Source organism: Perognathus longimembris, chromosome 11 (assembly GCF_023159225.1).
Source record: "Perognathus longimembris pacificus isolate PPM17 chromosome 11, ASM2315922v1, whole genome shotgun sequence".
Lineage (NCBI taxonomy): Eukaryota > Metazoa > Chordata > Mammalia > Rodentia > Heteromyidae > Perognathus > Perognathus longimembris.
Window position 1 is genome coordinate 41,877,871 of NC_063171.1, and position 72,089 is coordinate 41,949,959.

Genomic DNA, 72,089 nt, shown 5'->3' on the forward strand with positions numbered 1-72,089 from the left:
TCCTCCCAATCTCAGCATCCTGAGTAGCTAGAATTAACAAATCAAGCCGCTGGCATCTGGCTCATGACCACTTTAAGTACGAGTCAAAGTTTTGTACATGTATTCTCATAGCTGAGTGCTGACTACTTACGTATCTGAAATTAAAAGGATATTATGTGTTGTGGTTCACGTCTGTAATCCTAGCTATTCAGGAGACTGAGATCTGAGTATCATGGTTTGAAGCCAGCTCAAGCAGGAAAGTCTGTGAGACTCTTATTTCCACTAAACTACAAAACAAAGCAAGAACAACAACAACATTGACAAAAACCTGGAAGCTTAGGGACAGCACTGAGGCCCCAAGTTCAAGTCCCAGGATCAGTGCACATGTACGCACCTGGTAGTCTGCGATTTGTAAAGAATAAAGTGGACACAGGGTAGGGGGTTGGGAACTCTTTATACTACATGTGATAGATAGCTTTCAGCCTTGGTCCAGGAAGTGTGCCAGTGTCCAGACTCCCACTGGGCTGCCATTTCTCTTTCTAGCCCTCTGGCCTGCAGTATGAAGGGGTGGTTGTTCTTAGGTATATTAGCAGGAAGAACAGCTAGGAAGTCTGGGAAGTTCTGCAGTGAAATTCCCACTCGGAATGTTTCCCTGAATCATTCCACCCACCAATTCCATCTCTTCTACTTTCTCTTTCTGAGGACTCAAGGGACAATTGAACCACAGTTATGACTTACAGCTTGTTCATGACACAGCCAATGGCCATATCAGGTTCTAGCTGTGCTTAGTGGCAGACTCCTCATTTGTTCTTTACTCTTCATACTGAGGTTCTCATGTCTTGGGGCTTTATTAGGCTCAGGCTGGCCTTCTTTCAGGTGTTCTTGGGAGCTTATCATTCTGCTCAAAGTGAAGACACATCACATCTGAGCTGTTCAGATTGTCCCAAAGAGCTCTTATGTTATGTTATTTATTTATCTAGTGCTTTTACTGGAGCTTGAACTCAGGGTCTTGTGCTCTCACTTGGCTTTGTTTTTAATTAAAAATTGTTATTACAAAGATGATAGACAGAGGGGTTACAGTAACATAGGTCAGGTAAAGAGTACATTTCTTTTTGGACAATGTCACTCCTCCCCTCTTTCTCCCAGTTTTCCCTCCTGTTCCTACCCAAGTTGTATCGTTCATTTTCAGTGTAGTGTCTTATGAGTACCACTGCTGCAGTTGTTTACTCTCTGTCCCTTCCAAAGACAGATAGATGAACAAATAAGATAAAAAAAGAAAGCAAAAATAGCAATGAAGGAAAAAGTCTCAGGCTTCTGTTTTCTTGAGTTCATTTAAATGAATGTTATTTTATATGATCACATTTTCACTTTGCTTATTTTGCTCATGGCTGGTGCTCTGCCATTTGAGCCAAATCACTTCTAGCTTTTTGATGGTTAAATGGAGAAAAGAGTCTCACAGATGTTCCCGCCTTGCTTGGCTTCAAACCATGATCCTTAAATCAGCCTCTGGAGTGGCTAGGATTATAGCTGGTACTAGGCCCAAAGAACTCTTACAGGGATGGCTCTTGCTGGGCCTGGACATTTTCCATCTGGATAGACACTCACATGTGCATTGATTGTTGTCATTACGTTTGATCTTTCTAGCAGTCTTGTCTGAGCTCAGGGATAGGTTATCATCCTCTTTTCTAGATCAGGATGTGGCTATTGGAGGCTGATGAATTCGTTCATATTCCCATAGCCATAAGTGGTAACACTGGATTCAGACTTTAGTTCTTTTAATTTGAAATTTCTCGTTCTTTCCAAGCAGGGTGTACTTTTCCTCTTTAGAAACATAGGACTAGAACAAGGGGTGTCTCCCAAGCTGTTTCTGTAAGGTAAGGAGCAGATCCTGCTCTCAAAAATGCTCCTGGTTCCCGATGAACAGTTTTGCCCATCCATACACTGCAGGTACTGGAAGGGCATGTAGAGATCCTTCAGTCAACCCTCTCCTTGGTAGCGGCAGATGAAGTACCTAAGGCAGAGAGAGGCTGAGCTATTTTTCCAAACCACACAGCCAGGCCATGACTAGACACTTGGTCTCTGGATACTTAGTTCAGGACTCCTCCATTGTAGATCAGGTGTGTGCTTTTCTGCTTTCTCCTGACTAGAGTTCCTCTTTATGCTTGCAGTATGAGGAGAACATAGTTAAAATGGCCGTAAAGGCTTCATAGCTGAGTCCAACAGGTTTTTACAAGCAAGCTGGCTGCCTTGTAGCCCGAGGGTTCGGGGCCTACATCATGAGCTCATATAAACTTTATGAACAGGAGGGGTGTGATTTGTGGCCCAACACTGTTCTGAGGTTAGCAATGTTACCTGAGGCCTCTTAGATACCAGATGATTGTTGGTGGTCTAAGGAAAAAAAAATCGCTGCTTAACAAGCCTGCCTACTAAATTTGTGGGTGGATTGTCCAGGTTCAAATAGAATCTGAAAATAAAACGTGATAGAAAAAAAAAGCATAAAATATTTCCACAGCCTTTTAGACAATTTGGCCCCAAAGCTTTAACCCATGTGTGCTAGCTGCATGCCACCTGAGTCAATGCAATTCACTTCCTTACAGGGGATTACTCAAAAAGAAGGCAAATAAGGGCTCTTTGCATTTTGTTTTCAAATCCAGTTTTGAGCTGGGCACTGGTGGCTCAGGCCTGTAGTCTTAGCTACTCAGGAGACTGAGATCTGAGAATCTTGGTTTGAAGCAAGGTTGGGGAGACAAATTGGAGAGACTATCTGCAGTTAATCAGCAAACATCTAGAAGTGAGGTGTAGCTCAAATGGTAGAGCATCAGCCTTATGAGGGGGAAAAACTAAGCAAGGGTTTGAGGCCTTGAATTCAAGCCCCAGTTCTGGTCCCCACCCCCCCAACTCAAGTAACAAATCCAATTTGGATTCTTAAGTGAAATTGCCTGTGGCTGCTGTGGGCTTTTGGTGTGCTTTCTCTCTTGCCTAGGCTTGTTAGCATTCACAGCCAAAGGCTAGAATCTGTTTGACATTTCTATCTTGACCAGTAGTAAACTTTGTTCCTCAGACTTGCTGATTATCTTTAACTTTTATTCATTCATTCTTTCGATGACGGTTCTATTTCACAAGCTGAATATATTGCAGCCCCGTGGGTGATTCAGAGATCAAGTGTCCCAGTGCTTAAAAAAAGTGGGAATGATCATAGTTTTCTTGGTGTGTCTCTAGTGTCTCTTTTCCTTGTGCTCAGAGAACCCCAAGGTGAGGGACGGTGGAGCCACAGTGCCCATCTGGTTCCTGACGCCGTCCTCTCTAGGCTAGGAGACTCATCCATATGAGGATGAATCCCTCTGACTCTCCACAGCCCCATCTAACCCATGCTGGGCTTTAGAATAAACATTTGATAAACATCTGTTAGTTAGCCAAGGAGATTATGAGAATTGTCTCATAGGCCATGGATAATGGAATCTGATTTAGTTCTCCACAGAAGCCAGCTGGAATAAAGTGATCGATCCCAGCAAACTGATCTGCTGTGATCCCAAGGGCCTGTTTCCCCCCGTGTCTTGTTTCTTGTTTTTGAGAATTTCTTTTGCATCAATGCCTCCTCAGTCAGCTTTTTAGATTAGATTTAGAGTAGAGCTGTTGGCTATGGTCCTGGGGTCCTGTGGGGACTGTTTTAAATTTAGCCTGACCATTGATCGTCTGTGAACTGGGGCAAGGTACTGTTTTCCAGGCCTCAGTTTCTCCATTTGTAAAATCCCTTCTGCCCAGTAATTTTGGCTCCTCCTTCACCTGTCTACTCTTGGGACAGAGAGGGTGATGGAGAGAGAGGCAGAGGGTCAGAGGAAGAGAAGGAACTAGCTGGTGAGAAGAGTCACAGGCTCCTGTGATGACGTGGCAACTTCATACCTCCCTTCATACCAGCCTCAGAGTCAGAGGAATTTTGGGAATTTTTCTCTCTGACAGCATTTCACCACTTGAATTGAATGTGGAGGAGGAGGGAGGGGATAGCAGGAGGGTTGGCCTGTATTATGAATAACCTCTGCAGAGTGTCATTACCAAGGGTGGGTATAATTGTATGGGATTAAGAAAGGCATGTGTGTTGGCTGCCTTGATTTAGAACCTGAAATTGATTGGCAGGTGTCACTTTGGACCCCAGAGGAAGGATTACCTTGTGTAATGTGTATACATATATGTATGTATATGTATCGGGGCAGTGAATCTTCCAGTGGTAGAGGCTCCCTTAGCCTCTAATAAACTCTGCTAAATAAAAAAAAAAAAACCAACAACCCACGCGTGATCATCACTTTCATCAACAATAGAAACATCGGCTCAGTCACAAATTTGGAAAGAAAAGCCACTGATAATTTCATGACTCAAATGTAATGAATAATAAGGCTTTGGTATTTTATCTTATTGTTTCTTTCCTCTTAATTTATACTTCCCCCTTATACAGCTTTGAATTTGGGGTGCTGGCCTTCCCTATGACAGCACTGCCATGTGGATGTCCCCATGTCACTCTGTGATCTCTGTAACCATCCGTTTTAGTGGCCACACTCCATTACCAATTCTCCTTACCACACAGTACTTTTAGCTGTCTGGTAGCCCCTGACCCTGAGAACTCTTGGTTGAATTTCTCTGGGTCTTGGCTGCCTCCTTGTCTTACTGATGGAAGGGGCTGTGTCTTCCTTTGTATATCTAGTTTGTCTAGATAGTAGACAAGAAGAAAGGTTGTTGTGTGTGGACCACCTTCTTTCTCTCAACACTTTCCATCCTGTATCTCATGACTTCCTTATGTAGAACTGTGTGCCTCAGTCCCCAGACTCTTAGCTCCAAAGAATCCTTGACCTGCTCATCAAATGCTATCTTCATCTTGTCTTCTTCAATCCCACTTTTCTTCATGGGCTTCTGGGCCAGGGTTCCCTTGAGAATGTGTGGTTGGATGCAGCTTGGTGTGGGAGGGAGGGGGCAGGAGGAGGAGGAGAAAGAAAGGGAGCCCACGGTGTAGAGAGCATTTGTAAAAGAGGTCAGTTAGAATACTTGATAGCCAAGTGCCCGAGGGATGGAAGATACATGGAAAGAAGTCATCAGAAAACCATTGTGGAAGAGGTGAGTTTTGTGTTAGGTTTGGAAACAGAAAAATATAGATAGGATTCTTTAGACCTGGGCTTTGCCTCTCACATTGCTATCACAAGTATGTATGTAAATGTGTGCATATAGGTATTGTGTACACATCTCTCTGTGTATGTGTGATGTGTACATATACCTATATGTCTCTGTGTGTGATTTGTGCTGTGTGACACATGTACACATGTGAATGTGATGCATAACTATCTCCTCACAATCCCAGCCCTCCTTAGCATCAGTATTTCCCCTCATACATTACTCTTTCTCAAGAACCAGTTACTTTCCTTGGAAATACAGACAGGAATGGTGGCCTCCTCCTTGGTCCACAGCTGTTCTCTGATTGTCCCTCAGTAGCCCTGTGCCCACATGGTAACAACCATGTTACTACATAACAATGCTGTTGTAGAACTGACCCATGTCATTCTTCACTCCTTGTGTCTCTAGCAGTGCAGAAGATTTGCCTTGATGACATCATTCTTCTGCCAAAATGATTATGTCATTCTTCAGCTTTCTGTATCATGATCAGGTCCAGATTTCTGCCCCAAACTCAGTGTCCATAGTGAACAACTGCTACCAAGTCAGATAAAAAAATGACTTCATATCTTTTTATGTGCATTTGCCCCATCAATTAATGCTCACTTCTTTAATTTGTCTACTTCCACTTATCTGTGAAACTCTTATCACCTCAGGAATGTTTCCTGGCACTCTAGTCTGAGTGAGTAATCCTGTTTTCCTATAAGGCTGAGGTCTCCTGGAGACAAGATATCTTGCATCTGAAGGACCCAGCATAATGCCTGGCACAACCCACAGTGTGTGCTGGTAGAAAGAATGGGTGAAGGAATAAATATCTACCCACTCCTGGATTGTTAGTGTTCTAGATATGAGGTGTTTGGGTGGGGAAGGTATATCTTTATCCTATTTTATCTCCCAATGAATTGCTTACTTATGGAAGACAGAGATGGCCTTGAAGCTCATTCACAAGTCTGGAGCCTATAGAAGCATCATGTTATAAGTAAGTGTATGTGAAAAGAAAAGATAAGGAAGAATAAAGGAGAAAATGGAAGGGGGAAAGGAGGAGAAAAGGAAGAACAGAAGAATTATATCTAGAGAATTACATCTAGATAATAGTTAGAGTCTACTAGGAATGTGACTCTTAACCAGTATTGTGTTTTCCAATCTAACTTCAGCAGCTCCAGGAAGTTATAAGGTGTTTGACCACTGATGAAGGAGATAAGTGAGGTTATTGCATCTTAGAAATGTTCATGTAGGTATCAGCATAGGTTTCAGAATTATTGGTATTTCATTTTCAATATGAGCATGATATTAGCATATGATTAAACTATTCATGGCACTTAATTGCACTTCATAATTAATTATGGTGTGTTTCTCCATGCAATCCTTGTTGAATCCACAGGGACTGCAGAAGAGTTAGTTGCATGAAGTGAAGTGAGTTCGTCGCCACTGAATCATGATCCCTTCTTCCAAAAGCTAGGCCTTGCTTTTCATGGGTGTTAGCACTTCCGCTTGATGATTTTATGGATATTATTTCTCAAGGAAAAAGGAGGCAACATGGCAATAACATGCCTCTTAGAATAATTTTGGCTATGCAAGTGAAGTAGGTTGCTGTGTGTCAATGGTTCATGACTGTAATCCTAGCTACTCAGAAGGTGGAGATCTGAGGATCACATTTCAAAGCTAGCCTGGGCAAGAAAATCTGTGAGGCTCTTATCTCCAATTAACCACCAAAAAGCTGGAAATAGAGCTGTGTTCTACTTGAGCAAAAACCCTCAGGGACAACACCCAGGCCCCAAGTTCAAAGACACACACACACACACACACACACACACACACGAAGTAAAAAAGAAATAAGTTGATCTACAGAAAAGTATTAAATAATTCCAGTTGTGCATGGATATGGAAAAATTCTGGAGGGGTATGTGAACTATCTATGTTTAGGAAGCATTATGAAATAGAAGTTTGGCCGTATGGAGGGTTTTTTGTGGAGCAGAGTTTCCTGAACAGGCTCCAAAGCTCTCCTAGGAAAAGCAGAATGTGGCTCCGAAGTCCTGTCTGTCTTGTTCAGTTTAAGTTCATCTAAGCCTCTCAGGGAGAGGCTTGGAGGTGTGTGAGCAGATCCATCTCAATTCAGGGCATCATGACCGTGGTGCCTTTTAAGTATGGGCTAACAAAAACCAGGAGCCAACCTAACCAAAGTGACTGTATATATTAGAGAGCAGGTGATCCGATTTTTGAGAGGAGGAGGAGAAGGAAGAGGAGGGGGAGGAGGAAGGAGGAGGAGGAGGAGGAGGAGGAGGAGGAGGAGGAGGAGGAGGAGGAGGAGGAGGAGGAGGAGGAGGAGGAGGAGGAGGAGGAGGAGGAGAAAAAGACAAAGAAAAAAAGAGGAGGAGGAGAAGGAGGAAAAGAAGAGGGGAAGAAGAGGAGGAGGAAAGACAATTCTGGGAGTTGCTTGGCTTTGTGGCCCAAGGCTGATATTATGTCATTGGAGGTCACCTTGCCATGACAAGCAGGTCAGTCAGTCTTGTTTGGGAGCTCTAGGTGACACAGCCCCTGGTGGCCACTATCATTATCATTGCCATTTGCAAGTTGGTTATGGACAAGGCATACTGATGACATACTTAATCCCCGGTCTTGCTTCTTGCTCAGCATAATATCAGATCTGGAAACCCAAGAAAATCCAGAGGAAGGCACCAGGGACATTTGAGATCAGGGTGGCATTAATTATTGTTCCCATTGTGCCTAATCCCAGTGGATCAAATAAAATATGAGACAATGGAGGTGATTCAGCCAAACTCTTGGCTGATGGAGATGGAATTAACCTGGCTTTAGTCCAAATTACTTATCATCTTTGCTGGAATGAGTTTAGAATGCCACTGGGCTCCCAAGATGTCGGGGTTATTGGTATTCCTCTGTGCTTGCACAGGCAGTCGTAGACACAGTGGCACCCCGCCCCCGCCCCCCACCCAATAAGTTGCTTTCTGTTTGCTGAGCCTAATTGCTCACATTGCTGTTGGTGGTAGAATAAGCCAAGTGTTCTTAGGAGGGTTCAATGTCTGTGGGAGTGTCCGAGCAGGCGTGGCTAGCACAGTCTATTACCCCTGGAATGCTGCCTTACCTCCTACTCTATGACCTTCCCACACAGGAAGTGGTAATTAGAATGGCCAAGCATCTGAGCGATTTGAGCAAGGCATATCCGTGGTGGGCAAAGACCTGAATTTTGTGTAGTTATCTTCATTTCTTCCCATTCTTTCTTTCTTTTTTAAAAATATGGTGGTACTGGTGTTTGAACTCAAGGCTTGGCAATTGCTAGGCAGGTGCTCTGCCATTTGGGTCATGCCACCTGTCCTTTTTGCTCTGATTATTTTATTTTATTTTTGAATTCTATAACTTGAACTCAAGGCCTTGCACCTGCTAGATAGGTACTCTAATGCTGAGTCACACTGCCAGCCCTTGTTTATACAGGTTATTTTTGAGACAGGGGCTTGCTTCTTGCCTGATCACATGCCTTGCATTACATTCTTCCAGTTTTTATTTCCTACCACTCTTGGCATATGCTCTCACATATAATTTCATCTGTTGCGATGGAGTTCCATGGAATTTTCTGCAAGGACTGGCCTGGATTGTGATTCTTCCTACCTCAGCCTCCCATAACTAGGGTGTCAGGGGCCATGGGAACTTTTCTGTCTGAGGTGGCCTTTAGACATGATCTTCTTGATTCCTGTCTCTCAAGTAGCCAGGATTACAGGAAGGAGCCTGCGGCACCCTGCTCTATGGTATTTTTGACACAGAGACTTGCTCTCTTTTATCTGGATGGTGATCTTCCTACTCACGTTTCTTGCTAGAGCTGGGATGACAGAAACATGCCACCAAGCCAAGCTTTCTTTCTGTTGATATAGGTCTCGAAAACATACTTTGGTTTCAGTGGTCAGACCCAGAGCTGCCTTTTCCTTTGCCCTGAATTTGTACTCAACATCTTGATTTCCATCCTACCAACACCATTGCCACCATGTCCAGATTGGTGCTACTGACAACACTTCAACCAAATGCCAAGTGCTTTATTGTTAGTACAACAGCCTCGTCATTACTATCGTCCCCACTACTGCAACCTCTGTTCATGGTCACCGTCAGCACCACCACCTCCACCATCTCCACTGCCACCAAGATTATATCCAACACCTTTAAGGCTGCCCATCGCCACTGCCATCACGATCACCCCAACCACTGTCACCACAACCACAGCCATCACCACCATTGCCACCACTACTGTCACACTACTTCCACCTGTTCTCATCACCAACGCTGCCACCAACTGTCATTATCTCACACTGTTACCCCCAACACCACTGTGACCTTCATCTCTGTCATCACCTCTGCAGCCACCGCCACCGCCACCCTCATGCCAGTCATTCTCATTCTCACCAGAGACACAACTAGAATGGAGAAGAGAACACTTAGGGAGGTAGAGCCGTCTTTATGTGATTAAAGGGTTCGAGAAGAAGAGTTAGGAATTATTTTTCTATCAGTAAGTTAGAGTCTGGAAAAAATGGGCATAAAGTATAAGGGGTGGCCATTACATTTGAGTGAATGGAAGAAATGTTTTCTGGAGCTAGGGGTCAAGGATGGATTTAATTTGGAGCTTGTGGAATTAATTAGCTCAAGGTGACAGTCAGCTGGGGCGGGATTGCAGCAACCACTGATACCTCAGTCCCTTCTATATAATGGAGTTGAGAGTAGAACTTGAAGACACTTCTTTTTGCACTAGGGAGTCTATTTAATTTGGTTCATTGTGACTTTTTAAAATTTTTATGTTTAATAAGTCTACAGTCATGGAATGCATTCTCTTTTAGACATGTAAGACAATTTAGGTCAGGTGAAATTCTTCTAGGTCACCATTGGCAATTATTCCTTTAGTCTCTTCATAAAGTAATTGATGTGATAATTTGGTGTGATTTTTATTTTGTAGATTTTTTGTCTTTATGTCCATATTTGCAAACAATATGGTAATGTATCATGTGTAGGTATTCTCTGAATAGTATACATTGTCTTTTTGACCCTTGCTATTTTTCACTCAACAATAAGTGAGCACCATAGTTAAGAGGATGAATTCTGGAGCCAGAACGCCTGGGTGTAGATCACATATTTGTCATTTGCTGGTCATGTGATTTGAATTATTAAATCTCTTTCAGCTTCAGTTTCTTCTTTAGTAAATTGAGGTAATATGAATTATATCCATGGAGTTTTTAGTATTTTCTTTTTCTTTTTTGCCAGTCCTGGGCTTGGACTCAGGGCCTGAGTACTGTCCCTGGCTTCGTTTTGCTCAAGGGTAGCATTCTGCCACTTGAGCCACAGCACCACTTCTGGACGTTTTCTATATATGTGGTGCTGGGGAATCGAACCCAGGGCTTCATGTATACGAGGCAAAGCACTCTTGCCACTAGGCCATATTCCCAGCCCATCCATGGAGTTTTTGTGAGGATTAAATGAATTAATTTTTAAATGCTTAGAACCATGCCTAGCATACATTGTTCATGTATAAAGTCACATTAATACTCATCGTTACTCCTTAGTAATTTACAGGTTGGATCTACTCATGCACTGGCCATTCCTAAGTTGAGAGGCATTGAAGCTTCTCTGGCTTCCATGATTGCAAACATAGCTAAAGTCTTATTTGTTTAAGCAGATACCTCCTTATACATGTGCATGATACCTTCTTAAATTTGATGAGAAGTAAGTAACATTTCTGTGTCTTGTTATTGTGAAGACTTCCTTAGGAAAATACAATGATAGTGAGTAGATATAATTGCCTCCTCTTCCTTCTACCTGTTGGTTTTAGTTCTGTTGTCCTTGGCAGCCCAAGTTTTACAGTAAACGCTGGGACAGATTACCCTAGTGACTAGGATTAGCAACCCCAGGTTTAGATTAATTTTGGTGTGGTGGTAGTGGTCGCATTTTTGGGGTTATTTTTACATGCTGGGCCTTCTAAGCACTTACATAATAATGATAGAGTCACTATGATGTAGATACTATGACTCTACCTATTTTATTTATGAGAAAATGAAGGTAAAAACAACACACAGCTGAAAGTCATAGAACTTGTGCAGCTGCAAATGTCGATCCATGCAACTTGTTCAGTATTCTGCTTGGCACATAGTAAGCATTAGACAAATGTATTAGGTTAAGGATGATGCAATTCTTGGGGCTACAGAATTAACAGTATTCCCTTTGCCTTTGCTACCCTCATACTGTGAGTTTATCCAGACTTTGGAGTATTCTGGGGATAAAACCTGATTATGAAACCAATTTCAATCTCTGGTTGACTGATCTTCTCTATTTGTTTTACAGGAACAGAATATATTCTTGAACTTTAGAAGATCTGTGGACAAATTGCCATCATTAGTTCTCTTGGTATGTTTACATAAGAGAAACAAGAACAGGATTGCGTGCCAATGGAGATACAGAATACTCTCTTGTGATGGGAAGGAACTGATAGTTAATGGGTTGATTGAGGTTGGATACCTGGGAGAGAGATTAATCAGTGAAAACTTTGGATTTGAGAGTGGAGGAAAGCTCAGCTAATATGTTGGTATGTTAGAAGCAATCTAGAAAGGACAATCTGATTCAGAATATTTGTGCTGGAATAAGAAAGAAGTGGCTAGCAGTCATTTCTTGTGACAGTAGCTAAAGACACCAAGACAGCAAAGTCACAGCCCTGCCCTCAAGGAGCTCACCTGGTGATCCAGAGGGCAGAAGTGCAAGCAGAGGCTTGTAAGATGGAGAGGCATACCTGGACCCTCTGGGAGGGTGCTTACTAAGTGTTCAGGGGGTATCAAGAGGTTTTCCTTCTTGGCAAAAGAATGCTTGAGCCAGGAAATTTTAGAGAAAATAAAAGAGGGATAAAACAAGTTGGGAAGGACTAGAGTCAAAGGAGAGAGTCTGTGCTGCAGCAAGGGGTGGGAGAGAAGCCTGTGAAAGCCACTGGAGCAGCGGGGAAGGGGGAAGGGAGAGAAGATGGGCTGCGTCATGGAGGGAGCTGCAGTGTCAAGAAGTTTTGGCTATCACAAAGAATGTGGGGGAGCCACTAGTATGGCTTAAACTCAGGACCTGAGTACTGTCCCTTAGCTCTTTCACTCAAGGCTGGTGTTCTACTGCTTGAGCCATTGTTTCAGTTCTGGCTTTTCAGTGGTTAATCAGAGATAAGAGTCTCAATGGACTTTTCTGTCTGAGTTGGCTTATAAACTGCAGTCCTCAGATCTCAGTCTCCTGAGTAGCTAGGATTACAGGCATGAGACACTGGTAGCTGGCTCACTAAGTGGTTTTAATACAGGAAAGAAGCATGATTATATCTTGACCTCTACAAGATAAATTATCTCTTTAAATATTAGCAGCTCTAGGAAGAGCTGGGTTACAGAGGAAGAGGGAGGTGGAAGGATCTGTATTGATCAGAAGCAGAGCCAACTGTTATTGGCAATGGCTTTGGGAAATGTTAGAAGTTGGGTCATAGTAAGGATGACTGAGTTTGGCTGGTTACATTGACCTGTCATGTGGAGCAAACAAACAAATCATTGAATACCTTAGTTCTGACTAGCTATCACTGAGTTATTTCACGCAATTCCCAACATCACTTGTGAATTTGACATTGTGGACATTCCCATTTCACAGGTGAGCAAATGAGAGCTCGGAGGAACTCAGATGCATAGCATGCACGTAGAATACTCAAACACATGGCATGTAAGTGCTAGAATGTCCCTTTGGGCTCCCGTATGTATGTCTAGGGCTCTGTTGCTACATGGCAGTGTCTTCAGAGAGCAAAGAGAATCGAGATCTAGAGTTCGTCATGCTGTGGTGGGCCATCTCGCTTTGTGCTGCTGTGAAGAGCAGACCCCAGTGGGCATGCATGAGAGACAACTCATTCTGTGGTGGCCCCCACTTGGCGCCTGAGGGATAAGCAAATGTTCTGAGGGGAGGAGGATCCCAGAGGGCTAGAGAGCTAGCCTGTTCTCTAGGAGGCACCTGTCCCACAGGACACCATCCTTTCTGGAAAAGCTGCTCACTCCCAGGACCGGTTTGTTTCTGCCAGTGAAGCTCAGCAGGGCGGTTTGGCAACCTGGCCCTTCAGGGGCTGCTTTTCTTGTTCTTTCTCACAAGGGAAAGGGATTTCTTAACTGCTCAGCTGTAAGAACAAATGGGTGGTGAAGGTGATGGTGAAATGGGGTACAACCCCACCCTACTCTGCAAAAGTTCCTGCAACCTAGGGCCATTGGGGTCTTGGGAACTCTGAAGGAGCCATGATTCATATGCCCAGGAAGGTAGAATGACCTGGGGTTCGTGTGTGTGTGTGTGTGTGTGTGTGTGTGTGTGTGTGTGTGTGTGTGTTAATATACTTTAAGTCGCCATTCAGTAGTTTATGAATGCAGTGCATCTTGATTGGTGTCATCCCTTTCAACATTTTCTCCATCCCTCCAAACAACCCCTTCTCTCATTTTTCTTAATTTTATAAGATTTGCATTGAATTTTTGACTGCCTCTTCCTCCTTCTTTGCTACATCCATTTACCTCCCCTCTTCTAAACCTCACTTCACCTCTTTCAAGTACCTATTTTTCTGCTGTTTATTTTGTTGAACTATAATTTAGCCTTTCTAAGGAATTATACTGTTTAAGTTCTTCCTTGAATTTAGTATATTTCACTCAACACATTTGTATACATTTGCATACCACCCAAAGAATTTATTTATATATTTATAAACTAATTCTAGCTTCCATATAGGAGAGAAAACATACAACCTTTGTCTCTCCTGGTCTGACTTCATTTACCATGACCTTTCTCAGGTTCTTCCATTTCTTTGCACATGATGCAATGTTGTTCCTTCTAATGGATGAGTAAAATTCCATTTTGTTCATTGAGGGGCATCGGGGCTGATTGCCTATGGTGAATAGTGCTGCAGTAAACATAGTTGTACTGGTAGCTTTATTGTATCCTGCTATGTAATCTTTTGGATAAATATCCAAGAGTAGAATTGCTGGATCATAGAGTAGTTCTATGTTTAGTTTTTTTTAAAATTTAATGTGATATACAGAGGGGTTACAGTTACATAAGTAAGGTAATGAGTACATTTCTTGTTGAACATTGTTACCTCCCCCCCCCCCGCCGTTTCCTCCTACTTTCCCTCCCCCTTGACTCCCCACTCCCTCCCAAGTTTTAAAGTTCATTTCCAACACAGTGTCCTGTGAGTACCACTGTTGCATTGGTTCACTCTTTGTCTTTTTTTTTTTTTTTTTTTTGCCAGTCCTGGCCCTTGGACTCAGGGCCTGAGCACTGTCCCTGGCTTCCTTTTGCTCAAGGCTAGCACTCTGCCACTTGAGCCACAGAGCCACTTCTGGCCGTTTTCTACATATGTGGTGCTGGGGAATCGAACCCAGGGCTTCATGTATACGAGGCAAGCTGTCTTGCCACTAGGCCATATTCCCAGCCCTTCCCTCTTTGTCTTTTGTCTCACCATTTTGTTATTCCTTTCCCTTCCCCAAATCAGATAATCATATATACAAGACATTGGGTACCAAATAAAAAACAGTGACAACAGGGGATAAACAAAAGGAAATAACTTCACACAGTATATTAAATACAAAAACAAAGAAACACAGAAAAAAACCTCTTGGACTTCATTTCAATTAGCATTATTTTATATGGTCATATGTACATAGCTATTGAGCTGTTGTGATCCTCTGCTAGGACTATCCTAGACATACACTGATTATTACAAATGAGGTAAACCATGGAGCCTATGTTTCTTTGCATCTGGCTTACTTCACTTATTATGACTTTTTCCAAGTCTTTCCATTTCCTTACAAATGAAGCGATATTATTCTTTCTGATAGAGGCATAGAATTCCACTGTGTGTATAACCATATTTTCTTGATCCATTCATCTACTGAGGGGCATCTGGGTTGGTTCCACATCTCTGCCATGGTAAATAATGTTGCACTAACATGCTTGTGCTGGTAGTTTTAGTGTGGCCTTGTTTGTGATCATTTGGGTAAATGCCCAGGAACAGGATTGCTGGATCAAAGGGGAGCTTTATGTTTTGTCTTTTTTGTTTTGTTTTGTTTTGCCAGTCCTGGGGCTTGAACTCAGGGCCTGAGCACTGTCCCTGGCTTCTTTTTGCTCAAGGCTAGCACTCTACCACTTGAGCCACAGTACCACTTCTTGTTTAGTCTTTTGAGGAGTCTCCATTCTTCTTTCTGGAGAGATTGAACAAGTTTATATTCCTACCAACAGTGTACTAGGGTTCCGTTTCACTCACATGTTGCCAGCATCTGTTATTGTTTATGCTCTTGATGATGGCCATTCTAACTGGGGTGAGGTGGAATCTCAGTGCTGTTTTGATTTGCATTTCCCTTGTGGCCAGAGATGTTGAGCATTTCTTCATGCATCTGTTGGCTATTTTTACTTTGTCTTCTGAGAAGTTTCTATGTAGCTTATTTCTATTTATTAATTGGATTGTTCATTCTTTGAGGGTTTAGTTCAAATACTTTTATTTAACTCTATTCATGTGTCAGCAATGTGCTAAGGTTTTATATCCAGGATTTGAGGTTATCTTCAACATAGCCCAAAGAAGTAGGTATCTACTATTTCTATTTTACAGATTAAAAAAATTGATGTTGTTCACTACCATTTGTGTCCCCTTGATACCTGTCCATTGCTGCTCCATACACAGACAGGCACTGTTCCGGATGATGGGGAGATGGCCGAGGACCTGGTCAGAAAGGCCCAGGACAGCAGCCTGCTGTAGGCTCCTCACAGGTCAGATAGGATGATAGATGTGAGTGTATTAGATGGATGGTAAAGTACTGCAGGTTGCTAGAAATGAACACCATGTAGGACTAAAGGCTCAGCACACCAACAAACTTGAGGAACATACCCCACCTCAATTACCAAGCTAAGATGGGTCACGTATGACTGCTTTACCACAGTACTTGGATGAAGTGACAGGTGATCTTAGCCTTCAGGTTCAAAAGGACAGAGTACAATATGAATGCGAAATTATCACATGCTGTGAGGAGATTCCCTCCTCTTTCTACCCTTATCACTGAAATATTCTAGTTCCTTCTACAGTGCCTGACCTGGGGCTGAGGAGGCCCTGTAGAACAAGGTTCTAGGGTGGAGCAGGAGAGTGCGCTCATTCTCAGTCCTGAGTCCCCATTGGCATGGATTTGTGCTCTGAAGTCTGAGAAACTTGAGTGTGTGAAGAGAAAGGTGGAGGAACTTTATGAGTTAACTCTTGGCTAATAATTGTATTTGTGATGACTGTCATCATCTTCTGTTCCCTCAAATTTCCAAGTCAAGAATCTTATATTGTTTTGTGTTTTATTTATTAATGTGCTGTTCTTAAGCCCATAGAAATGAGTGTATCTGTTACAAAGTCTATTGAATAAAAACAGACAACAGAACCAAGAAAAGGAGACAGATTAGATATGGGAATCAAGGGGTCAAAATCTCTTGTGTGTGCATGTGTATTTTGTGTGTGTTGTATGTGTGTGCCAGTACTGGAGCTTGAACTCAGGGCCCTGAGGTCTTTCTTGGCTTTTTCACTCAAGGCTGGCACTCTACTATTTGAGCCACACTTTCACTTCTGGATTTTTGCTGGTTAAAAAATTGGAGATAAAAATCTCAAGAACTTTTCTTCCCAAGCTGGCTTTGAACCTTGATCGTCAGATCTCAGTTTTCTTAGTAGATGGGATTACAGGCATGAGACAGCAGTTCTCAGCTTGTCCATTTATCTTGATGTAGCCATTCCATGATGTATACACATATGCATGTATGGTTTTTGTTTGTCAATTAAAAGTAAGATAAAATAATGTAGAGCTCTCCCCCAAATATCAAAAGGTAAGTTTTTAAAAAAGCGTTTTTCTTTTTTCCAATGATACACAAAATATATAACTTCTGATTATAAAAGTAGAACATGGTATGGGGCTGGGAATATGGCTTAACGGTAGAGTGCTTGCCTTACATGCATGGAGCCCTGGGTTCGATTCCTCAGCATCACATAAACAGAAAAAGCCGGAAGTGGTGCTATGGCTCACGTGGTAGAGTGCTAGCCTTGAGCAAAAAAGAAGCTAGGGACAGTGCTCAGGCCCTGAGTTCAAGCCCCAGGACTGGCAAAAAAAAGAGCATGCTTACTTAGAACATTTATGACATAGAAACAGTATCACTAAAGAAAAATTACCTAAAAGCTTAGATTACATTAGTACTCTTTTATTTATTTTATTTTTTTTCAAATTTTTATTATCAAACTGATGTACAGAGAGGTTACAGTTTCATACATTAGGCATTGGATACATTTCTTGTACTGTTTGTTACCTTGTCCCTCATTAGTACTCTTTTAAAACATATACTTATGCATTTATTATTTTAGAACTGTTTTCACTTAAGGAGACTGTGTAATTGTTCTCTTATACTTTGTTTTAATGACCAAATTATATTCCATTGTATGGCTATATCACTTGTTTAATCATTTCTCTACTAATGATATATTATTGTCTTTAAAAATTCTTTAGTGGGCTGAGAATATGGCCTAGTGGCAAGAGTGCTTGCCTCCTACACATGAAGCTCTCGGTTCGATTCCCCAGCGCCACATATATGGAAAACGGCCAGAAGGGGCACTGTGGCTCAGGTGGCAGAGTGCTAGCCTTGAGCGGGAAGAAGCCAGGAACAGTGCTCAGGCCCTGAGTCCAAGGCCCAGGACTGGCCAAAAAAAAAAAAAAAAAAAAAAAAAAATTCTTTAGTAAGCTCTTGTAGTTAAAATCATTGTAGTGTCTCTGTAAACACATCAATTGCTTTCTTATGGTAAATTCCTAGAAGAAGGATCGTGGGCTTGTGGCACACCTGTCTTGTTTAATGTACGTGTAAGAACACAGAGTATGGAGTCCAGCCACTTTGGGCTGGATTCCAGCCCAGCCTGACTGGCTTTGGAGGATTACCTAGCACGGTAGTTTCCTGCCTGGTGTTATGGGGATAACAGCTCCTCCTTTATTGAGTTGCTATGAAACGTATGTGGTTAACACATGGTGAACACTTAGGTCACGGCCTGACCCACAGTGAACGACCAACTCCTGGCTATCATTATCGTTATTGTTGTGATCCTTGCCAACTAGTCCTGAAACACTGCCCTACTTTAGACTCCCACAAGCATTGTGTGAGTGTTCTTTCTGCATACCTTTGCCAATACTGGGTATTATCATTCCTTTATTATTTCACTGTTTGCCAACTTGATGTGCCAAATCATTGCTTTAATTTCATTTCATTGACCACTGGTGATGGATAGTTTGCATCTTTATTGGTAGTTCTTTATTGACTAGTGGATTTCCATTCATGTTTCTGGTGGATGGTTCAGCTTTCTTATTAAGTTCTTCTTTTAATTTGTAGGGTAGAACATTACTCTCTGGTTGGCTATGTGTGTCATTATTGTGGTTTTTTTTTTCTCTCCACTTTTTCTTCTGCTGTTTACTGGGATATTGGTAAATACAGAAATTGTAATTTTCTTTGTTTTACCTATGCTTGTACACTTATGTACCCACCTTGAGATCAAATTGCTTACCCTTCCTAATTTTTTTGCATTATAATAAATTTATTTTATGAATATCCACAATTTCCTAATCTTTAATTCTATTTGTTTTAGTTTTTACATATTGAATTCAAAGAAAATTATTTGGGCATTTTAGTAATGAATTTCTCCACCTTTCGGTTCAATCATTTATTAATTAGTTATAAACAAAATGAGATTTTTCTTGGCTTATTTCTTGCTTGTCTCTCCTATTCCATAATCTCTGCTCATCTGCTTGTACTTTTGACTTTTTTTTTTTGCCAGTCCTGGGCCTTGGACTCCGGGCCTGAGCACTGTCCCTGGCTTCTTTTTGCTCAATGCTAGACCTCTGCCACTTGAGCCACAGTACCACTTCTGGCCATTTTCTATATATGTGGTACTGGGGAATCGAACCCAGGGCTTCATGTACACAAGGCAAGCACTCTTGCCACTAGGCCATATCCCCAGCCCCTATATTTAACTTTTATAGCTTTATGAAATACTTTAACATTTGTGGATACAAGCACACTTTAAGAAATGCTTTCTTGCTGCTGTCATGATTATTTCTGTAAATAAGCTCCTTGTCATTTGATTGGACTTGTATTCATTTGATAAATTAATTCAGGAGAAATTAATATTTTAACACTTTTGTACTTTCTCATCTAGAGACATAGTAGTTCTTTTCCATTAATTGTTGAGACATTTAAGAATAAGTTTTAATTTTATAGTAGTTTGAGAATTACAGGAAAGTTGCAAAGGTAATGTCCCTGTGTACCTCAAATCCTGTTTTCCCTTTCTGCTAACATTTTGCACTATTGCTACAAACACTGAATCACTGTAATTATATACCATATTAGCTACGTCCTTTTATGGGCCTAGCATACCAGCTGGGATAGCACATTATTCATCTTGTCTCTTAGGCTGCTCTGGGCTGTGGCTGTTTCTCAGAGTGTCCTTATTTGTAATTTCAGATATCTTAACCTGTTCCTTAGTTCAGCTTGGTCTCATGCTTGTCTCTGATTAGATCAGGCATTTTCATGCAGATGGAGCAAAAGAAAAATCAGAGGGCTGGGAATATGGACTAGTGGCAAGAGTGCTTGCCTCATATACATGAAGCCCTGGGTTTGATTCCTCAGCACCACATATATAGAAAAGGCCAGAAGAGGCGCTGTGTCTCAAGTGGCAGTCTTGAGCAAAAAGAAGCCAGGGACAGTGCTCAGGCCCTGAGTTCAAGCACCAGGACTGGCAAAAAGAAAAAAGAAAAAAGAAAAATCAGAGTTAGAAAGACCTTAGTTTTTGAGAGAGTTCTCCCTCAACATCTATCAGTATGACCTTACAAAGAAAGGCATTGAGTTCCCCTCCAGAGCATGGTGATACATAGAAAAATTGCTTTTCATGACCACTTTTATTTTGACCATCACAAAAATCCCAGGTCAACACACACGATGTTCACTTCAAGGAAGGCCATGTTTTGAGCTGCTAGATGAATACATTTGCTTATATAGTATTCAATTTGTCCGCAAATAGAGAAGAGGAATCTACAGTGACTCCTTCAGTGTACCTTTTCCAATGTTTAGGATGAAAAATTTAGAGTCCAATTGCCTGGATCCACCCCTTAATTAGTTTTCTGACTTTGGTATCTCTATACTGTGGAGACCTAATCTCAAGATGGAAGAAGAGAAAGCAGTTACTCCAGAGAGCTGTTATGCAAATTGGATGAGCCAGCACCCCATAAATGAACCACTGTGTTAGTTATGGTAGTCATTATTATTTCAGCTGAATTTTCTCATGGACTCTGGACTCCTGAGGGCTGGAAGTTACACTCTTAGGTGCCGGCTTGAAGCACTGCTGACTGTATTTGCACATGATTTGGAATCCAAATTAATAGATAGTAGGGTTGATAATCTAGTATGAAAGTTGAGCCATCAAACTGGTGCTCTAATCTAGATGGAAGGCTAAGTGTGTCTCAATGGAGCCAGGCCTTTGGGCCACCCACTGGTAAGGTTGAGTTTCCTTTAAGCAATACCCCAGGACCAGCTATAAACCACACAGAGGTCTTTGGCGGAGGCTCCCGGCATCTACCCTACAGCAAGTAGAATTTCATGTCCTGATTTAAAAAAAAATGTTGTTTGATTACTGGAAAATCTTCTGCAAAGCTCCTGTCATAGCTGACTAGCTTGTCTCAAGATCTCCAATCCCTACCTCCCCACCTCCTTTTGTTTGAATTAGCAGTATAATGATCTATTATCATTTCCATTGAGAATTTCTTCTAGGACAATCCACAGGTTTGCATCATGAAATTATTGAATCAACTGATACTTGAAGGAAAATTTCCAAACATAACCATTTTCATGAATGATTAGTTGATATTGGTCTATAATTTGGGGGCAGAAATGAGATTCTAGGAGCTGTTCTCTTGGGGCCTTATCTGAATCCTGATATAGAACTACATCTCTTAATTATGTCAGGAAGACACAAATTCATTTCATGCTAACACATTGCCATATTTTCTACTGCTTAGAAATATCCCTCTACCTAAAAATTGCAGTTGTTTGAGATTTCATCCTTGCCAAACCTTAAGGATTTAACTTGCCTAGTGCTTGAGTTAATGCTGATTTCATTCATCCATCCATCCATTTATTTATTTATTTGTCTGTTGGTTGTGGGGTTCAATTGAACTCAGGGCATGGGCACTGTCCCTGAGCCTCTTTGTGCTCAAGGCTAGCACCCTACCACTTAAGCCACAGCTCAACTTCTGGCTTTTGAGGAATTAATTGGAGATAAGAGTCTCATGGGGCTGGCTGCAAACTGTGATCCTCAGATCTCAGGCTTCTGAGTAGCTAGGATTATAGGTGTGAGCCACTGGCACCTGGCTCTGCTGATTTTGACCAGTGGAGATAAGTATATTTATATCTCTGGGTTAATGCCTAGGCTTGAAGTCATTGCATCAGTTTTTGTTGTTGTTGCCTGGAGCTTTATGAGTTGGATAGAAATTTGTGAGTATATACTTGAGCACTTATATTTTTTACGAAATAAAAATATTTCCACATTTAACATTTATAAATCAGGAAACTGAGTACAAAGATCTGCTGTACCATGAAATAGAGGCAAAGTTAGAGCAAGGGTCATAAGTACAGTTTTTCTGAAGTCACAGCTCAGCTGTATCTTAGGGAATTCATTTCATCACTCAGCTGGGGAGAGTGGCTCACTCCCTCTCCTGGCCACCTTGTAAGCTATACACATTTTTTTCCCAACATCATATTTCTTTCAGCATGTGACCATTTCTTTCTTCCATTGTTTCCGCACTTGCCTTTCCTCCTAGGCTTTGAAGCCTTGTGGACAGCAACCTTGTCTTATTATTTTCTGAATTTCTAGGACCTGGCCCAAGAGCAGGCAAAAAAGGACTCATTGCAGGCTTACTGAATCAGTGAACAGATGACTGGGCGTAACGTGCCAGTTTGATAAATCATCTTGTATGTGTGTGGAGCTGCCAAGCATTCTTTATATCAAGGATTCACCACTAGAGTGTGGTATGGGGTTGGAGAGGAGGCCTTTCTTCTTAGATGATTGGTGCGTGCACTCCCGTGTGTGTGTGTGTGTGTGTGTGTGTGTGTGTGTGTGTGTGTGTGTTTGTGTGTGTGTGTTTCCTCTGCTGTGTCATTTATGTATAGACAATTTCTAAACCCAGGATGTCTGTCACTCCTCCTTAGGGCTACTGGATATCAGAGATAGAAGTGAACTTAAAGAGCCTCTGGTACACTCCTTTCCTTCCTTCTTCTTCCCTCTCTCCCTCTCTTTCTTTCTTTTCCTTCCTTCCTCTTTCCTTTCCTTTATTTTCCTTCCTTCCTTCCATTGAACTCGGAGCATTGAGCTTGTTAGGCAAGAACTTTACCATTAGAGCCATACCCTCCAGTCCTTTTGCTTTTAGTTAGCCTTGTGCTTTAGCCTGGACCAACCTTGGACCACCACCCTGTAGTCTGCCTCCTGGGACAATTCCATCCTTTCAAGATGGGGAGGAATGGGCCTTTTGTCTCTACCTCAGAGCTAGTGCCCATAGGTCAGTCAAATGGGACTGATGATTTGACTTCATAGGAAGCTGAAGAAGAGTGTCCTTTTATACGAGTAGAGGCCATGGGTGGAATAGTTAATATGCCCCACCCATATCTATATTTCACAACCTCTGGGGCTGTGAACACCCAGGGGGATTTGTCACCTGGAGATTCTATTAGAAGGACTGACAATTATCAATGGATCCACCTAGCTGCTTCATATCCGACCCCCCTTTTTTTTAACAACCTGTCCAAAACACTTTGTGAAACTGTCCTCTTCTCTCAGAGCACTCATGAGTCAGCTTCACTGAGCCCAGCCGTCTTTCAGGTGGGTGTGGCGTGAGGAGGGGCAGGATGGTGGCAGGGTGAGGGCTGTTGAACACTGGGCAGACCCACATTCCAGGGCCTTGGCAAATACCCAGTTGTTCACCTCTGCACCACTTCTGAACCCAGTGTTTGAAACTGGGTAAGGATAATTGTGAATGATGGTTTTGGTGGTAGACTTATTAAGTTCCAATGAGGGAAAGACAGGAGAGCCAGAATCAGTGTTTAAAGCCTAGTTTTAGCCTGTGTTAAATCTCAGTTGAGTATTCAACTGACAACTAGAAGAATACACTTGACATATTTTGGGAAGAGCTCTTTAAAAGTAGGTAAGTTTGTTTTCTTTCTCTTTCGTTCTTTCTTTCTCTTCCTCCCTCCCTTCCTCCCTTCCTTCCTTCCTTCCTTCCTTCCTTCCTTCCTTCCTTCCTTCCTTCCTTCCTTCCTTCCTTCCTTCCTTCCTTCCTTCCTTCCTTCCTTCTTTCCTTCCTCTCTCTCTCTCTTTATCTTTCTCTCTTTCTTTCTCTCTTTCTCTCTTTCTCTCTTTCTTGTCCTGGGGCTTGGACTCAGGGCCTGAGCACTGTCCCTGGCTTCTTTTTGCTCGAAGCTAGAACTCTGCCACTTGAGCCACAGCACCACTTCTGGCCATTTTCTATATATGTGGTACTGGGGAATCGAACCCAGGGCTTTATGTACACGAGGCAAGCACTCTTGCCACTAGGCCATATTCCCAGCCCCTCTTTTCTTTTTTTAATCTAACGTTTTATCATTTGAAATCCAAGCCTGGGAAAGGTAAGATTGGAGATGTAGAGGATGGATGTTCTCAAACTTTGTGGGACTTGAAGATCCACAGATGAGTACACTTGTATATGTGGGCCTTCTGTGACCAGTGCTTCTCCTTACCCCTCAAATGGGAGATGATCTTGGGGCCAGGAGTGTGTCTCTTCACTCCTGCAGAAGATAAGGATACCTTCTTCTTTTTCATCCTGGGGTCTCCCTGAGTTTGCTGTATCCCACATTCAGGTTTGGGGGTGCATCATGACAAGGGTTGAATCATCAGATAATGGGATTCCTCCAACACCAGATGAGCTCTATGGAGATTCACACCTCAGACAGAGGCCTTCCGCATGGTGAAGGTGTGATACCACAGGGGGAACTGCCACGTCTCCCCTGCCTCTGTGTTCTGCCAGGCAGTTGGTGCAGTGTGGCGTGGGCTCAGTCCCCAGGGTCGTTGCATTGGCTCTCTGTGCACATGGACTTGCCTGTAGCATATGTTTGTGAGAAGATGCCCTGTTCACACTTCATGTGCACAAGGCTCTAGAAGATCATGTAGAGGAATTGCTCCCTCTCTCAGCAGGGCATTATGGAGGCAGAGAGGCAGGTTTGGATCGAGTGAACTCTATGGTACTGCTCCACATGGAAGCTGAGGCACATTCACCACTTGGACCGGATTCAGCCATCTGCACCTGATTCAGCCTCTGTGGTGCTAAGGACTCAGGTGTGGCTACCTTTGTAACTGGGGCATGACATTTATGGGAGTAGGCCAGGTCCACCCTGAGAAGCCCTATAAATGGAAGGCTGGCCTTCAGTGTTGGCATCTCTCATGGTTTGGGGAAGCACCTGCTCAGCCATGCTTTTTCCCCCCATTAGCCTGACCATCCACTGGCCCCCCTCCCCCTGACATTTTTTTTTAAATTAAGGATTCTTATATCCTAGGGTAGGTCTGGTGTGGGATGTTCTTTGAAGAGTAAAGCAATCTAACAAAAACTCAAATGTCCCACTGGTGTCTCTCCTTTGCCGCCTCAGTTCACTCCTTCTAATCTGGCTTCTGAGACATCACTCAGACTGCTCTGTAGAAGGTTGTAGACCACTCTCATTCTGGACCTATTCATATTGTTCTATTACATCAGTTCCCTTTTCTTTCTTTTTCTTTTTCTTTTTTTTTTTGGCCAGTCCTGGGGCTTGGACTCAGGGCCTGAGCACTGTCCCTGGCTTCTTCTTGCTCAAGGCTAGCACTCTGCCACTTGAGCCACAGAGCCACTTCTGGCCATTTTCTGTATATATGGTGCTGGGGAATCGAACCTAGGGCCTCATGTATACGAGGCAAGCACTCTTGCCACTAGGCCATATCCCCAGCCCCCCCTTTTCTTTCTTGGACACCTCTTATTTTTTCATTCTTTATAAAATGTATTCCTTAAAACTTAAAAAATTGTTACTATAAAGGTGATACACAAAGGGGTTACAGTTACATAAGTCATGCAACGAGTGCATTTCTTTTTTTTTCCATTCCTTTAGATATCATAAGAAATTTATTTCACATATAACAATAAGCATATTGAGAAAGTTAAATATTCATCATCCTGATAGTGGGAAAACAATATAAAGTTGTTTAAAAATCATACCACTAGGAAAATATATATCACAGCCTTGACACAGCAAACAGGCAATAATTTCAAGTAGTAAGTTGGTTAAAAAAAAAGACATGGTCCCTACACAAAAGATAAGGTGCCATGCTATATTAGGGCAATACCACATGTAGTAAAGACTCCTGGCACACTGGTATTTGGTAATGAGTTTGTGTCTATGTTCTTTGCTCTAAGGGAGTTACAGCTTTTCTCAGTTGGAGTTGCTTAATTTTTGACCTTACTGTGCCCAGGGGATGATCTCAATTAGGTTCTATGAATTCAGGGGCTAGGTAAATAATGCTGGGTTTAGGCTTTTATTCCATTCTGTTCTACAAAATCCAAGGATTTTGGATTCCAGTGTTTTACAATTCTCTTAACTAGACAATGGTTCCTATGTTAGTGTTTATTACTGAATACCGTATTTATGTATCCCTTTTCCCCACAATGGGAAGTATCACTGCCAAGACCATCCTATCATTCTGCTACAAAAAGCCTCAAGGCTTATTAGCTAGTGGAGGAAGCTCTTTGCTTTCCAACCACAAGTGTGACACCGTCCTTTGTGATTCTGCAATAATCTCCAGGCTGAAAAATGCAATGTCAGAAATTCAAATTTACATCTTGATGGCAAAAGGCACCACTCAAGTTCCCATCCAAACCACTGTTTCTTCCAAGTCCATATCCTAAGTCTAACTCATGCAAAACCAAGCAAAACTAAAGATCTAGAGACATTTTCTTCCCCTTCTAAATTAGTGATATACTGGAATTTGCTTTATAACTCCTGGAAATTTGTGTCATGACACTTATAGTAAACAGGAATTGGCAATAGACACACCTCTCCTCAACGTCACCAGATTAGAAGCGGGTTACAGGAACATGCCAACCTGTTGCAACCTGTGTAGTAAGAAGAATACATTAGTTGTAGGATCTCTGGCTTGGTACATGGGAGATCTCTACTGCTAAGAAAAGCCCTTGCCATATGAAATTTAGGCTCTAGAACACTCTCTCGTGCTATTGTGACCCAAATTTAGCACCAGTGTTTTCCATTTCATTTTCTATAATTAAAACGTAAAAGAATCATGTCCAGAGGCAAATGAAATATGCCTTAAACTTGTTGCCATCCTTAGTTTCTTCACTTATAAACTTTTCTTAAGAGACTAAAATTCCCATTTCTTATTAAATAGATTCCTGCCCCGAGTCCCATGGTCACTAGCAAAGACTTTTATTTTCCAATGGATGAGAGAGACTCCTTCATCTTCTTGGTCATAGTTGGGATGAGGTGCATGTGGTCATCCACACACTTGGTCACACAACTGTCCAGCTGCCGTTTCACTTGACGCTCCTATTCCCTGCATCTATTGAATCTTTGGCTTTGTCATTACAATGCATGATGCATCGGGCTAGGCAGTCCTGGAACTTTTCCAGTTCACTGGTCACCAAGGCCTGTGCTTGAGCCAGAGGAGCATGGCAGTGTTCGATGCACTGGTGCACCTGTTGCATGGATGCCTGGCTACCTTCACAGCAGGTGGCACTGCACTGGAACATGAGGCCCTGTGTCTTCTGGATGTTCTCTCTCACCACACTCTTCACCATGGAGTCCACTGCCTCCTGCATCTGGAGCTGCTGCACCTCCACCATGGCGACCCCGGTTCTGCAAGGACTCGCCGCTCATGAGTGCATTTCTTTTAAGACAGTGTCACCCTTTCTTTGTTTTGTTCCAGTTTCCTCCATCCATCCCCCACCCCAAATTTGTATAGCTCATTTTCAACATAGTCTCCAGGGAGTAAGTACCCCTGCTGCATTTGTTCACCCTTTGTCCTTCCATTTCTGTGCCCCTTCTCACCTTCCCAGGGACAAATAAATGAAAAAACAAGGTGAAAAGAAAAGAAAAAGCAGCAATGAAGAAAAAAAACACCTCTTGTTTTCATTGCCTGGGGTTCTTTTGGATAAATATTTTATATGATCAGATGCACATAGGCATTGTGCCTTTCTGTTCCTCTCCTAAGGACACCTCTTTTCTATCTTTCCAGAATATTTTTATTTTCTTTTTTCATTGAATGCTCCTTGCTAGTTGGCTATACAGACTCCTTCTCTGCTGTTCAACTCTAAGATTCTGCAGTGTCCTTGACTTAACTTACTTCCCCTTGGGTGATCTTAACCATTCTCATGTCTTTAAATAGCTTTTTTTTTGCGACAACAGATCCAAATTTCTATCTCTCTCTCTATCATATATCTGTCTATCATCTATTTATCTTCTATCTATCATCTATTTCTGTCATCTACATAGAATAGCTTTGGGAGTATTTCTTCCTTCACTTCCATGCGGCATCTCATGCACTGGCTTCCCTTGCTAGTCCTGTCCCTTCCTCCAAAATACTTAAAATCACTCCTCCCTGCTTCTCATGCTAAGTTATAACTAAAGTTGCCCCTGCCTTGCTTGATTTCCTACTTCTACCCACTTTGCGAATGGTCTAATCTTTGGAAGCTTTGAATCAACTAAATATCCTTTCTCAGTTTAAAACTCTTTAGGGGCTCGGCATTGGTGGCTCATGCTTATAATCCTAGCTATTTGGGAGGCTGAGAGATGAGGATCTTGGTTTGAAGTCAGCCCTGGCAGGAAAGTTCATGAGGCTATTATCTCCAATTAACCACTTAAAAGCCACAAATGGACCTGTGGCTTGTTGGTTTTTAAATTGCTGGGCTTAGCTCTATCCCTCCCCGACACGTGGGGAGGGGTCCTGGGCTTATCTATCTTCTCTGCGGGGGATCCATACTCACTCTCTCAGGCCCGCCCCCGGCCGGGTATCCACGCAGGAGTGGAGATCCGGATTAGCATCAGGATGCATGTGGGTGCGAGACTCCCTACTCGCCAGCCCAAGGAAGACATGAGCGCATGAAGTCTCGGAGATGTCTCTGGGACAGTTCTACTTTATTCAGATGAGAAACCACAAAGATATACCCCAGAGGCGGGCACAGGGAAGGGGAGAAAGGATTGGCTCTGAGGGGTGCCCATCAAGTGATGTCAGGGGACCTCCCTCGGGGGTGGAGGCCCAGCCCCCCAAGGATGGGCCCCTGGGGTACCCCTCCATTACACACGTGCTTGCCCCAGGAGCAGGGCTTCTCTTCCTGTTAAAGGCAGGAAGGGGAGGGACAAGCCAAGGTCAGCTGTGGCCTCTTAAAGGCACAGCTGACCCCAACAGTGGCTCAAGTGGTAGAGCACCTGCCTTGCATGGAGAAAGTTAAGGGGCAGTGTTGAAGCCCCAGGACTAGCACTACAAAAATGAAACAAAACAAAACTCTTCAGGGCCTTCGAAATACCTACAAGTATCTGTAGATACCTAAATATATATACATGTTGCTGAGATCTGTTAGAATGCAAGGTCAGGCAAATGTATATTTATTCATATGAATATACCTATATACACAGGTCCATATTCACTTTGACTATGTCTTCTCATCCAAAGATAAGCTTAGAGGTCTGGGAGCCATCAGGGTCTGGTTTTGCCATAGGCGTTATAACCTAGGATCTCAGTGAGAGCTTAGCAAATGAATAAATGAGCGTTGATTCTCAATTGTACAGGTGCTTTTGTTTGTTTACTGTTACATCTCTAGTACCCTAAAGAAGGGCTGGCATACTGTAGTGGTTTAACAGTAAAGATTTGTTGGGGAAAAAAAAAACGCTGAATAACTTCAGGAGAACACAGTACTGATCTACATATGGGCTAGGTCCTTATGCTATACTGAAATCAAAGGTAATTGCCTAGTGAAGCTTTTGCTAAGTAATTCACATCCAAGAAAAAATTCCCTCTCAACTCTGATATTCATACATCACGACTATCATGAAACCCATCGTATCTGTCCCCCTACCCTGATCACACTCACTACCATTACCCCTGACATCAATGCTAAACTCTAAGCTCCCCTCCATGCTGGTATATACAGTGTGAGTTGTCAGATGGATATTCTGCCTGACTGGGACCAGATCCCAAGGATTTATTCATTTAGCATAAGAAATGATCCTCAGGTGCATCATCCTCTGGACAGGTGATCCGAGGGGCCATTACTCCCCATCTCAAAATCTGAATGAATTCCCCAGCAGCAGACTCAGGTTTGGAGTTCAGTGTTAAGTCCTTAAACATAGACTATGAAACCTGACTGAGAGTATATTGTCAGGGATCCTTTACCCCGGGCTAACATTTATGTTTTTAGATCAAGAATATGGGCTTGGAATCAGATGAGCTGCATTCAGGTCCTGACAGTGGTACCTACTAGCTAAACAATCTCTGCCAAGATGTTAAACATTTCAGATCCTCAGCTCATTTTTTATTCATTCACCACTCATTACCATCTTCTAGGATCTGACAAAGTGTGGAGACGATGGCAAATGCTGTGTCTCAGTGCTATAGACTAGATGGAAAGCAGTCCTTGTACTTGAGAAAATTGCTGGAATCCCATTGTGTAAAATATACCACATTTTATGGATTCATCAATGGGCATTTGTTTCTGATCTTTGGTTGCTGTGGCGAATACTTGAAGGAACATCCTATTAATGTTTCTTGGGGATCCTACCCAGTTTGTATGCTTAGAAGAGGGATTTCTCACTCACTGGGTATGCATATATGCATATGTTTGGCTTTGGTGATTATTACTGGCAAAAGGTTTTCCAAAAGGGTCACACCAATGTGCACTCCTACAAGCTCACCAGCGCTGTACATTCTGCCTCTTCATTTCTGCCATTCCAGCGGTGTGTTATGGTATACCACTGAGGTTTTATTGTGTGTTTTTGTGATGAACACTGAAGTTGAATAGCTTCCCCCCCATGTTTAGTGGTCATACTGAAATATTTTTTATTGCCAGGGTGTGAAACATAAAGACTCTAGACTTACTACAATAGTCAATGCATGCGGAAATGTAACCAGGTAACTTGAGGGGATGGGTAGGCTTGGGAGAGATGTGTGTGTGGGAATACTGGATCAAAATGCCTTGGATTTAGAAACTGACATGTTGGATTGAAACACCTTTGGACAACTAAAGACAATAAAAACTATATCAACGAAGCCAAACCTTGAGTCTTGAGAAGAGGAGGATCTTTCCTCTAGTCACTAGAACAACTTTTCTTCTTCTTCTCAAATCCCTGTTGGGGAAGAGGTTCCATTTTCCTAGTTGTGGCATGGATAAGTTAGTGGAGCAAATTGAGCACCTGCAAGGACTTGTCCTTGATGCCATTGTCAGGTTCTTCCTCGGGTTTAAGAAGCATGTGCTGCACTTAATTCACATTGAAATCTAGCCTACACATCCTCAAACCTTCTCAGTTAGACACTGGGCCTCTGTTTGCATACTTTCAAGTGAGGGTGAACTCCCTAGGGTATGAGAGGCACATTGTATTCTTTCCTGTCAATCAAATGTTCACTCAGTTCATTCCCTAGTCTACCTCTGGCCACCTTGTCTTATTTTTTCACTTCCTTATTTATGCATATGCTTAGTTGTTTGTTTATTTTGTGTGTCTATTCCCTCAGAGCTCCCCCCTTCTCTCCCCCCCCCCCCAAGCAGGGGCTTGGAGTATTTAGCTCATCATTGTTCTCTCCAGTGTTCCAGTGCTTGGTACAGTGCTGGGCTCTCAACATCCCTGAGCACTTCTCTCAAGGCAAAAATGGAGTGAGGGAGTCTAGATGTGAATTTAGCAGTCTGATTCCTAAGTCTGTGTCATGGACCATCAAGCATATTACTCCCTCCCCATAACTTACTTGGACTTACATAAAGCTTTCCTCCCTACTCCAAGACTATGTCTCTGGCCATTAGATGGCGCCATTGGGAAGAGCAAACTCGGCTCCCCAGTGGCTTCTGAAGGACAGGTGGCTTGTGAGATTGGCTGGGGAAAGGAGAGATGGAAGAGCTGGAGGTAAGAAGGCCCTGTAAGACACCCTGTCTCGTCCTCCAGCCATCTCCAGGTACAAGGCTGGTGCCTGTGGGAGAGAAAGAAGAGCTGGACTGGATGAGTCTGGCATGTTTCCCATGGGTCCAGGTGTTCTGGTATTAAAGATCACAGTGGGGATGGAAGGCCTAGAGGAATGCCTTTCACTGTGCCACTTGTCTGACTGAGGATCTGCCAGTTCATGTTTATATATGGCTAGCCTGCTGATGTAGTATCTCTCCCCCGCCTTCCCCTTAGTAAATAGGGTCTTGAAAGGGACAGACACTGGGCACTAACCTTTCTGGGCTCTCAGTGTTTCCAGGAAGTTCACTGGGCTTTAAATTCCCCCAGTATGGAAAAGCCTCATTTTCTTCCCCATTATGCTCCCACAGCACCAAGCATCATGGCTTAAATATACACGTGTCCAATGAGGTTGAGCAACATGTGTTTATCCAGGATTAAGTGGGTTCTCAGGATGCAAGAATTTCAGTGTGAAAATAGAGATGTTTCCAGGAAAACCAGGTTGGTCACCTTATCAATAAAGAGGCTTCTCAGGCAACTGTACTCTCTGTATGCACTCCCTGTATTCTTAGGATATAAGTCTGGCGGGATGCAAAGTTTTCTAGAGGAGGTAAATTTGAAGCCCATGGCTTGGTAGACACAAATAGGAGTGTAGAGGCAGAGCCTGGGTTGGAGAGAGGTAGATGTGGGCAGAAAGTGCTGCCATGTGTTGTTAGGTAGAAAAACAGATGACCTTACTTTTTTTTTTGTTTTTTTTTTTTTGGCCAGTCCTTTACCAGTCCAACTCTACTACTTGAGCCACAGCGCCACTTCTGGCTTTTTCTGTGTATGTGGTACTGAGGAAATGAACCCAGGGCTTCATGCATGCTAGGCAAGCATTCTACCACTAGGCCCAAACTCCTGGCCCCAGATGGCTTACTTGGGCACCAAAAAGAAAAGACTTCCAGATGATGAAAGAAATAGGGATAAAAATGAGAGAGGTTAGGGAAAAAACCTAACTGGAGCATGGGGTTTGGAAGCACTGAGGAATTATCACTGTGTGCTTAAGGCTAAAGGCAAAAATATATTATAAAGTTAGGTGCTTGTGGCTCACACTTATGATCCTAGTTACTCAGGAAGCTGAGCTCTGGATATCATGATTCAAAGCCAGCCTGTGTAGGAAAGTTCATGGCTCTTATGTCCAATTAATCAGTAAAAATCTGGAAGTAGAGTTGTTGCACAAATAGTGCACGTGCACACACACACAGTATAAAAACTACAAATATGGGAAGCACTTGCTATCATTTACTGGTCTTACTTTCTTTTTTTCTAGTTTCAAGTCAGGGTTAGACTATCTGCTGGTCTCCAGGAGTTTGGACTCCCCTCCACCTCCAACAAAGAGTGTCCCAAGATTGTTTTAGAGACCAATGGACATACTTTTTCCTAACCTTGGTATTAGGACTTGTACATTTTTCCTTTTTTTAGGATGAGAATGGCTCCTTAGTCCCAATTCTGCCGAAGAATTAGAGTTGTACAAGTGTCAGAGTAATGGAGATTGGGAAGACCTGGCTGTCACCCTCCTCATGGTGCACCTCCAGTTCACGGGAGACACACAGTGCATTCACAGGAAGCTTCTGCCACCACCAAATAGATTTTACTACAAGAAAGTCAAAATTGAGCCAAACTTCATAATTTCAGTCCATGGGTACGTCAGATACTTAAGGATGACTATCACGTTCCCTGAACGTTCCTTGTCTACTCTAAATATGTTTCAAGAGCTCCAGATGGGAAAGTCCTGTGGGTGGAGCTCTTTGCTCCTACTGCTCCTATATGCCCTCACAGCTCTTGGGAGCCAGATCCAGTGCCTTAGCACAGGGGCTTTTCCACAGCTTTGAATGAATGAGTCATTCATGGTACCCTTATTTGAACTTTGATCAGTTTCCATTTTTTCCCTCTGGAAATGTGAAGCCCACAGGCCTACCATGATTACATATTGAGTTAACTATCCCCTGGCACCCCTGTCAGAGGCCAGGCACGTTCTTATTGAAAGGGCAGCTGAACACCTTGAAGGCACTTTAAGGATTCCTTTAAGGATACACCTTTAAGAGGAGCCAAAGGCCTGGTCAAGGCCCCTTGAAGACTCAGTGAGTGCCTGATGGCCAGCCTGCCTCTCTTTCTTCCCTTCCTTCCTTCCTTCCTTCCTTCCTTCCTTCCTTCCTTCCTTCCTTCCTTCCTTCCTTCCTTCTTCCTCCCTCCCTCCCTCCCTCCCTCCCTCCCTCCCTCCCTCCCTGCCTTCCTTCCTTCCCTCTCTTTTAGCATATATAAAAAATGGGTGGATCTTCTTGATAACATCCTTTTCCCCTTTCTGAACGAGAGCACAGATGCAGACAGTTGGGGAAGTCTGGCTGTACTGTGCTTTGCCTGAGCTGTCCCTTTGGATTTGTGGCTGTGGCTTGGGAGGCCCCAACAGCAGCAGCCTGGGTAGGGGTTGGTTCAGAGCTCTGTGGGCATGAGGAAGCACAGAGTTTCCCATGACAGCTAGATGAAGGGCTGCTGGCTGCTTGGCATCTGCTCTCTGATCTGCAGTCTGTACCTGCTGAGGTCGCCCCTGTAATCACTATGTTTTTCCTCTATCTGATATGGCAGGGCATCTCTGCTCATTTGCCCTGTACTTCCTTTCCTCATGTGGGTGTCTGATCTTGGACTCCAATTTGCGCATACTTTTAGTATCAGAGAATCAAGACATTTCTTGGTCTTGAGCCGACTTAAGAGAAGTGTCTGTGACCTTTGTTGAGTTTCTAATAGAAGCTCCATGGCTGGGAAGAATCTAGAGTCTCTACAGGTTGTAGCCCCGGGGGATAGTTGAATTCTTCCCTAGTTAGCGTATGGAGGAGAAAAACCTATTAACAAGCCAGGGAGGCATACTTCTTGTATGATTCAGAACTGTGATTCAGGGGCTGGGAATATGGCCTAGTGGCAAGAGTGCTTGCCTCCTACACATGAAGCTCTAGGTTCGATTCCCCAGCACCACATATATGGAAAACGGCTAGAAGGGGCGCTGTGGCTCAGGTGGCAGAGTGCTAGCCTTGAGCGGGAAGAAGCCAGGGATGGTGCTCAGGCCCTGAGTCCAAGGCCCAGGACTGGCCAAAAAAAAAAAAAAAAAAGAACTGTGATTCAGGAATCTGGAGATGTTCAGCACTTGAAATGTCTGAGAGGTTTTTGGAAAGGCACCCAGTGTGACAGGGGGAAAGAGCTCCCAGGTCTGCACAGGACCTTGACCATTAGCACCATTTCTCTAGCATCTGGCAAAGTGCCTGGCACATTGGCTAATAAATCAGGGAGTCCTTGTTAGGTGGATGAATGAACTGACAAGGAAGTAGTTTCTGGAAATTTCTCCTGTATACTTAAGGTACTGCATATTGTCAGGCAAGTAAAGAGCTCTCTTCAGGAGCCAGAGCAGCTTGGGTTAGAATCTGATTTTGTCTCCCACTAGCTTTATAAGGCCAGACACATTCTTTAACAAAGGAGCAGCTGAGTTAGGATTCCTTTAAGAATGTTCCAGAGCCCAGGCCCCAGTGCAGGCCACCTGTAGATTCAGTAAGTGCCTGGTGGCTCTATGTTGCCTTTCACAATCTTTCCCTAAAATAGGCCACGGTTTTATTTTAACCTAGAAAACAGCTAAGACTTAAAATAAACAACATCACGACCCCAGTGCTAGAAGGCCCTCATCTCAAACATCTGACCTAGGCTCCATGTGGCCATTGAGGAGAGGATGTCCTGGCCCTACACCTCCTTCTCACAGGACTGGACAGGGAAGAGGCCTGGGGAAATGGGTAAGGAGTCTCTTTTCTCCTCAGAGTGCTGACTTAAGGCAGAACTGCTCTTGGGCCTCCGTCAGTCTTCAGGACACTGCAAGGAGGCAGACTTCGACTCTGACATGACAGTCCTGAACTCCCTTGATCCTTTTGCACAAGCCAACTCCCTAGGCACATTTCCTCTGCAGGTGGGGGATTATTAGGACCCAGACAGGTTACTCAGGCTGCCTGGATTTCCTGAAATCTGGTCAGATGGTAAGGCAGATCATTTTGGTTCAACTTGGATAATTTTGGTTCAACTTAGAGGCATGTGTAGTTTCGTCTGATGTGCATGCTATGCCTCTAGCTAGCTGTTCTGGGTTGATTTGGGACACCTTTCCACATGATTTCCCCCCTCCCCATTTCCATTCTTTCCTCTGGAAAAGATAAGGATAAGAGAGGAAATATGGGGCTGAAATTCAGAGGGTGGATCGGTCCCAGCCTTTTGCTGGCTGTGAATGGGTTAAGTCCAGGTGGACCTGAGGAAGTGTTGCTGTTTCATGCATTTGTGAAGTCTACTTGTTTTATTCGTGTCCCAGAGTCCCTCATAAAAGGATAAAAGTAACCATCAAACATAGCAAGTGTTTTAGGTGGTGGAGAGGAAAGAGCAGACATCCAGCTAAATATCAGGTTTAGAATCAGCTTTATTTTGCATTTTTACCATCACCAGGGAGAATAAGGTGAGGAAGCTGAAGAGCAGACCAGCTTGTATCACAGAGACACAAATAACATTTATAAAGAGCATACATGGTGCCCACAGCTCATGCAGCACAAAGGGCTCAAAGTAGACCATCCTGGAAGCACAAAGATGAACAAGGATCCAAGCATTCCACCTTGTATTTTCCTTATTTGTTGTTTAGATTCAGTCATTTATATACTTTTGTTTCAGTTTTAACAAAACACACCCAACCATTCCAATGTTCAATCATCTACTGTTAGGATGCAGAGTCAGAATATTCATTAAAAATCGTTTTGTACCAACACTAACCTCTTCCTAACACCCATGGTGGTGGTGGTGGTGATGATAAATACAAAGTCCATCCGATTTGTAATTTTTTTTGGAGGTGTGAATGCGAGTCAGACACTCAGAAAGACAAACGAAGACATCCTTGCTCCATCACATACACAGAGCTGGGTGATCTTCTGCCCTGAGAAACTTGTTTTAGGCTTTGATGGGCTCCCTTAATAACCAAACCATGCCTACGTTTGAGACCTCCCACTAGACTGCAGAGAAGACTTCTTATTCACAGAAGTTGGTGAGAGACAGAAAACTCTCCTCAGAGACATAGATCAAGTCCTGAACTATCGAGGAAGCCAGAAGGTGAGAAGGCACATGGTACACAGAAATACCTGCAGGAGAAGGTCGTCAAGAGCAAGGGCTGGGGTTGGGGTTTACTCTGTGAGCCATCATCTTGACCTCGGATGGCAGCTGAGCAGCTACTTTCCCTTTCCAGGGGCTGAGCAACTTTCTTGGACTTTCAGTGGGCACGCCTCTACACATTTTGTTTCAGCTGGCTCCTGGCATGGCTCGGCACACTGAGGCAGACTTTGGTCTTGGCACGGAGGTAGACATGGATCTTGACCTTGCTGTGGGCAGTTTCCTTTGTTTGACTCTTGGTCCTGAGGAAGACATGCCTCCTGAACTTGTGGCAGGCACTCATCTTGGCAGGGGTCCTGGCCCTGGGAGAGGCATGCCTCCTTCGCTTGTGCCTGGCACTGCTCTTGGGTCTTTTGAAGACTTGGAGGTAGCGCACAGGGCTGCTTGTACTGCTGATCACTGAAGGACATCCTGGCACGATGTGCAGAACCTGAAACAAACACAAGATTTGAAACACAATGGATTAAAAGCACCAGGCTGGGAACTGGGCATATGCAACTGAGGGAAGGAAGAGAGGAAGAGAACTCATTTCCCTGCTAGTTTTTTGTCTCTTTCTTTCTACCCTCCCTTGGCCCCTTTTTGACTTCTGTCTCCAAGTTATATGTATGTGTTCATTTAGATTTCTAGAGTTCCAAACCTCATGTCCCATTAGAGATCTTTCCCTTTTATTTTGTCTGATTAGTCCTTTGGGAAAACCATGAGCAAGAGAATAGATAAATACGCAGGATGGGTAGAGGTCTAAGAAATGGCAAGTTACTTAAAAAAAAAAAAACTGGCAGAAAGTATAGTCCAAGGTAGGAGCAGAACAGTAGCTCCCAAAGACGGAACAGCAAGGGGAGAGATGCAACCCCACTTACTTGATCTTTTGACAAGTCTCAGCCAAGGTGTGGATTGTGAAGCCCAGTAAGGTGGGACTTTTATATAGTTCTAGAACAGGCTCCCTGCAGGACTGGTGGGCCACGTGAGCCGAGAGCCTAATTGTGGAGTCAATGTAATGAGCTTCCTCTGAAATCACGAAAGGTTTGAGTCACTGCTTGGGATGCCTGTTAATCAGCCTGCATTTTGGCCTCTGGGTCTTCACCAGACCTCAGCAGGGAGGGGCTCCACTCAGATGCACATCAGAAGCAGCAGAGAAAGAATGTTCGTAAAATGTTATCTTAGTCTGTTAAACTGGGGTTGAGGCCCTTGGCCTGCCCACGTGGGTTCAGGATGTGGTGAGAGATAAGATCCACCTTGCTTGTTTCACCACTGGGAAGAATTTGTGCCTGAAGCCTGGCATCTGTTGAGGTCAAGGGCTTCTAAGTTCTATTCTAGACATTTCCATTGAGTGTATCATTGTACAGCCTGAAGAGCAATGCTTCTAGACCCAAAGAAGATGTCTCATCTTGTGGTTCCAAAAAAAGAAAGGATTCTGGACAAAATGTTTTTCCAGCATGAAGGTTCTGAGGGAAATGGAAGCCATTGTTGGTCTTGGGTTGGGAAGTATAATGGAGGGGAAGAGGAAGAAGATGGAGGAGGAAGAGGAGGAGAAAGGGAAGGAGAAGATGAAAAAAGGAGAAGAAACAGAATGAGGAGGGGGAAGGGGAGGAAGAGAAGAAGGAGTAGGAGGAGAAGACAAAGATGAAGAAGAAGAGAAGAGAAGGAGGAAGAGGAGGAGGAGGAGGAGGAGGAGGAGGAGGAGGAGGAGGAGGAGAATCTTCATCTCTCAAACTTGAGTTATAATGCCCTTTTGAAAGTGGAGTTACTCACAGAGTTTTTATAGTGACCAAAAAGACAAGTTGGAACAAGGTCAGCTCAGCTCCTTGCCTTCTGAAAAATCTTTTCTTAGAACTCAGGTCAATAAAAGCCAGGGGAATGAAAGGAAAAGTTTCAATGCAAACACAGCTCATTTTGTTCTAACTCTAGGTCTTGGTTTGGACAGTCACTTTGACCACATGTTCCCTCCTTTTCAGTAACTGTTTAAATTCGAAGTATTCATCTAACTACTCAAATCTACCATCTTCTATCATCTTTTCTCACTTACTACGAGCCAGAAAAGGCCTCACCCCTCTATGAACTTTCATAATATCTATTGCTTGTGCTATTTATATGATGTTTACTATTATTGTTAGGAATTCTAGTTATTTATGTGCAAGATCAAATTAGGCTTGGGACTTGTTAAGTTCCCAGGCAGAGACTATACCATAGTCAATAGTACATAGTACAGTAATTAGAAGGTAAGAGAGATAAGTGATTATCAATGGGGGTAAAGACATCAATGGAATGAAGAGATAGGTGTGGAAGACAGCTGAAAGCAGAGGAATATGGCATTTTAATTGAAAATAGGAAAAAACTTAATTATGAAAGAATCCCCTTGCTAACAAAGTCGTGTCTTCCTCTCTCTCTCTTTCTGTGTGTGTATGTGTGTGTGTGTGTCGATATTGACTGAATGACTCTCCCCTCCTCTCCTTAACCTGAGATTAAATGGAAAGCCTTAGAGGTAGGTTTCAAACATTTCCTAAAAGAAGTAGTTGACTGAAGTAAGGAATGTCTTCAAGTGATTTATATAGGTTTTGGTTGCTCGACACCTGAAAAGTTTTCCAAAAGGTGAACTGTGGGAAATAAAGGGGCACCTTTGGCTTTAAGACTGGTTCATGGAAGACTGATGTCACACTAGCATGGGCCCCCTTGGAGTTCCACTAGGAGGTTGATGTCCACGTAGAGGAGGACTGGGAATCCCCCTTGGGTGTTCATGAAAAGACAAGGTACCTTGTAGAATCTGGAACCTGGATGGTTAACTGGGGAGGCTCTCCTCCTTTTCCTTCTCTTCTGGCATCTAGTTATACTTCTTTCTTTCCTTGTCTATCTTCTCTGAGGAATGGTGTTAAAAGGCAAAGCAATGCTCCTCCATCATAGGAGGCAAGGGATTCTCTCTCTGCTTATGACAAAGATGGACAGTAGCTAACCTTCATACCCTAGAAGAGTCCTTCCCTGCCTTGTAGAAGGTCATGGAAGGTCTCCTGGAGTGATGTCTATGCTGTCCTGCCAAATAGTAGGAGCTCCTCAGGCAAGAAGGGTGGACAAGAGCTTTACAAGAAGCCTTAAGAAAGGACTTTGGTTAGGAGGGTGTTGAAAGAACAGAGCTCTAGGTGAGGGGAAAAGGAAGCCTGGGGCTGACTTAGGAAGGGGATGGTTCAGAGATGAGGGGAGAACAACTGCTTGATTGAGATTTCTAGAACATTTCCTAAACAGTTTGTGTGAGATGACCTTGCTTATGCTACACACATTTCTGTGTCTTTGGTTGAGCCCAAGGACAAAGAGACTACCTGCACAGCGATGCACAGAACAGTGTAAGAATGGTGTCATCATGTTCTCATGGTGGGGAGTGAATCTAATTAGATGGAATCTAGTCCAGAATTCAGCCTCTCCTGTTATTGAATTGATTCGTGATGGTGGAACTATTCTTGAAATTGATCCTGTGGTCTTTCTGAGGAAGGTAAAATAATAGCCAATCAAAGATTTCTACGACTTAATCCCTAGAATTTGTGAATATATTGGGTTACTTGGTAAAAGAAAAGTAGTAAGGCAGAATCCAGAATATAAATTGCTAATAAAAAATGCCTTATAATAGGGAGAACACCCTGGGTTATCCAGGCAGGGCCAAGGTGGTTGAATGGATCTTAAAAAAAGATGAAGCAGGCAGAAGAGTCTGTGTATAATGTTGAAAAGCTTGATTATCCATTGTTGGTTGTGAAGACAGAAGATGATGAGCCAGGCGTGAAGGTGGCTTTAGCAGACTTGGCAAGGCAAGGGCACAAATTCTCCTATTAGAACTTTCAGAAAGAAATGCAACCTTACTGGCACTTTGATTTTAGTCTAATCATTGGTGTCAGACTTCTGACCTCCATAAATACTTTTTTTTTTTTTGATCCATTAAGCCTGAGGTAACTTGTTATAGCAACAATAAGAAACTAGTACACCACAGTGTCTAAAGCTCTTGGGAATTCTGGAGGAGGAAAGTCTTAGATGAAGCAGTGATGTCTAGGGATCTCTTATTTAAGTAGACTCCTACTTGTCCTATCAGCTTTGAGTAAAAGAAGCTCTGAGATGCGTGGAAAAAATAGCAGACACCGAATTCAGGACTGAATGTGTGAAACACTGGATAAGGGACTTCATCTTCTAGATACACTATTTTCTCCCTTTTGAGAAAGTGAAATGATATTTCACAGGTTTCTAGTGAAGAATAAAATAGTTTGTGCGGGCAAATGCCTAGCCACCAATATTTGAACTATTTGTAGCCTGTTAGTGAAGTATGAATTGGCTCAGGTTTCACATCTTTTATGTAGTCTCCCATGTTTCTCTCACTTTTCCTTGTTCTCTATCACTTGCTCTCTTTTCAACATTTGATCTTTGGCTTGTACTTTCCTACTCTCTGTGACACTTACGCAATGTATGGCACAGAGGCCACGAAATCTAGTTCCATCCCAACATGACCTATGACCTCAAACCAGTATTTGACCTTTTCTTGATCTTTTTCAGTTTCACCATTAAAATAGGGAAGTTAGACTTTTAGTAAGGTCCATACTTGCCCTCATATTCTGTTCACTATAAATATGATGATGAATGGTGGGCCTGGGTATCAATGTGATTTTCTAAGTGTGTGGATGAATGTGTGTGTGTGTGTGTGTGTGTGTGTGTGTGTGTGTGTATAGGCCTTTCCTCTTTAAATAGATTATAATGTACCCATAGAAAGTCCCATTCTTCTGTCTCCTGCATATGGCAGAAGCCCTCTTAGGTAAAGAGTGGGAGTAGTTGGGGTCTAAGACCCTCAAGAATCAACCATAGTGGCCTGGTATCTGGGATTGTGACTTGGATATCTTTGGGAGATTGTCTTACCCCAAATCTTAAGATAAGGTGACTAAATAGTTTCTGTGACTCCTCAGCCCTCCAGCAAGATTGGGGCCAATCTGATTTCATGCCATCTGAGATTTCAGATTTTAGACTTCGGGAGCTGTCATTATTTGGAGCCAGGTCATAATTATGGTCAGGAGAAGAGACTCATGTGTGCATAGGACCTTGTCCACCCCTCTCCCATCAAATAACTATCTCCTTTGTTCAGATCATAAAAGTTCCCAGACTTCTGATTCACCCACCTGAATATTACAGGGCAATGGGTCTGATAAAGCTGAAAAGTGTAGAATGGGGCTCACTCTGTTTTCTGGTGAGCAGGTACCTCTGGAGATCTCGCCAAGCTTGTGAACTCTTGGTGGAGAGTCCACCATGCTTCTCCCTTCCCTTCTCCCTGTGTCATCCACATGAGGAGTCTGAATCAGACAAGGAAGGAGTATGATCACAGGCCTTTGGGGTGAGGGAGACATGAGAGACATGATAGACGCCTGACCCTCTTTCCTCATTAGCCCCCAGCACAAGCTTCAAATAGGAGGCACAGAACTATTTATCAAGTGTGTGTGTGTGTGTGTATGTGTGTGTGTGTGTAGGTGAACAGAGATATCAAAGTATTAAAACCTTGTTCAAGGCCCCATGGTAAGCTTATGTCTGAATAACAGAACATAGAAAAAAGAAAAAAAAACCCACCCTACTCAACCGTAGATTCTTCACAAATTTCAAGGAGACAATAAGGGCCCACACCAGCTTATGGCTTGTAACAGCTTTGGGAAGATGAGAAAATTTGCATATATACATTCCTTTAGCTTCAGGGGGTCAGGGATTCTTGATTTGATTAAGGCCCATGGGGAGTAATGACGCTCCCAAATCACTTAGGTTTGCTGTTGGCCTTCAACCTTTTCCCTTTTGAATGTGGGTCCAACGAATTGGGTCCAACAACAAATTGTAACTCTGGTTAAGCTGTTTCCCTCCCTAGACCTTCCTTTCCCCCTCAACACAAGCTCCCACATGCCATACCTCACTCAGATATTTAGTGACATGAAAGTCTCTTGCTGGGTCTTATAGTAGGCCCATCTGGGAAGTAGAGGAGACAAAAGGACACCTAGCTTTGCCGCCTCCAAAGGCATTTTTCATCCTTCCTTGGAATTCTCTGCCGCCTCCTCCAGCCCTCTGCTTTCCACAGCAGACAGCAAGGCACTCTTGCTCTAATAGGTGACAGGTTATGATACCACATGTTGACCTAAATGCTTGAGTGTTATCAGCATCCTGGCTTTCTTAGCTGTGTTCTTTTTCCCATGCCACAGGCTTGGCATTAAATTGTAGTTGGCCCATCATCCCCTGGTGAAATTTTTCTTCTCATTTTTCAGCTGAAGGTATTGAGTCTTCATTCACTGAAGCTAAACAGTTCCTGGTCTGGAATTTCTGGTCATATGGGTGCAGGAATAGGAAAAATGGCACATCTGGTGACTAGTTACGTCTTGCTCTCTCTCCAGTTGCCATTCACATATGGAAGTGGTTGATGTCACGAAGTCTGTCTAGCTTCAAGGCAAGATATCTTTGTGATCCTGTGCCTGGCCCTTCCAGAACCTGGCTTAGCTCTTAGCTGGGTACCCTCAGATAGCTTGATGCGAAGGGCTTAAAAGGCCCTTTGCAAAGTCAGCCGATGCCAGGGGATCTGTGGGGTGTGTGTGTGTGTGTGTGTGTGTGTGTGTGTGTGTGTGTGTGTGTGTGTGTGTGTGTTGTCTCCTTTGTCTTAATGGATCCTCAGAACTGTTTGGCTTTGAAAGAAGAGAGGGCCCGTTCTTGCTGCCTCCTTATCTGTGAGCCCTTAGGCTGGTGCCGCATGATTCTGGTGATGTCACTCTTCAGGTGCTGCTTATTTTTCCAACCTTCCACCATTTGTGGCAGAGCCTTGGTGACTGCCGCTGGGGTTGAGATTAATTGTAGCATTCTGTGGAGAGATGGCACCCTCATCATGTTCTAGCCATCTTCCCCAGAACTGCCTTTGATCCAGCACTTTGCTGGGAAAGTATCCATTAAGAGACGTCTATCTTTAGTTTCACTAACATGGGAGAAACGAGACCTACTGGCAAGGGATGCTTTCATGTTCCTAGAACTGGCCTCCTCCCAGTTTATGCCCAGTTCTAGAGATCTGGGAGGCACAACCCCTGACCCATATTCCCACAGAGTCATTTGAAGGCCTTAAACTCAAGGTCTTATGCCAGGAAGGGAGGCTCGTAAAATGAGGTGCCTTCTATCCACATAGTACATCTGCCCTGAGATGCCCTATCTTCCTTCTCTAATCTTCCAGAAACTTTGGACATCTCTGAAGTATTTATGATTATTTCATAAATCATTATTTTATGATTTTTTTCTATTACAATATGAATAAAATCATATTAATGAAAATCCAGAAAATAGTAAAGTTAGAAACACTGGAACCTCTCTATCACATCACTATTGTACTTAAATTACAAGGCTGCCCACAGGTTTCTCTCTTCCTTTCTCCCTTCCTCCCTTCCTCCCTCCCTCCCTCCTTTCCCTCATTCCCCTTCCCTTCCCTTGCCTTCCCTTCCCTTGCCTTCCCTTCCCTTGCCTTCCCTTCCCTTCCCCTCCCTCCCTCCCTCCCTCCCTCCCTCCCTCCCTCCCTCCCTCCCTCCCTCCCTCCCTCCCTCCCTCCCTCCCTCCCTTCCTTCCTTCCTTCCTTCCTTCCTTCCTTCCTTCCTTCCTTCCTTCCTTCCTTCCTTCCTTCCTTCCTTCCTCTCTGTTCTCTTTACACAAAGTTTTGGTGAAAGATAATTGCTTTATGTCATACGTTCCGTTGGAGTCTTACTTTTAAAAATAGTTCAATATATTTTAGTTTTGGGGGCCAGTACTGGGGCTTGAACTCAGGGCCTAGCACTGTTCTTGTTTTGTTCAAGGATGGAACTCTGCCAAAGATCCACTTGTGGCTTTTTGGTTGTTAAATGGAGATGAGTCTCATGGATTTTCCTTCCTGGCTAGCTTTGAGTTATGATCCTCAGATCTCAGCCCCTAGAGCAGCTAGGATGGCAGGCACAAGCCATCCATTTATGGCTTTATAGTTCAATGTATTTCAGTAGCAAACGTACAGAAATAACACAGAAGACAGACATTAAAAATATTGGGCTGGGGATATAGCCTAGCGGCAAGAGTGCCTGCCTCGGATACACGAGGCCCTAGGTTCGATTCCCCAGCACCACATATACAGAAAACGGCCAGAAGTGGCGCTGTGGCTCAAGTGGCAGAGTGCTAGCCTTGAGCGGGAAGAAGCCAGGGACAGTGCTCAGGCCCTGAGTCCAAGCCCCAGGACTGGCCAAAAAAAAAAAAAAAATGTACTTGTATGTAGGACAACCCAGTTAGAAAAGTATAATGAATAGTATAATGAATGAACCTACAGTATGATTAAAAATGCTACAAACACACTTTAGTTTCTATCAATAAGAAATCTACTTGTTTAAAAAAATCTAAGTGCTGCCATTATCCAGAAAAAATTAACAAGTTTATTTATAATTGTTATAAAGTTGAAGGGTTGAGTCTTGTTCACGGAAACATTTTGACATGCACGGATGCTTTATATCTTGGTATTTATATTAAAAATACACACACAAATGAAAATGGAAAACTGCCAATACCTGGTTCCTATCTCCTATTTGTTTTGCTCACAGTCATATACTTAGCTTTTGACCCCATGTGGGAGGGGGCTTAGGGGAGTGGGGATCTAACTTTCAGAACTACTGATAAGAGGGAGAGGGGGAAAAAACTGAGGATGAAATGCTTCCCATCACAATGTATTCTCAAGCATGTTCTCCGTGTGCAGTGTGCTATCTGATTATCTTTTGGCATCATTGTTACACATTTGGCACGGCTAGCCCTCAGGTTGATTACCTTCCAGAAGGCCCAGACAGACCTCACTCACTGTCTTCAAAGCACCAATCACTGCACTCTGGAGGTGCAGACCTGTTTTGAAGTCCTGGGCATCTTCTCACATCAGACACAGGAAAAGGAGCTTACAAATCAGCAGCTCTGGGGATTTCTGATTGCATCTCATTTCACCAAGTGCCACAGTAGCAGGCCTGTTACCATGCAGTTTCTCCACCCATGCCGTAGAGGGCGCCCTGTTGCCAGTGGCTTTTGCAGCCAGTAGTTTAAGTGCTTTACCATTCACACATGTGCAGGCATTCTGCTTTGTAGGACTTATGGTACCAAGGCCTTACCCCCGTTCTCCTCCGGTGTTGGAGAGTGGGAGGCACAGGGAAGGAGGGTGACTGCAAACTCACAATTCCTGCATTTTTTTTTTTTTTTTTTTGCCAGTCCTAGGGCTTGAACTCAGGGCCTGAGCACTGTCTCTGGCTTCTTTTTTGCTCAGGGCTAGCACTCTACCACTTGAGCTACAGAGCCACTTCTGGCTTTTTCTATATATGTGATGCTGAGGAATCAAACTCAGGGCTTCATGTATGTGAGGCAAATACTCTACCAGTAAGCCACATTCCCAGCCCCCTTTACTTTGTTTTTAAGTACAGCTTTTCTGTTCTGTGCTGAGAATTGAACCCAGGGCTCCAAGTGCTTTACTGCTGAATTATGCTCCTGGTACTTCTTTAGCACATTCTTCTTATTGGCATTCAATAGATGCCTCTCTGTAGGGTTATTATTAATAGCAGGGGTGGGGATTTCATGGTTATATCTCCACATGTTTACACTGTATTACAATCAACTTCACTCCTATATATCACACCTCCTCCCTCTCCCAAATAGCACCACCAACAGGGTTTCCTTGTTCCATTTTCATAGTTGCAAATCATCCCTACCAATAGTACTAATACATTTTTAATGACTGTGTAATATTGTGCCAATAGGGCCAACTTGAATCAAACCTTGTCGGATATTGAACTTGTTTCTAAATTACATTTTTATGGCCACCATTATTTTTATAAATTGTCCCTCCCGTTTTAATTTTTTTGTTTGCCTCAGTTGCATGAAGTGGGTCAAACTCAATTAGGCCAAACTGTTGACATGTTTTATGCTTTTGATATGCATTCCCATTTTTGCTAAATTGTGCTCTAAAAGTTATTTGTACTCAGAAAGAGTGGAAAATTCTTTTAATAGTTAGGTTCTGATATTTTAATTGATACAAAAATTATGTCATTGGTTTTATTTATTGGTTTTATTGTATTCTCCTTCCTCCTCTCACTCGCGCACACGTGTGTGTGCATGTATGTGTGTGTGTGTATGTGTGCTGCTACTGGGGCTTGAACTCAGGGTCTTCTGCTTTCTGTAGCGCCCTGGTGTGTGGGAAATCTGTGGCCAGACTCCTACCTCTGCCAGGAGACCCTGAAGCCCCAGTGCTGTTTCATGTAAGAGAAAGCAGCTACTAGCTTTCATACCTGTAAATGAGAGGGTGTCATGCTAAAGACCTTGTCTACCTTCATGTCCCTAAAAGTGCACTTCTGTAACTGCTGATTATACAACCTTGGTTGGGAGAGAGTCTATTATTTTTTCCTCTGGAAGTACTGGGGCTTGAATCAAGGCCTTACATGTGCTAGGCAAGTGCCTTACTATGTCAGCCAAATGTCCAGTGCCCCAGTGTCTTTCTTTGGCAGTTTTTTGAGCGCTCTGTATGGGTCACATCCTTTTCTCCTGTGAACCCATCTTCTTTTTTTCTTTTATTGTAAGGGTGATGTACAGAGGGGTACAGTTACATAGGTAAGGTGATGAGTACATTTCTTGTTGAACATTGTTACCCCTCCCTCGTCTTCTCCCAGTTTCTCCCAATTCCCTGCTCCCCAAGTTGTAAAGTTCATTTTCAACATGGTGTCTTGTGAGTATTGCTGTTGCATTGGTTCACCCTTTGTCCTTTGTCTCACAATTTTGTTATTCCCCTTCCCTTCCCCAAATCAGATAAACACATATATAAGACACAGGTGGACCCATTCTCCTCAGAGGGATGGACAGCTGTTGGTGGGTTATGATTCCACACAGAATGAGCCCAGAGCAAGCTTCTTTCACAATCTCTGTGATTGCAGAGAATCCTGGGTTTATTTCCATTTAAATATGGCAGACTACAATTCACAGCTGTTTTTACTTGTGTAGCAAGGTTCTGTCATTTTCTTGGCGATAGGGGTGGGCTCATGACCTTCTAGCCAATCAGATTCCTTTTCTGAAGAGACCAGGGGTACCCTGAAGGCCTACTTGCCATAATTCTCTTTAATTCCACGTCCCATTCCAATATACTTCTCAGGTATAAGATCCATTAAACTCCCAGTCTGGCACAGACAGCCAAGCTCCTTGTAACAAATTGCCACTGACAGGGCATCTATGGATGCCTTCCTTGTTCATTCTAACTGGACGTGGATCTGCTTTTAATTAGATATGATAAATCTAAATTTATAAATCTAATTAAAGACTTAGTCAAATATAACCAAAATAACAGTTCGAATTTATAGAAAGTGGCAAAGTAGAGATCCCCTGTACCATTTATTGGAATTCTTCCAATAGCGATAGGTTACATAAGTAGAGTTCAGTATCAAAGTCAACTTTTCTATTTTCTTAAGATTATCTAGTGATCTGGGTGCTGGTGGCTTATGCCTGTGATCCTAGCTACTCAGGAGGCTGAGATTTGAGGACTGTGGTTCAAAATCAGCCTGGGCAGGAAAGTCCGTCCATGAGACTGTTATCTCCAGTGACCTATTCAGAAAAACCTGGAAGTGGCTCAAGTTGTAAAGCGTTAGCCTTGAGCACAAAGAGGCTCAGGGATAGCACCTAAGCCCTGAGTTCAAGCCCAGGACTGGCAAAAAAAAAAAGAATATTTATCTGCAGGAATACATTAGAGCCTGGCCATTGTGTTCAGGTGACTTACAGTCTAATAAAGAAGTATGAAGCAATTAAATTCAGTGTGATGACTGATAACTGCTATATTCAAGCAAATAGAGATTGCTCCCATCACCCAGCACCCATGTTGTCCTGGTAGAATAGGCACTGGACCTTTGTTTCCACTGGCCTTTGCTAACTCCTAAGTCTCACAATGATTCCTTTTGCAGAGAGGAGGAAACTGAGTTTCCTTCCTTGAACAGAGAAGTTTAGTGATGTAAGGTCACAAACTTGTGAGGGAATAGAGGAAGCACTTAAGCCTCTGCAGCCTGTACTCAGAGCCCCTTTGTGTTATATGTGCATACATATATGTATATATATCTGCATTATACACAAATTATATAATAGGACTAATGGCCAAAGTGATAGTATATATTTTCCTGAGCCTTCCTGGACCCTTTGCCAATTTTCTTGTTGTTCTTTCCCCTTATTTCTCTGTCGCCTCTGTCTTGTCTCTCTTTTCCTGGTTGCACAGGCTTTCTTCCTCACAGGGGGTGATATTCCCTGCACACACCCTTCAGGAGAGGCAACCCTTCTAAGCAGTAGGTAGAGAACGAGGGCATCTTTGAAGGTCCTTCATGGCAGGTGTGTGTGTGTGTGTGTGTGTGTGTGTGTGTGTGTTTATGTGTGTGTGAGTGTGTGTGTGTCTTGGTTTCTATCCTTATACTCCCCAGAGATTGCCTTAGTACAGCAGCACCACCGCCAAAATATACCAAACCCACCAAGACCAGAAGTCTTGCACAGCAGAGGAACACGTTTACTTGTCAGCTCATGGTTTCAAGTTCAGCCCCACAGTGTTGTCATGGTCATGGCGGCGGTGCTAGTGGCATGGGGTTGTGTGCCCAGGGGTGCTTCACTCTGGGGGTGTGCAGGGAGGAGAGCACTTGGGAGGGCAGGGGTTGGGAGGGCACGGCGGGGGGCATGGCTGTGGTGGTGGGGGACATGGAGGGCATTTTGGTGGTGGTGGACACTTGTCCTTTGGGCACTTTTCTGCGCAGCGTTGGAGCAGCTTCTTTAAACAGCTGGGCTGGCATTTGGACTCACACTTCTGTTCACACCTGGGGTCACAGTTCTGGGGCCTTGCTCCCATGTCCACAGACTTAGTATCATCACTTGACATTGTTTCTCGAGTGGGTAGGCCCTGCCAAGAAAGGGAGACAGGTTGTTGGTGGGAGGGGTTCTTGTGGTCTTCTTTACTCATACCTGCTGCCTACCCCTGTTCTTAAGGAGCCTTCCTAATGTGTGTTTGGGTTCTAGAACTTTTAGGAACTTTCCTCATATTATTATTATTAATCTTCAGGTAGCTGTACAAGGGAGTTGTCATTTAAGAAAACATTTTATGATACAATGTGTCTTTTGTTTTTTTGTAGTTGTGGGGTTTAAACTCAGGCCTTGAGCACTGTCCCTGGTTTCTTTTTGTTCAAGGCTAGCACTCTGCCAAATTGAGCCACAATGCCACTTCTGGCCTTTTCTATATATGTGGTGCTGGGGAATCAAACCCGGGGCTTCATGTATACGAGGCAAGCCCTCTACCACTAGGCCATATCCCCAGCCCTACAATGTGTCTTGATCAATGTCACCTCTTTCAACATATTCATCACCCCTTCTCCCATCCACCCCTTTCCTCACACTTGTTGATTTTGCAGGCCACACATTGGATCCTTGATTGCATTCTCCCCCTCTTCTCCTTTAAGCACGGTGCTCCCCTCTCTTGTTCTGGATTTGTGGCAGCCTGTTTACATCTCTCTACCTTTTCTTTGATTTTTCTCTCGTGGGAACTTCTAAGGTAGGGTTTGAGGATGTTCCTTGTCCCCAGCCACAATAACTCTATTTTCATATTGTTGGCATCTTCTGTAGCACCATATGTCTTATGTAATTTATTTACACCAGTATTCCAAGGAATCCATGGCTCTGAGCATGCTCGTGGGCTTTACCAGAGTTCTCTGAATCCATGACATGGCCCAGTTCTCAGAGAACACTGGTAAGGGCATGTCTCCATCCCTCTGTAGGGAAACGAGAGGTGTGTGAGGGTTGTGGGAACGGCAGGTACTTCTTTCAACCCCGTGACTCACCCCAGCCAACAAAATTGAAAATTGCTTTCTTCTCTGGAGGAATGAGGCGGGGAAAGCAGCTGAATCCTGCTATGGCTAATTTCTAGGGATCATTCCAGAATTGTCCCCTTCCTTGTTTCAGTATAGGTTCTGCTTTGTTTTGTTTTGTTTTTTGCCAGTCCTGGGGCTTGAACTCAGGGCCTGAGCACTGTCCCTGGCTTCTTTTTGCTCAAGGCTAGCAATCTATCTCTTGAGCCACAGTGCCACTTCTGGCTTTTTCTATATATGTGGTGCTGAGGAATAGAACTCAGGGCTTCACGTATGCGAGGTGAACACTTTACCACTAGGCCGTATTCCCATCCCTAGGTTCTGCTAATAATGAGCCATAAAGAAAGAAATCAGGAAAGAAAATGAATGGGGAAATTCTAATTTAATCCAAAATATAAAGGTTAAAAAATGAATGTTAGAACCTTATAATAGGACTTTTTGAAGATAATTCCTTTGCTTCTGTGTTGAGTTTCGTCCTAAGCTAGGCATTTCTCTCTGGAAGATTTATCTTGTACATGTGGGTACAGCATTTCTATCTTCGACAAGATTCCAAACTGGATCTAGTGGACAAACTTTTGATTTCCTTTAACAATATACAAATACAATTACATGTACATTATGTGCAATTTTAAACTAGAATTTAACATTGAGCTAGTTTTAAAATTGGTATGCTTTCTGGGGAGTCAGATCACAAAAGTGAACTCTAAGACCATGTGTTCCAGCATCATGTGCACCTTTTTTTGCCACTACCCAAATGACAGCAAACTTAACCCCCTGGGTCCTGCACAGTGTTGGCCACTCCTACATAAAGAGGCATCATTTCCAGTTGTTTAGATGCAACTCACCTGTTGGTGTTGCTGGTGAACTTGACAAGTAGTTCGAATAAAAGCAGATGGTATTAGCTGTGCTTGAGAAGGTGTAGTTTCCCTCTGGCTCCTCTGCTGAGCTCTGAGGTGGCAATGGGTGGGATAAAAGTGGGCTCCACTATGACATCACCGCAGCATCATCAGTAGTGATTGTTGGGTGACTTCAGGGCTCCAGACTCAACCCAAACCCTTGACATAAAAATATAGCCAGGAGTTGGGTGCCGGTGGCTGATGCCTGTCATCGTAGCTACTCAGGAGGCTGAGATCTGAGGCTCACAGTTTGAAGCAAGTCTGTGAGACTCTTATCTTCAATAAACCACCCAGAAAAAGGTGGAAGTGGCGCTGTGGCTCAAATGGTACAGCGCTAGCCGTGAGCACAAAGAGGCTCAGGGACAGCACCTAGGCCCTGAGTTCAAGACCCAGGACCAGAAAAAAATATATATCCATGATTCATCACTGTTTTGGCTCTCAAAATGATGCTGGCAAAATCAGGCTGTAGTGAAGACCCTGAGCGCCAAGGAAAGGAGGCTCACTGTAACCATGAGCACAAAAGCTAGCTTATGGTTTAACAGTGGTCTCTACTTTCTCCTGTCCCCAGATTTTAACTCTCTTTGAGCTTCCCATTTTCTATGTTGGTAGTAAACTCTTATGGATCAATCACAGCCATTCTGACCACTACTCATTCTTTCTCCCCATTTTTTCCTCATGTATGATTCTGAAAGTTCCTTCACCATTCTTCCCATTTTCTCAGTGTTCCTGAACAAATTCACCCTGTGTGTGTAAGTGCATGTGGATGCAATTGTTTATACAATCAGGGTGTCCATACACTTTGATATCCAGGATAAATGTCCTGTATTAGAAAGTGACTGATGCTCCTAGCCACTTGAGTTAACTTCAGATCCTTCCATCAAGCCTAAAGCTTTGCCTCTTAGAGGTATTTCCTTGTGAGGTCTGAGCTCTCTCTCTCTCTCTCTCTCTCTCTCTCTCTCTCTCTCTCTCTCTCTCTCTCTCTCGGTTGGATGGTAATGGGAGGTTAGTGTGGGGGAAGATAAGTGGGGCTGACACAATGCCTGCACTAAGGTGTTGGAGGTTCATGTTGGCAATCATTGCTGATGAGTCTTTTTTTTTTGGCCAGTCCTGGGGCTTGGACTCAGGGCCTGAGCACTGTCCCTGGCTTCTTTTTGCTCAAGGCTAGCACTCTGCCACTTGAGCCACAGCGCCACTTCTGGCCATTTTCTGTATATATGGTGTTGGGGAATCGAACCCAGGGCCTCATGTATATGAGGCAGGCACTCTTGCCACTAGGCCATATCCCCAGCGAGCTGATGAGTCTTGAGTGACTTTGGATTATGGTTGCAATGTGATCATGGCTAAGGTGTTGAAATTCCAAGAGCAGGGCATGTGACCTCTTGGTAGGTGGGTTGGTGGTATGAAACAAGAATAGGTGCCTTCAAAGGAGTTATAAAAGTCTGCATCTGAAGGAAGACAGTGGTGGTGGTGGTGGGGGTGGGGGGATAGTACCAGTGAGAGAAATAGCATCATGCAAATTTATGGGGCTCAGTTGCTAACATTAAGGTAATTAAGAGGAAACAATTGGAGATGACTCAGTTTCAAGGGGGTAGCATTACTGTTAGTAAAAGTTGAAGAAACAGGGTAATAGGTTTGTATTGTAGGAAGAGGCGTGTGAGCCTGAGAAAGTTGAGTGTGGTTGCAGTGGCATGTCTCGGGTGGCTACTGGAAATGTAGTTTTGGTGCCTGTGTCCATGTGAAGACTTGAGACCTGAGTTTATTTCACCCCAACTCTATGGAATGGGTGAGCATGCACTGGCCTAGAGAGAGAGAGGCTAAAGGGCAGGAAAGAAAAAGGGACTGTGGTGCTGGGAATGTGGCTTAGTGGTAGAGTGCTTGGTCTTCACAAGGGATAAACAATGCCATATGTAATTAAAAATAAGCCTAAATGTAAGGGGAAGGTAGAAAAGAATTTAGCTCCCCAAATAACTGGTGTTAATGTCATAGGTGTGCTGCAAATTCCTCCTCTCTTCCTTTCCTCTGATTTTGCTCATGAGTTCCATTTCCCTAGAGCAGTTACTATATGCACTTCAGGAAGTCCAGCTCCACCTGCTGTTCAGCTCTGGACCCAAGCTACCAGTTTGGATCTGGAGAATTAGTTATTTGTGACACTAATAGCAAAGATGTGGTGATTTAACTGTTGCCCTCTCTCTCTCTGTCTTCTTTTTCTTGCACAAGTTCCTCCTGAATGACTGTATATCACCTACTGGACAATCAACAAAACATAATTTGCACATCAGCTTCTCAGCCTTTAATCTTCATCTGGAAACATCAGCAATACCAGTGGTGTCATGTTTAGTGTCCTTGCTACCAGCTTCACATGGGGCTGAGGGTTTGGTGGGAAGCTGGCAGTGGTAGCAAAATGCAATGGAAATGAAACACAGAGCAGGCTTCTTAGACTGCTGAGTCTCAGTAAGAGAGGGTACATGAAGAGATGAGTGAATGGCACAGTCTGAACTTAGAAAGAGGCACCTGTGCAAGGGTAGATAGAATCCTCCCCTACCCTTTTTGCCTCTCCTCTTGCTTCACTCTGCCATACTCATCCATACTCATATTCTACTTCTGAGCATTTCCTGTTTCACATCAAGCTTTTGTTTCTTTCTCTTCATTGGGTCAGATTCTTTTACCATTTTTTTCCTTCGGTCATTTGTGAGGCTTGAACTCAGGGCCTGGGCCTAGCCACAGCTCCACTTCCAGTTTTTGAGTTAAATGTCTCATGGGAACTTTTCTGTCTAGGCTGGCTTCAAATCATGATCCTCAGATTTCAGCTTCCTGAGTAGCTAGAATTGTAGGCAGGAGCCACCGGCAGGGCACCCAGCCTCAGATTCCTTAGTGGAGAGAGCAGAGACAAAGATGAAATCTGTCAGCTTGCCCTCTGCTGGCTCAGAGCACAATGGAGGAAATACTTGCACATACAAAAAAGATTTAAAAAAAATACCCAAAACAACAACACTGGGGACTCATTTCCTTCATTTAAGTGGAGTAATAGATTCAGGAAATTCCAGGGACACTTTTAGATGATTTAAGATAGATCTTGTCAATTTCTTAGCTAGCTTTACTTCAGAAGGTTTTCATATGTTTTAATAAAATGAGAGGAGGCAGAGCAATGTTTTTGTCATGAGCTTATTTTGCCACCAGGCGGGAGTATAGGTTGGGACAACCTATATAGGCTGGAAGACAGCTCCATCAAACAGCAGTGCAAACAATGTAAATGTCCGTTGCCAGATGAATGGATAAAGAAAATGCAGCACTGACATATAATAGGATATTATTTAACTCCCTGCCCCTAAAGGAGGCTATTCTGTCAAATCCTACAACACTCAATAGTTCTAGAGAACATCATGCAGAGTAGAGAAAGGCAAATACTTGCATGAGATACTTGTAAGAGCTACCCAAGGCAGTCAAATTCATAAACTCAAAGGCTAAAAATAGTGACTACCAAGGATTGTGAGGAATCTTCAATCAACAGGCATAAAAGAGGATGAGCCCTAGATATCTTGCCGTAGAACATCGTACCTAGAGTCAACAATAATGCCCGGCATATTTACAATGTGTCCAAAGTATAGATGCCATTCCATCTGTTCTTACCCCAGTAGAACAAGAGAAGATGAAGAGGGGGGAAGGATGGTGCAGCAGGCCCCAAGGAAGCTCTTGAGAAAACATTTGTCTAATCCTCCTCGGTGGGAAGGAGTCTTTGTTGAGAAAAAAAGTGGGTGGTTTGTGAAGAGGTGGGCCTGGGAGGCAGCTCAATCTTAGGGATTGAGAATGGGTGACCAGGCAGAGAGGAGAGTAAGACCCTCTGGCTGGAGCAGGTCGCTTTTGTGGAGCCTTTGATTGCCACCAGGGTCATTCCAAATGATTTACTTTTGTTCCTCTGTGATTTTCTCCCATCCTCAGCAGAGACATGACCACTCTGGAGCAACCGTTTTTTTCCTTTAATTGGGAATTGAGAAGAACAGTTACAGGCCTTGGAATAAATTCTGAGTCCAGTGGAGTGAACTTCATTAGGGTTCTTGGAAAGTTTTAGGGAAAATAGAAACAGAAACTTTCCTTGTCTTCACCGAAGAGTGTAGAGTTGTGATATGAAGAACTCTGGAAAAAATTTCCATCAATTTTAACTGTGTGCTTGTGTTATTCTAAAAAAAATAAAATAAAATCCTTAATAAAGATGTTGAATCCTACAAAGAGCTGAGCAAATTCTGTGTTCATAGTGTGGATCTTGCACAACCAGCAGGAGGCAGTGTTGCAGCGGCGGCAGGAGCTGGAAATAGTGGCCCATGTGAACAGCAGGTGAAGATCTGAGATGGTGGCACTTGTGTGTAGACCATCCTCCCTCCTGGGAGCAGAGGTGGGAGAAGAGTTCTTGGCAGGGGTGCGGGACTTCTGCTGGTCGGAGGGTGGAGGACAAAACTCAGGTACCTCGGGAGGGGGCAGGCAGGGTTCTTCGCATTGTTGCTGCTGCTGAAGGTAAAAACTGAAAGGAAGAGAAAAGCTTTAGAATGAGACAACATCGGTGAGGGAAATGATTCCCCCAAAATATCACAAGGGAACAATGCTCAGAATCCCTTCTTGGATGTCAGCAGCGAGATGTTCCTATTGCAGTTGCTCCTCAGACTTCCCACCCTGTAGGAGCCTCCATGGACCAGAGCTGCCAACAAGGTAGAGTTTTGTTAGGGGTTACCCCCACCAATGGCCAGCATCTGCTGAATTGACCCCTCTCAGTGGGTTGGTTCCTGGGCTGGGCTCTGTCCTTTAAAGTGAACCTTTTCCCTTCCTTTCTGGTTTTGGGTCTGGAATTCAAGGCCCAGGCTCTGTCCATGAGCTGTTTTGCTCAAGTCCAGCTTGAGCCACAGCTCCATTTCTGACTTTCTTTTTGGGGCGATTAATTAGGGATAAGAGTCTTCTAGACTTTCCTGTTCAGGCCGGCTTTCAACTGTGATCGTTAGATCTCAGCCACTTGAGGAACTAGGATTACAGGTGTGAGCCACCAGTGCCTGGCTTAAAGTGAACATTCTGACCTTACAGTGAGCCTGGGGCAAAGGAAAGATGTGGAAAGTATCTGGAAGGTGGACTCTTGGAATAAAAGGGAATAGCTATCTTGAGGAAAAGGGGCTGGGGATACTGAGCCCTGGCTCCATTTACTAGGACTTGCCGATGCAGTCTTTTTGGCCCTGTTGTGGCCCTATTCCTGACTAAGACATTTCTTCTCTTTACTCACCCTTTTTGGCAATTTCTTTAGGTCTTCTCTACTTTCCCCACAAGGCTACAGCTTGATTGATGCTTTTCCAGGGACAATTAGCTTCCCCATGTCCCATCTTAAGTGTTAAAATCTGGGAACAGAGCTGGGGTGGTATGAACCTTGAGCTAGTCATCCATCTAAAATCTCGCTTGGGTATCACATCATGCTTTAGCTTAGATTCCGGAGCTTTAATGATCAAATAAGAGAAATGGTCAAAGTGGAACATCAGAAGGACAGAGGCAGAATTCTGAAAGCTGGGCTCTCACCTCAGTTTTACCAAATTCCATGGAGAGACCCAGCCTGCGGTTTTTCCTCAACTGTGCCTCGAATTTCACCCATCTCGAAAGCCACTTTAGGATGACCAGTGGTCAGCCAGTAGCTGTTGTTATGGTCCCATGGGGAACCTTTTGTGTTAGGGAAAGAACAAGTGGACGGAAGGAGAGAGAGAAGGCAGAGACCTCAGCAGCCCAGAACAGGCTTTAGTCATTGCTGCCGAGGGACTCCACATGACACCAGGCAGGGGTGGAGGAACAAGGAGCAGGGAGTGTGGTGGGGTTTTAGGTTTTTGTACATTCAAGGGTGTGATCTTCTTTGGAATTTCTTTGTCCTATTTGGTTGGGGACAGATTTACTGTGCAAACTGTCCTGTTTGGGGTTTTATGGTAGGGGTATCCTTCTGACACAGACAGTCCTGCTCTTTCAGATAAGGTTGGGGTGAGGTTTTCCTGAGAAGGAGGAGGGGTTCCTGGGGAAGGTTTCTCGGTGGGCCTTGGGAGCAACATGGGGTTATGAGAACAAAGCAGATTCCCATCATTTTAGGCTCAGCAGGCCAATGTACGCCGCCACAACTTTGCACCTCTGCCACTGTCACGAATACTTGCCATGCTCGCTGATAAACATAAATCCATCAGTGTCTTTTAAACAGGTAGGAGGTAGATGTGGGCTAAACGCTGTTTTAGTGTATCTGACTTTTTTTTTTTTTTTTTTTTTGCCAGTCCTGGGCCTTGGACTCAGGGCCTGAGCACTGTCCCTGGCTTCTCTTTGCTCAAGGCTACCACTCTGCCACTTGAGTCATGGCGCCACTTCTGGCCATTTATGTATATGTGGTGCTGGGGAATCGAACGCAGGGCTTCAAGTATAAGAGGCAAGCGCTCTTGCCACTAGGCCATATCCCCAGCCCCTGTATCTGACTTTTAAATGCACCTACTCTCATTTTTCCTGACTTGCAGCATTTTGGAATCTATTTAGGTTGCATATTCTGGACATTCATCATTCCTTCCTGTATCCCTCTGCAACCCAGAACTCTGTCTTCTACCTTTGGCCTAACAAGAGTCTTCCTATGGCCCTTCTGAGGACATTCTTAGATCCACAGTGGGTTCTCTCCACTCACCTGGCTCTCTCAGGCTGCTCTGTCCTCAGGGATCCAAATGGGATGAAGATGCTCAGCACAGGGGCCTTTTATCTTAAGTTCAGCCTAGAGAGGAGGACCCAAAAGGATTTCCCCACCATTTCCTGGTGTCCTGATATCTCATTAGGTTCCCGAAAACACTTGCCTAACTCCTTCTTGGCACTGGAAGCTCCAGTTTTTCAGCTTTTGGCAAATAGCAGTGTATTTATTCCCCTGCAAGGATTTTTAAATGTATGTGTATGCGAGGGTCAGATGTACTTTTTCCTCATGTGTAGCTGGATTCTTGGTGGACTTGTGTGATTCTGTGGCAATGAGAAGAAAGAAATTCCTGGGCTGGATTTCTGGAGTTAATGGCTTCTTTTTTTCTGGGGATTGCAAGTCTAGCTCTTAATCCATTTCATATTAGAAGGAGTGTTCCCTCCCTATATATTATTCAAAGTAGGTACCACACATCTCTAGCACTGGTGTTTGGGGTGAAATGAAGTTCATTGATTCAAAGGCCACTGAGTGCTTGTATTAAGGGGCCAGTCCTAAGAGCCAGAGGGTAAAACTGAGACTCAGTCAAGACCAAGTCAGAGACTGGGAAGGGACAGATGCTAGCATACAGAGCAAGGGGACTATGTGGTGCTGCAGACATTGACCAGTGGACTGTGTATGAAAGAAGATTCTGTTAGAGAGATGCTGTATGGGGGATTCTTCTAGAGCCCTGAGCTCTGGAGCCCAACTTAACTTTCTTCTACCAGCTTCACACCATCTTCCTCACTACTTTCCACAAAGGGAGACTGCACTTTCTTTTCCCTTCTTCAGGACTTTGGCATGTAAGATCTTACCCTACAGTCAAGGATTAAGAGGAGACACTTTTTCCTGGTCCTTTTCTCTTGGTCTGCTGATGTTGTTTCTGTTCTCAAGGTCCCTTTCCTGAATACAGGCCTATAGTTCTGGGGTCTCAGGAACCTCCTCTTCCTACTTGGCAGCTCAGGATTTCTTAGACAAGTCTGTAATGAGCAAACACTTGAGCAGATTAAAGAGGGCTTCAGAGTTTAAACTCACAAGCAATTTAAATCTCCATTTTTAGCAATTATCCATGGTGTCATTAACAACACAGCAGAGGTCATTTTATCATCAAGGAACTTGTCTAGGATACTTACTTGGCCTTGAGCACTAGCTTGGAATTCTACCTGCTTGGATTCTGCTAAAGGTGAACAAGTGTCTAAATGTGACACACCATATTAATAGAACAACAACAATAACAACAAAACAACTGCATGATCATTGAAAAGAATGCAGGAAAAGCTTCTTGATTAAATGTAATACTTTAAAAGAAGTAATGAAAGCACTAAGGAACAGGTATAAAAGGATTATCCTTCAGTATAATAATAAATCATATGATGAACCAATAGTTCATATTGTATTTAATTATGATAAATTCAAACAAAAATGGAAGAGACATTACAACTGATAACACAAGAACAAAAAAAGAAATACAACTATGTATAATTTTATGCTAAAATGGAATAACCAATTAAGAATACACATCACTAGGAATATTTAATCGACTATATCTGAATCACACACACACACACACACACACACACACACACACACACACAGAGATAGAGAGACACAGAGAGACGGAGAGAATCTACTCAGACCAATAATGAATAAGACCTTTGGCAGGGCTCAACCTGTAAAAAGTTCCTGCCTTTCTCTTTGAATTGGGTCACTGATGTTTTTGTTCACCATATCAGCCAGAGCAAACCTGAAACATTATAGATACTGCACAACATTCTTCTGATATAAGGAACGCAAGATAAGGAGTCTTCTCTAAGCCAGTGGGAGTGATGGGGGGAGGGGAGGCACCTCAGAGAGACAGGTGCAGGCCCTTAGTCCTTGGGCGCTGTCAGACTCACCGCTTCCCACATGCCTCAGTTAGAATAAAAAGAATAACAGGACAAGGACTTATTCTAAATAATGCTGTTCTTTAGGACTTTTTTAATGAAAGCATTGGTGAGTGATTAGTTAGTAGTTCTGAGTTTTTCCCTGCTCTGTTTTAATCAGTTTTCTATTGCTGTAACAGAATACTCAAAAAAAATCCAAAATAGTTTTGATTTTTCTCAGACATTCTTCCTGTTTCACCCCGTGCCCTTATCTAACATTGTCATTTAGGGATGGTGTTTTACATATGGTATTGCACTTTATTTTGACATTATTTTATATGTGCCATATACGTATGTACCATAGAAAATAAATGTTAATCTCTACATTAATTTCTGTCTTTAATCAGCTTTCAGAAACTGTTTGGTCTAAGTGAGCTGAACACCTCATGGGGGGAAAGGGAAAGGGGGAGGAGGGAGGGGGGTATGAGGAATGAGGTAACAAACAGTACAAGTAATGTATCCAATGCCTAACGTATGAAACTGTAACCTCTCTGTACATCAGTTTGATAATAAAAATTTGAAAAAAAATCAGCTTTTAGATAAAAACCGGTGGATCAAAATGTGCATAAAATAGCATCTGTACTGAACATACACGTTTTCTTCTCATATTCTCTAGACAATATAACCCATCTACTTGCATAGTTTAATACTGTCATTGTCACAATAAGTAACCTACAGATGATTTGTGGCTTATAGGTAACTAACATGCCATTTTACTTAATAGCTTTTAATTATCTACAAATTTTGTTATCTCCCATGAACATGGACAGAAGACCCTATATACACGTATGTACCTACACACACACACACACACACACATACACACACACACAGATTTATACCACTTGCCCATTTTCAATAAGCAATAAGTTATTTTATGGAATCATGTAATTAGATCAGCCTTTTGGAATGTTCTAGAGTTTTACAAGATTCTAGAGTTTGTTAGTATGTTTTAGGTGGGTAGGGTGGAAATGAGAAACAGATAAAGAAAAGAAGGAAGGAAAGAAAGGAGGGAAATGTGATCTGTTTCAAGTTGGAAAAGAACAAAAACTACTAATGGATTTACTGGGAATTTATAGATTAAACCTGTATGTAATAATTACATTAGAACTATCATCATCTCCTACACAGCTGAGTTTTATGACTCTGTGCAATATTTTAAGGCCTATTAAAATTTATAACTTATAAAACACAAGATTCAGCAAGGTAAGAGCGGGGTTAATACTGAAACCAGGTAATAATCATAGCTTTATTTTTACATTAAAGATCGAGAAATAAACTGGAGAAAGCCTATGAATTAATCATAATCAATTTTAATTGTGTTTGAGTCCTTCATCTCTGTATGACTGGGCAGAAAATATAAAGGGAATTTAGCTTATTGAGTCATGAACATGAATGGATAAGCTACCCATAGGGTATGATGCACACAGAGAAAACCATTTTACAGCAAGCTCCTGAATAAACAAAGGGTGTTTTCAGTTAAGAATTCAAATTTCTTTACTGAGGTGGATTTCTTTCTAGATCTGAGATTTCATGTTTGTTTTACAACACAGGGACTACTAGTGTTTTCCTTTATTCAAACTATTAGAAGAGATGCTAAAAGAATTGTCTCTTAATTTTGAGCACCAGTGCAAAGAATGTCAGGATGATATCAAAGGAGGGGTGCTGGTCTCATAGTGTTTCCATCATCAGTTTAAAAGAAATTGTATTTGTATTATCTTTAGTTGTACAAAGGAGTTATCATTCAATAAATCAGTTTATAAGTGTAGTGCCTCTTGATTGATGCTATCCCTTTCATTATTATTCCCCATCCCTCACAACCCATCCCTTCAATTTTCTTAGTTTCATAGGATATGCATTGAATATTATGACTGCATTCTCTTCCCCTTCCTCTCTTAATTCCTCTGTTCCCTCCCCTTGACCTCTTCTCATATCTTTTAAGTGCCAGCCTCCTGGTATTTATTTTGTTGGACAGGGAGTTGGTTTTTCTAAAGAATTGCACTATTTGAATTCTCCCCTGCAAACACCAGACTTCTGTTAATACATTTGTGTGTACTTCCATACAATCTCGTATGTGTTGATTTGTAGACTTACAAATTAGTTCTAGATTCCACATCTGAGAAAGAGAACATGCATTTTTGTCTCTCTAGGCCTGACTTGCTTTACTTAACAATTTTTTCCAAGTCCATCCATTTCTTTGCAAATGGCACAATATCACTCCTCCTAATGAGTGAGTAAAATGTTATCGTGTATATATACATCACCTTTTCTTGATCTTTTGGCAAGTCCAGAGGAATCTGGGTTGTTTCAATACCTTGTGTATTATGGTGAATAGTGCTGCAATGAACATGGTTGTGTAAGTGGCTTTTGTAATCTTTTGGATAAATGCCCAAGAGTGGATCATTGGATAAGGTAGTCTTTTTGAGGAATCTCCAAACTGCTTTCCAGAGTGGTTGAGCAAGTTTACATTCCCATCAACAATGTATTAGGGTTCCTTTTTCTTCACATCCATTCCAGCATCTGCTCTTGTTTGTATTTTTGATGACCATCATCAGTTTTGACAGAAACTGCTAGCGCTCTTTCAGAGCAGCTGCCCCAGTTGAATTGCCACCCACAGTGATTGGAGAAATTTCTTATACCCAACTCAAAATGTGATTGTCCACATTTTATTGCCAATTGGATGGCCAAAACCAGTATTCATTTTTATTTTACATTTAAAAATTTTATTTCATAATCTTGAAAATTTTCAGATTTCTTCCCAAGAGATATTTGAATGATTAGTCTTGGAGCCACCTGCCTGAAGTCACACCCAAGTCCTCACTTTCTGAATGGAAGAGAGATTTTACCAATGGTTTCTCAGACAACTCTATTTTCATAATAAAAGTTATCCATGTACTGGATGATGTAAGAAATTATGGAGCTTAGTTCCTTGAATGTCCAAGAACAAAGTCTGAGCAGACTATTAAATGCTACTTGCAATAACAATAAAGCCCAAGGAAATAATATGTTTAGGAAGAAACCATTGCAAAATATTTAGGAAAATAAAGAGAAAATTCCACAGTTGTAGACCTCAAATACTGAAGAAATTGGGTATAGAGAGAAGCTCAGTGAGCCAGTTTCACATAAACCAGAGAGAACAGATTTATATGTTAATGTGCCTGGTGGGAGCCATGTGGAAAGGAGACTACCATGTCAGTGGATGGGCTAGAAGGCTTTGTGGCCTTGTTTAAAATATTTATCTATATGTCTACGTATGTCGTATCACCTGCATATCTATCTATCTATCTATCTATCTATCTATCTATCTATCTATCTACCTATCTATCATAAATTCATGTAAACAATGCAGTATCTCTTCCATCATTCTCCCCATCCCTAACTTCTTTTCCTTTGGATAAATACCCATGAGTGAGATATCTGGGTCATAAAGTAGTCTACTTATGTTTTGTGTTGAGAAATCTCCACACTGTTTTCTATAGTGGCTGCACCAATTTATGTTCCTACCAATAGTGTAGAAGGGTTTCCTTTTCTCCCTACTCTTCCCTCTGTCAACACCAGTGCAGGAAGAACTCTCTAGTCTACTTCTGTGTCTCCAGTATGTCTCATGCACACTGAGTAGCGAGATGTGGGGAAGAACCCCCGTGAGGGAGCAAAATCCCCTGTTTCTGTGATCTCAGGGGCACCAACACTGTCATGATAGCTCATATTCAATTTCTGGATCAACCTTTTAAACACCTGGGCTGAGTTCTTCCTGCTTTGGCAAAGCACTGGATGTTAACTTCTCTTGACATCTGACTCAGCTGAGCCATTACCTGTTCTTGAGGCTCAAGCTCTTGGATTACTTTGAAGCTTTTATGTTTGTGGGTTTGAGAAACATTGCAATTTTGCAGTTTATGTGGCTTTTACTTTTCATTAGCTTGAGGATGAAGCTCTCTCCAGCTTTCTACATCTTTAATGGGAGCAGAACTCTCTTTTCTCTGATTTCTATTTCTTCATTCTTATTTCCTTCCAACGCCACCCCACTGCTGGCAGTTATGGGGCCCGAACTCAGGGCCTGCTCACTGTGCCTGAGCCTTTTTGCTCAAAGCTGGCACTCTACCACATTCAGCTACAGCTCCACTGCCAGTTTTTATGTGGTTAATTAAAGATAAGAATCTCACAGACTTTCCTGCCCAGGCTGGCTTTGAACCACAATCCTTAGATCTGCTAGGATTACAGATGTGAGGCACCAGTGCCCAGCCTTATCTCCTTTAAGATCAATTAAATGTTCTTATTACTCATCTCTATTAGTTTTTAAGGGTATGTTCTGGAATGGTGTTGCTGCAATGGGGAAGTCCTTTTTTGACTTCCTACATACTGCTGTAACCACTCATCAAGCTTGAGCTTTTCCCTCCTCTGACAGCAGTGCTGGTAAACAGTGATCAGTGAGCATGGACTGGGTGACCAGTGAGGGGTTTTCACTTGACAGCTGCTCTGGGGCTGACTTAGTGCCTGAGGAGCTCACTGGCCCAAAGGCCCAGCTTTTAATAAACTTTTACTTTGATGGGTCTGGAGGACCACAACAGAAGAAACCACAGTGTCTTTATTGTCAGGGTCAACAGCCACATTTTGGGAGTATATACATTCAGAATACTAGTGTTCCTACCAAGGTGATCCATATTTAGGTCAAAGAACTACACATTTTGGATTAGATAAGTAAAGCCTTCCTTTAAAAAGTTATGTTTTGGGTGTGTTATGGGAATATATGGAGTCACTTTCTGCTAGGGAAACTCCCTTGGCGTGTCTAGGAGTCTGCTCCCATTTGGACTTAATAGTGATGATATGGTTAGCAGATACTTGCTCTGAGGCTGTTGATGGTGGCAGCTTTATTGCAGAGCAGTTATGAATAATGCTGATCTCACAGAAAACACTCTTCTTCCTGGCAAGGGATGGTATGGTGTTTTGTTCCCTAGGTAGAAGCTCAGGTGATTCAGTGTTTCTACCCTGCTTCGAGCTCAGATGGAGAGCAAAGACCAGAGGTGGGGTGATGTTCTGTCTTTGTCTTGTCCTGCTCATGTTTCTCCTATTGGAGAACTATATTTTACAAAAGTTTTTTTTTGATGATTTCACCAGATGAGTTAAATTGAGTTAAATGGAATTATGTCCAAGTGTGAGGAGAGAAAAACATAGACCATATAACCCATGAATTAATTCATGAAAGGTTTGTCCAGTGTTTGTTTCCCAGGCTGTATTCTAGATCCTGCAGATAGATGACACTGAGAAAAAGGGAGTCCTCAGTTCTGTCCTCTTGGAGCTTATTGATGGAAAATAACTTAAACTGAAAGCACTCATCTTTCCCCCTGTCAGTCATGTTTTAGGACTGTCCTTGCTACCACTGAATTGTCTCCTCTCCTCTTCCCTTGAACAAACACAGTGGTGGTCTTGGAAGAGAGCCCGAGACCAAGACAATGGCAGGCACTGATGCCCTTGATGAACACCTTGAAACTCCTCAGTCAAAATAATATTGCTTACCCACAATGACTCCATCTTATTCTGCTTCCCTCTGCCCTGCCTGACTTCATGCTTTCTGCCTAATATTCAAGGGGACCCTAGTTGTAAGGGGGCTGCACCATTTCCCCTTCAGCTGGGCCAAAGGAGACTTGGTTGCCCTTCTCTGGCTTTCCTCCCAAATAAGACCTTTGGAAAATGACACAGCAGGAATTAGGGTTTACTGATAGAATATCCCTTCCCAAGAGAATCCTGCTTAACAAAATTCTTCTTTCCAAGGCCTTCCTTCCGTGTGGAGTAGAAGTGAAAGCTGGGAACAGATGCACCTTTCAGGTTGGCACTGTGAGGAGATGGGCTCTCCTTATTGCTCTTCCATGATCGAATCTTTGGTCTCAGTCATGTGTGGAAGGGACCTGGGAAGAGTCTGGGGATGGCAGTAGCTATCACAGCTAGTGAAATTATTGCTGAAGGCACTGATATAGCTGGGACTTCTGGCTATGGCCTCATGGGGCACCTGGGAACATTGTATCAAGTAGTCCATGTAGTGGTTTTGGCCCTGTCATTGCTCTGTATCTGAAGTCAGTCTCTGCTTCTTACACACACACACACACACACGTATATATACACATATACATATATGTATCTATGCATGTATATATGTTTATATGTATATATGCATATATGTATATATATTTATGTATCTATATATTCAATAAATGCATTAAAATGTCCTTTAAAGTAATCATAGACAATGAAACCATTGAAACTTTAGAATTTAAGTTTAGTAATAAAATTACTAAAAAGCAAAGACGTTTCTGGAGGAAAGGAGGATAAACCAAGATGTTAGGGAAGCAAGTGTGCAGGTAGACCTGGGCAGAAACAGCCTCCAGGGATGAGTGAAGTCCTCTGGAAACCAGCATTTACAATTAGCTACAGTTGATCAAATGAGAAAGAAGACCCAGGAGGCACTAAGGGTTTGGGCTGTGGGAAGGGAAGACATAATATGATTTAATCTCACTGTTGTACACGCAGACATACTTCCAGTGTATGAAAAATGGAACAAGGAACAGGTGGCAAGTATCTTTGAAGAATGCTGCTGAAAGCCATTGTAATTAGCTGTAATACGGTGGCAATAAATCATACCCAAAGTGTTCTCCAAGGAATGGTAGGTAACAACAGTGACTGAATTACAAATATATCAGGTTTAAAAATTTCCCTAAAATGATTCCTGGCTTTCCTGTAATGACATGATAATTATTTAACTATATCAATCAAACTAGCAATTACCCAAGTCATTTGAATGACTGAATATTCAGGTTGTTTTTCAGAGATAAGGCAATGGGGCAAAATGTATATACGTGTCCTTTAAAAGTTGAAGAAGTAGTAAGAGGTGATTTGGAAGGAACTCTTGGTAGGGTTGGAAGGAACTCTAGGTAGTGTAACATATTGTAAGATTATGAGAATTTGTTCTGCCTAAAGCTTTGTGCATCCAGATCTGGAGTAGAGGAGACATTAGGTCTTGGTGAATCTCTAGTGGCCATAGTGTCCAGGCTTTATTAAGGCTACTGTTCCTATCTCAGCGCTTGCTTGTGTTCTATCTGGAGGAGCACAGCATGTGAAAATACAGCCCTGGTCATCACTGTTGAGTGTATTCCCATGTCCCCTCCTCATGGGAGGCTTTCCAATGTCTCATACACTCCTTAGTTATTATTAAAAGGGACGTTGAGATCAAGGAGAGCAACTGAGGGGGAGGGGTTGTAAGCATGTCTAGGTGGGGCCTGGTATCTAGTTACAGAGACAGGGATTATGGTCAGGATTGTGATGCAGACAAACACAAGGGGATGTGGAAAGAGTGCTGAACCCAGTCATTCAAACAACCCACTGCTTGTCACCTGAGAACTCCATAATCCTCAAACTAGGACAGGCCTGGAAGGTCCTGGCAGGGCAGAGCTTCAGTGAAGGCCAGCTTCTCTTGAACACATGCCCTGGGCAAGAGGATCTCTGGGCAGGACACATCGACTCACCAGGTCACCTGGCAGGTCAATTTTAGAGTTCTTGGTGAATTACATTTGGATTTCCCATGAGAGGTAGCTGATCTCTGCAGGCTACATTTTCTCCCTTAGAGAATTACATAGAATCTCAGAGAATCTTTAGAGAATCTGTAGAGTTTGGTTGGTGGGGTGCCTAGGAGAAATTATATATTGTCATAAGAAAGTGCTTTATTTAATATGGAAGTACAAATTATGTTGATGCGTTTCACATTATTTTTATTTTTATTTTTTTGCCAGTCCTGGGCCTTGGACTCAGGGCCTGAGCACTGTCCCTGGCTTCTTCCCGCTCAAGGCAAGCACTCTGCCACTTGAGTCACAGCGCCATTTCTGGCCATTTTCTGTATATGTGGTGCTGGGGAATCGAACCCAGGGCTTCAAGTATACGAGGCAAGCGCTCTTGCCACTAGGCCATATCCCCAACCTGCGTTTCACATTATTTATCAATGGACATAGCCAATGGAGATAGGTTACTTGGACTTTATACTTTTTCTTTTCTGTTTTGGAGAATTGTATTAAATTTTTTAAGGGAAAATAAATGACTGGGACATCCAAAAGGAGGGTGAGAGAAAGGATTCCGCTTTTTCTCACAATTATTTCAAGAGTATGTAAACTTAGAATTTCAAAAGTTCATTAGAAAGATTCTAATACACAAGAACACACAAAACCCTGACATTGTTTTCTCTTAGAACAATTTTCCTCACATCAGTTGACCCATCTCTTGTATGTGCTCCATAGTGAGTCTTAATAACTGGCTGCCTCAGCTGTAGAAGAAACAATATTCCCAAGCAGGAAGCCGATGGTAGAGACACTCCTACCAACAGAGAAGCCAAAGCTTACTTAATGAGCTGTGTAATGATCCCTTTGAGTTTCCAAGTATGTGCTTTGATTTCTTAAGACTTTATGACTTCTTGGATTTCATACCTTGCCCTGGAACAATGTAGATTTACAAGCTGCCTCCTGTATTCCATCCAAATGCCAGGGACCAGGTCTTCCTCCAGATGCCCAACTGTGCAACATCCACTTACCCAGTGTCAGCCAGGGGTCTCCTGTGCAGCATTTCCCTCCCTGCCAGCAAAGCCTACTCAAGAGCACAGTGGGTCCCTACCTATGAGAACATGCATCGAGAACAAATGTGGCATCATAGTGCATGGTTTCTAATATCCTACTAGTGTGTGTGTGTGTGTGTGTGTGTGTGTGTGTGTGTGTGTGTGTGTGTGTATAACCTGGAATGCTTTGTGACAAGCACCTGGCTCATTTTCAGAAGTGGTTAAACTGCTCCTCTATAAACAAGAGCCACCATCAATTCCAGGTTTCCTAAGACCTCAGATAGAGAAGGAAGGACAAATTCCATCACACACCTCCTTGATGACATAGCTGTGCTTGCCCCCAGGCAATGCACCTTCCTTTCTGTGTCACGAATAAGGAACGTTTCATGGTTGAGGGCCAAGTCAGTCTCTATTTCTTAATTTTTTCCTCCCATGAACCTCCAATCCATGCTTTCAGTAAAGTGAAGCCCATCAGTGTTTCTTTGTTGTTGTATATTCATCAATACTTGATGAATCTTCTTTAAACTGAATTTGTAACAATGGCATACCCTAGAATGTGTTTTCATGGCTTCAAATTCACACCTGACTGCTTTGATGCATGTTGACCCTCCAGGAAAGCTTTTCATTCCTCTGAATTTCAATTTCTCCAGCTTTAAAGTAAGGACTGTAGTGCTACCTCAGAGTTGTATTCCTGCAGTGGGAAAATGAGAGTAGAGCTCTTAGCATGGTAGGTGCATTGTACTTACCAATAAATCTTTTCTACTTCTGTTGTTTCTGCCATTGCCATTGCTAATATGTTAGTGGTAGAAAGATCATTGGTAAGAAAAGTGAAGACACAAAATGGAGAAGAGTCTTAAATTTGGTTTCCTTTCACACTTTGATTGTTCTCTTTTCCTGTAATTCAAGGCAGTTTCCATCCTCTTCTTTGAATCCTTAGGAGTTTAGTATAGACTCTTGTATTGAGTCATAGCAGACATGGGACTAAGGTGAGAAGAGGACTGGTTCCACAGAGTGCTCTTAGTACCTGGGAGTTTGAATACGCTAGATACACGACAAACATCATTGCATGCACGTTATAAACAACACGGGTTCTGCAGGTGACTGGGGCGTCAAGAGAGCAAGCAGACATTGCATTTTGTTACCCAGAACAAGTGACATTAGGAAAGAGGTCTGTGGAAAGACCCAGTGGGATAGAGGGAAGTACATTGAGGTGAGGTGGGAGGAATATGGGGCCAGGGCTCAGGGCCACTTGTTTCTAGATTCTGGAGCTGAGAACCCTGGGATCCACACCAGAGCTGTCTGATGAGATATTGTAGGTATTAGATGGTGAGGGAGGGAGGGAGGGCAAAAGAAGCAGATAAGGCCATCTTTCTGCAAAATAGTCCCATCATCCCTAGCTTCCCTGACTTTGTGAGCACATCCCTGTTCTCCTGGAGACCTTCTGGCAGTGCAGCCCCTCTTTCCCACCTGAGATCTCTCTGTCTGTGTCTACAGCCTGGTCTTCAAGTTCGTGCTGTGTACCTGGCCCTCTCACTGGTCCTCTAAGTCCTCATCTTGCTTAGGTTCAATCCATCCTGCACACAGGTTCCTCACTTGGGAGCTCAAACTTTCTGCTTCTCATCTCCACGTCCATAGGAGCTAGGATTATAGATGTGAGACGCTGGTGGTGGGTGATTTAGCAGCAATTTTGAGAGACGTGTATAGGGGGAAAGTGTCAAGACACAGAGAAAAAACTATGTTGTTTTTTTTTAAATTGATGATAAGAGTCTGGATAATTCTCAAAAGATTGAATGATAGAAATAATTTATGTTTATGTTCTAGATGTGGTATATAGCTACTTCTTTCAGTAAAGTCCATTTTCTTTCCCTTTGTACTTTAGCATTTGTAACAGTCTCTGTGAATCATGAAGTGATTGCATTATTTTTAAATGTCTGGCCCAAAGGTGCTGATGATGGTTCTCTCCCCGTAGCGTCATGGCGAGGGTGTTTGTGGTCAAAGCTCTCTTAAGGTCAGTAACAAGGGCAGCATAGGGAACCTGTCCTGTTTCCCAGAGAGGATGTGGTGTTGGCTGATTTGGTGCTCCAGAGCTTTCTGCAGGGTAGCTGATGATGACTTCAGGTGCTCTTATTCTTTCCTTTTCTTTCTTTTCCTCTCTTTATTCTCCAGTGATACCACCACATTCTCAATTGTTTGGCCAAGATGAGGAGGCTCTAGCAATATCCTTGGAAATTTTCATACACAATTTTCAGTCAGCCCACAGACTGCAGGAAGGGTTTGAGAGGTGACAGGACTAGACTTTGAATGCGTTGATAACATATGTTTTGAATGATGAAGGCTTATTAAATTACACATATAAGGGGGATTCAATGAGGAGTGAGAGGATAATGGAGCATATGGAGAGGGGGTGGACAGCTCATGGAGTTGACAGAGAATAAACATGCATGCAAACAAATTTTAAAATTGCTGTCTTTCTTTTTTTTTTGCAAGTCCTCTGGGTGATGGTGGCTTATACCTGTAAGCCTAGCTACTTAGGAGACAGATCTGAGGATCTCAGTTCAAAGCCAGCCTGGGCAGGAAAGTCTATGAGACTCTTATCTTCAGTAAAAAAAAAAAAAAAGAAAATACTCAGAAAAAGCTAGAAGTGGAGCTGTGGCTCAAGTGGTAGAGCGCTAGTCTTGAGCTGTCAGCTCAGGAACGGTGCCCAGGCCCTTAGTTCAAGCCCCAGGACTCGAAAAAAAAAGTCCCATTCTTTGGTGGTAGTGGGATTTGAACTCAGAGCCCTATACACTTGCTAGACAGGCACTCTATCACTTGAACCAAGTTCCCAGCCTTTTCTCATTCTTGTTTTTCAGGTAGAGTCTCAGTTTTGGCTCTGAACTGGGCTCAGGTTATGATCCTCCTATCTGTGGTTTCACATGTAATTAGGATCACAGATGGGTATTTCCGTACTGGGGCTTATTGGTTGAGATGGGGAGCTTGTTAACTTTTGGTCTGGGCTGGCCTCAAGCCACAATCCTCCCTAGCTCTACCTCCTGAGTAGTTGAGATTATAGATGTGAATTCAGGACCCAACCTTAACATTACTGTCTTTCAATGACCAGATCTGATTGGAAAGAGAATGAGAGAAAGCAACAATATAGTATTATCTTAAGCTTATATTCTTTCCTTGGGCTTCAGACTTTCATCCTTTGGCCCTGTCCCATCTTGGAACTTACTCTCAACTATTTACATATGACGCTATAACTTTTATGCATTTAGTTGGTGCTGTAGAGAACGTTTTCAGGGGTACATAAGTATGATTTAGTAATGTATTTGAATCAGTACTGCGAAGATTTACTTATTGCTCCATGTGCTTATCAAGAGCACATTTATTTTTTATTTTGTTTTTACAAAATGAAAGAGGTCCAGAAGACATCCTTGAGGGAAGCTGGGGCCCAATTTCTACTCTGAAATCAAAATTAGAGATCATGTCTGAATCAGAAGAAGACAGCTTCAAAGAGGAAGAGAATTTAGGTTA

General features: G+C 43.0%; 2 protein-coding genes and 1 pseudogene across 2 annotated transcripts; all 3 read right to left on the reverse strand.

The window, feature by feature from the left end:
• Positions 1 to 26,386: 26,386 nt before the first annotated feature.
• Positions 26,387 to 27,098, reverse strand: LOC125360032 (annotated as a pseudogene).
• Positions 27,099 to 36,662: 9,564 nt separating this feature from the next.
• Positions 36,663 to 37,013, reverse strand: Prr9 (proline rich 9). Its single transcript, XM_048357997.1, has one exon. It carries the CDS (start codon positions 37,011 to 37,013, stop codon positions 36,663 to 36,665), a length of 351 nt encoding a protein of 116 aa, XP_048213954.1.
• Positions 37,014 to 49,225: 12,212 nt separating this feature from the next.
• Lelp1 (late cornified envelope like proline rich 1) lies at positions 49,226 to 49,492 on the reverse strand. Its single transcript, XM_048358219.1, has one exon. It carries the CDS (start codon positions 49,490 to 49,492, stop codon positions 49,226 to 49,228), a length of 267 nt encoding a protein of 88 aa, XP_048214176.1.
• Positions 49,493 to 72,089: the final 22,597 nt, after the last annotated feature.

Bases quoted from the DNA above. Each gene is read 5' to 3' on its own strand.
- Lelp1 (XM_048358219.1), bottom strand. From the start codon at position 49,492: ATGTCAAGTGATGATACTAAGTCTGTGGACATGGGAGCAAGGCCCCAG.
- Prr9 (XM_048357997.1), bottom strand. From the start codon at position 37,013: ATGTCCTTCAGTGATCAGCAGTACAAGCAGCCCTGTGCGCTACCTCCA.